Below are 72089 nucleotides of genomic sequence, written 5' to 3' on the forward strand. Positions count from 1 at the left end.
GTGATGTGAGAGAGTGACCAGGGTTCACACAGAATAATTCTCCTCAGCCAGTTTGCACCAGCCTGCTGATTTAACATGAGTCCAATGTGCGTGTGTGTGTGTGTGTGTGTGTGTGTGTGTGTGTGTGTGTGTGTGTTACTAGGGACTTCCCTGATGGCTCAGATGATAAAGAATCTGCCTGCAATGCGGGAGACCTGGATTCAATCCCTGGGTTGGGAAGATCCCCTGGAGAAGGGAACGGTTATCCACTCCAGTATTCTTGCTTGGAGAATTCAATGGACAGAAGAGCTTGGTGAGTTACAATCCTTGAGGTTGCAAAGAGTCAGACCTGACTGAGTAACTAACATACTGGTAACTAAGCGTGGCTGTCAGTTTCATCACCCTCTGCACATCACCTTTGGTTTTCATCTTCAACAGAAGTCATTTATGTCTTCTTTTCGATATGTTTCTTGTTTTTCCGATCACTGTTTCTCTTTTGTTCTACCTAATATACTCATATTTTTCACATATATATTACATATTTTTTAACCACTTTGAGGAATATGGTGGTTATTGCAACCAATTTTCTTAGGTTTTTCTTTCTTAGGTGGGTGGAAATCAAACCTCTGAAAAGAATGATTAAAACTTACAGCATGTTAAAATGTACTCTACAGAGCAAAGTCATATAATCAGCTGTCTGTAAGTCCGGAGAATTCTGGAATAGTAGCCAGACTTTTGAATTTTGTTGTTAAATTCCAGCTGTCTCTCTGATTACACCCAGCTAGATCAGCGGATACAGAGATCTCAGTCAGATGGTATGCTCATAAGCCATCTATTGGTTTACATTAAATAATTTGCTCTCACGTGGCATCTCTCTTTAAAGTGTTTTATAAACGCCAGTTAATTGCCATGCCCTCAGGAATTGTTCAACATTATGATTTTCATCATACACATTAAAAAGCCAACATGCAATGAGGTTAAGATGCTTTAATACCTCACAGTATTCGGTAGCAGATGAAATCTGGCAAATCAGGCAAAACAGAAATCACCCAAATTTTCATTTCTTAGCTCACATTTTAAAAACTAGGATTTATCTCAGTCATTGGAAAAGCATTATAAGTCTCTTTTATCACAGAATCCTCAGAAATTGGCAATGTGCAGGCTTATTGACTGATATCTTGGCATCCTGTTTGCCACTGAGATCTAACTAGACGACCTAATCAAACACTTCATTTGAAGGAAAATTCTCACACACAACAACTCACTTGGTCTAAGACCAATCATCATGTTATTATACCTAAGTCCCATCACCTCTGTCACTAGCCTTGCATTTTATTGATTTTTGAGACCAATTGTTATTCATATACACGACTTAGAGTCCTGTACCTGGATGTAGGTGTGACCTTTTCAGTAACCCGTGTATCTGAACATGGTCTTAGGTCATGGAACAAACTGCATCTGTCTGTTATAGCCATTTATCTAGTCTCCCTGGGGGGAAGAAAAAGAATCGTAGTTATTCTAAGCTAGAGCTGTGGAACATTTTTTAAAGAAAAGCAAACACAATAAAAGTATGTTTAGGGAATCGTCAAACAGTTTTCACCCAGAAATGGTAGACTGAATATCCCATTTCTTTACCCTTCTATCTCCATCAGGGTAGGTGAAAACTTGCTTTAGCACTTTTATTTAAGAACCTTGGTATGTTTATTTTAGCAAGGGATTTTTAAAGAAGCTAGCTATGTTTACTTTTGCTTTTGGCAATAGTTTAAAAGGCTTTGTTTTGTGAGGCCCACAAGCCATTCACACATTTCTATAATTCCACATCATCATAACATTATTCCTAATAAAATCAGAATAAATACTTATTAACACTCAAAGCGTAATTGCTATGAATCTCACACGCATAATGATTCTAATCCACCAATAGGAGGAGGTCAACTAATACAAAAAGGAGGAAAGAGATAGAAAATTATAATGTGAAAATACTGAGAACAATAGATTGAAGGACACAGCACCAAATTAGGGATGTTACAAATAGCCTCGCAATGAAAGAATACAGGATATTGTGCTGTAAGGATTCTGAGAGAGAATACTGCATGGATATATTAGAGACCCACAGGGCTTTTAGGACAATAAGACTTCTTCAGCAAATAGGTTAGAATTTGTGTATGAACTGAGCCTGCAGGGATGTATTTCCTAAAACAGTATAGCAACCTTTTCAACAACTGATCAGGTTTTACAGGAAAAGAAAGTGTGTACTGAAACGTATTCATACACTTTTGGGAATCTGATTTATTTCATCCTTCTGATGACAATCACATTATGAACATGTTTTCTTCCTTTATTCAATACGCATCAATGACCCTTCGGACTAGGTGTAGGGCTAACCCAGCAGTTCTTTGCCTGCACCCATCCATTTCTCCATTCTTGCATTAGTGCTAAGTTGCTTCAGTCATGTCAGACTCTGTGAAACCCCATGAACTGTAGCCTGCCAGGCTCCTCTGTTCATGGGATTCTCCAGGCAAGAATACTGGAGTGGGTTGTCATACCCTCTTGCAGGGGATCTTCTTGACCCAGCGATAGAACCTGCGACCTGCATCTCTTACATCTCCTGCATTAGCAGGTGGGTTCTTTAAGGACAGTGCCACCTAGGAAGCCCATTTCTCCATTCACCCAATTGCAAATATATTTATTGTGGACAAAATAACCAATCAGGTGCTAAATCCCAAGGAAATAATAAAATGTGTGACCCCTTTACTAGAACCCTTAGAGTTTAATAGTGAAAAGAAAGCTCACATAGATAGCCAGTACTGAATACATATTAAACCCCATGGTACATATGAGACACACAGATCTCAGAGAAGGAAAACAGCAGAAAAATCCTCTTGGAGGCTGTAGAACAGAGCTGGTTTTTCTACTAATGAAAATAAATGAGAGAGGAAGGGCATATTTTGAAACACAGAGAACACATCACCTACAGTATGAGAGAATGGGTAGATAAGAACAAAAATATAAAATCTTTTCGTTCTCAGTCCAGTGTCTTTGAACATGCTGTTTGCTCTAGTCTGCTACTTTTCCTGCCTGTGTAGGAAAAAATCTATTAATGAAAAAATCTACTAATATTTCTCACTCTATCTTGCCTGTTTATGAGCTAGTCTCTAGCAATAATATGAGTTCTTTATGTATCCCCCAAATCCAGCAGTACTAATAGCAATTACTTTTTTTGAATTGTGCATGCATACTGAGTCACTTCAGCAGTGGCCGACTCTTTGCAGCCCTATGGACTGTATGGTCCACCAGGCTCCTTTGTCCAAGGGATTCTCCAGGCAGAAATACTGGAGTGGGTTGCGTGCCTTCCTCCAGGGGATTTTCCTGACCTAGGGATCAAACCCACATCTCCTGTGGCTCCTGCATTGCGGGTGGATTCTTTACCACTGAGTCACTGGGGAAGCCCCCCTTTTTAATTCTGTATCACTTTTTTCTAGTTTATATTGAAATATATTTGATTTAAATGTGTTAGTTTCAGGTATACAGAAAAGTGATTCAGATATATACAATATTGTTTTTTAGATTCTTTTCCATTATAAGTTATTAGAAGCTAATGAGCATAGTTCTTTGTGCTGCACAGTAGGTCCTTTATTATCTAATTTACAGTGGGGGATACATTTTAATCCACAGCTCCTAATTTATCCCTCTCTCCACCAACTCCTGCTATTTCCCCTTTAGTAACTTTTCTGTTTCTCATGCTCATTGTCACCACGTTCGTTTAAGCTTGTGTCACTTCTCAACTCAATCATACAACAGATTAACTGTCATCCACTTATCAACTAAGACTCAGTAATCTTGTCTTCTACATGGCTACCAAAGTTATCTTCATAAAATGGAAAATCATCATGCTTGCTACTGAATAAACTCCGTCTCCACTTAGTTTGCAGGATAAATCTTAAACTGATATAATATTATAAGTCAAATATAGCTAAAAATTAAAAAAAAAAAAACAACTAAACTCTCCAGGATAACACATATGATCCCTTCTTATATGGACCCTGCTGGCTCCTCAACTCCAGTTACACCCCCACCGAGCTTTCAGATTCTGTGCTCCTTTCATCATCTCAGTGTCCCATACATTCTCCCACTTCTGGACATTCAGGCTTGCTCTGCCCTACCCCTTATATCAGTTGTTTATGTTAAACTCCTGTTTATTCTTTTGGGCTGAGCTGATGAAATTCTTCTAGGCATCATTTGAATGAGAAAACACTTGTTGCTGTTGAGTTACTAAGTCATGTCTGATTCTTTGAAACCCTCATGGACTAGGCCTGCTGGGCTCCTTTGTCCTCCACTAGCTCCTGGAGTTTCCTCAAACTCATGTCCGCTGAGTCAGTGATGGTATATAACCATCTCATCCTCTGTCAACCCCTTCCCCTCTTGTGCTCAATCTTTCCCAGCATCAGGGTCTTTACCTGTCAGTTGGCTCTTTGCATTAGGTGGTCACAGCACTGAAGCTTCAGCCACAGTCCTTCCAATGAATGGTTGATTTCAAGCTGACTGGTTTGATCTGCTTGTGTTTCAAGATCATTGGCATTAATTTCACGGCTGCAGTCACTGTCCACAGTGCTTTGGAGCCCACAAAAATAAAAAATTGTCACTGCTTCCAGTTTTTCCCCTTTTATTTGTCATGGAGTGATAGGACCGGATGCTGGGATCTTAGAGAAGAAATTAGAGATGGTCTATTTGTTTTACGTCATTTCAGTTTGCCAAATGGTTGCATGTGTCACTTAGCTTATATGAATTTTTGTGATTTTTTTTAATAAAGAAAAAAGGAGATAGAATTGGCTTCATAGGAAGGCCTTATAGATCTGGAATACGACAGGTGAGGAAATATTGATTCTAGTGTGATATGGGGCAGATTAAGGGATCAAAAGAAACACTCGTTTTTTGCTTTTGTTTTTTTTTTTTTTCCAGATACAAGCATTATTACTTATTATAATATCATTATTCCCATGGCTCAGCTATAATAGTTAATATCTTATTCTACTCTTTACAGAGACCAACTTGGGTCTTTCTTCGGCTCCATTATATGGCTCCATCTGTTTAAAGCTCTGCTTACCTCTGGCTTCTGGCGTTCCACAGTTTCACCGCCTCAGAGTCAGCAAGTCTGAATCTGTCTTGGGCCCCTTTCCTCTCTCTGGTTATACTACATTCATCCGATACATTACAAAATGAATCTCTACAAAAAGGGGATAAAATTGTTTGGAACAGGCAATTTTCCCTTGTGTATAGAGCTCTCATTCTAGACCTCTACATAACACATTTTTCAGTTGGATTCTCCTGGTTCAGGGCCTTACTTACACTAGTGTCTGATTTTGGCATGGTCCACTGGTCAGCTTCCCACAAAGATGGCTATGGAAATGACTTATATTTAAAAATCACAGTGATTATCTTTACAAATCTCAGGCCAACCACCTGATTTCATAAAGGAGAAAGTTGAGGGCTTAAAATAATTTTAAAATGTACAAAAAGATTGTTTATTTACCATGATCAATATTGTTATAATATACAAACTACTGCATTTGAGGAATCAATGTGGCATTGAAATAAGGTGTCTAACACATAAATCAAAAGTAAATTTTGACACAAAAAATTCATAAATATTGCTCACCACGGAGAAGTAAAAGTAATAGGCACTAATGTAGAAATGCAAATTTAATGATTCTCTTATTTTCTAATCAGTGCAGTTCAGTCACTCAATCGTGTCTGACTCTTAGCAACCCCATGGACTGCAGCACACCAGGCTCCCCTGTCCATCACCAACTCCTGGAGCTTGCTCAAACTCATGTCCATTGAGTCAGTGATGTCATCCAACCATCTAATCCTCTATCATGCACTTCTCCTGCTGTCTTCAATCTTTCCCAGCATCAGGGACTTTTCAAATGAGTCAGTTCTTTGCATCAGGGAGTCAAAGTATTGAAGCTTCGGGTTCAGCATCAGTCCTTCCAATGAATATTCACGACTGAATTCCTTTAGGATGGACTGGTTTAATCTCCTTGTAGTCCGAGGGACTCTCAAGAGTCTTCTCCAACATCACAGTTCAAAGCATCAGTTCTTCGGTGCTCAGCTTTCTTTATGGTCCAACTCCCACATACATACATGACTACTGGAAAAACCATAGCTTTGACTAGATGGACATTTGTTGGCAAAGTAATATTTCTGCTTTTTAGTAGACTGTCTAGGTTGGTCATAGCTTTTCTTCCAAGGAGAAAGTGTCTTCTATTTTTTTTTTTTATTTTTTTTTTAAATTTTAAAATCTTTAATTCTTACATGTGTTCCCAAACATGAACCCCCCTCCCCCCTCCCTCCCCATAACATCTCTCTGGGTCATCCCCATGCACCAGCCCCAAGCATGCTGCATCCTGCGTCAGACATAGACTGGCAATTCAATTCTTACATGATAGTATACATGTTAGAATGTCATTCTTCCAAATCATCCCACCCTCTCCCTCTCCCTCTGAGTCCAAAAGTCCGTAGAAAGTGTCTTCTAATTTCAAGACTGTAGTCACAATCTGCAGTGATTTTGAAGCCCCAAAATATAGTCTCTCACTGCTTCAATTGTCTCCCCATTTATTTGCCATGAAGTGAAGGGACTGGATGCCATCATCTTCACTTTTTGAATGTTGAGTTTTAAATCAGCTTCTTCACTCTCCTCTTTCACTTTCTTCAAGGCTCTTTAGTTTTTCAGTTTCTGCCATAAGGGTGGTGTCATCTGCATATCTCAGGTTACTGATATTTCTCCTGGCAATCTTGGTTCCCCTTGTGCTTCATCCAGAGCAGCATTTCTCATGATGTACTGTGCATATAAGCTAAATAAGCACGGTGATAATATACAGCCTTGAAGTACTCCTTTTGCAACTGGGAACAAGTCTGTTGTTCCATGTTCAGTTCTAACTGTTGCTTCTTCACCTGCATACAGATTTCTCAGGAGGCAGATCAGGTGGTCTGGTATTCCCATCACTTTAAGAATTTTCCACATTTTGTTGTGATCCACACAGTCAAAGGCTTTGGTATAGTCAATAAAGCAGAAGTAGATGCTTTTCTGGAACTCTCTTGTTTTTTCGATGATCCAATGGATGTTGGCAATTTGACCTCTGGTTCCTCTGCCTTTTCCAAATCCAGCTTGAACATCTAGAAGTTCATGGTTCACATATTGCTGAAGCCTGGCTTGGTGAATTTTGAGCATTATTTTGCTAGTGTGTGAGATGAGTGCAATTGTGTGGTAGTCTGAACATTCCTTGGCATTGCCTTTCTTTGGGGTTGGAATGAAAACACCTTTTCCAGTCCTATGGCCACTGCCGATTTTCCAAATTTGCTGGCATATTGAGTGCAGCACTTTCACAGCATCATCTTTTAGGATTTGAAATAGCTCAATTGCAATTTTATCACCTCCACTAGATTTGTTCCTGGTGATGCTTCCTAAGGCTCACTTGACTTTGCATTCTGGATGGCTGGCTCTAGGTGAGTGATCACATCATCATGGTTATCTGGGTCATGAAGATCTTTTTTGTATAGTTCGTCTGTATATTCTTGATACCTCTTCTTAATATCTTCTCCTTCTGTTAGGTCCATACCATTTCTGTCCTTTATTGTGCCCATCTATGCATGAAATATTCCCTTGGTATCTAATTTTCTTGAAGAGATCTCGAGTCTTTCCCATTCTATTGTTTTCCTCTATTTCTTTGTATTGATCACTGAGGAAGGTTTTCTTATTTCTCCTTACTATTCTTTGGAACTCTGCATTCAAATGGGTATATTTTTCCTTCACTCCTTTGCCTTTAGCTTCTCTTCTTTTCTCAGCTATTTGTAAGGCCTCCTCAGACAACCATTTTGCCTCTTTGCATTTCTTTTTCTTGAGTATGGTCTCGATCACATAATGTCATTTACCTCTGTCCATAGTTCCTCAGGCACTCTGTCTATCAGATCTAATCCCTTGCTTCTATTTGTCACTTCCACTGTATAATTGTTAGGGATTTGATTTAGGTCATACCTGAATGGTCTAGTGGTTTTCCCTACTTTCTTCAATTTAAGTCTGAATTTGGCAATAAGGAGTTCATGATCTGAGCCACAGTCAGCTCCCTGTCTTATTTTTGCTGACTGTATAGAGCGTCTCCATCTTTGGATGCAAGGAATATAATCAATCTGATTTTGGTATTGACCATCTGATAATGTCCATGTGTAGAGTCCTCTCTTGTGTTGTTGGAAGAGGGTTGTTATGACCAGTGCATTCTCTTGGCAAAACTCTGTTAGGCTTTGCCCTGCTTCATTATGTACTCCAAGGCCAAATTTGCCTGTTACTCCAGGTGTCACTTTGGCTTCCTACTTTTGCATTCCAGTCCTCCATAATGAAAAGGACATCTTTTGGCGGGTGTTAGTTCTAAAAGGTTTTGTAGGTCTTCATAGAACCATTCAACTTCAGCTTCTTCAGCATTACTGGTTGGGATTTAGACTTGGATTACTGTGATAGTGTATGGTTTGCCTTGGAAACGAAAAGAGATCATTCTGTCATTTTTGAGACTGCATCCAAGTACTGCATTTTGGACTCTTTTGTTTACCATGATGGGGTCTTATGTCTTCTTAATTAACTTATGAGCTCATGTTGTTGAATTTGTTCAGATCTCTAGTTTGAACCATGTTTACTTGTATAATTGTTAAATTATGTCTATATGCCATGTATTTTACATGCAATTGCATGCTATATTCCCACCCATTAAAACTGGTGTATGTATATAGGCCAACTTGAAAAGGAGAAAATATCATGGAAAAAATTTAGCCTAGCTGGTTTAAAACTCAGCATTCAAAAAACTAAGACCATGGCATCTGGTCCCCTCACTTCATGGCAAATAGTTGGGAAAACAATGGAAACAGTAAGAGACTTTATTTCCTTGGGGTCCAAAATCATTGCAGATTGTGACTGCATTCATGAAATTAAAAGATATATGCTCCTTGGAAGAAAAGCTATGACCAACCTAGATAGCACATTAAAAAGCAGAGACATTACTTTGCCAACAATGTCCATCTAGTCAATGCTATGGTTTTCCTTGTAGTCATGTGTGGATGTGAGAGTTGGACTATAAAGAAAGATGAGTGCTAAAGAATTGACGCTTTTGAACTGTGGTGTTGGAGTAGACACTTGAAAGTCCCTTGGACTGCAAGAAGATCAATCCAGTCAATCCTAAAGGAGATCAGTCCTGAATATTCATTGGAAGGACTGATGCTGAAGCTGAAGCTCCAGTCCTCTGGCCACCTGATGTGAAGAACTAACTCATTGGAAAAGACCCCAATGCTGGGAAAGATTGAAGGCAGAAGGAGAAGGGGACGACAGAGGATGAGATGGTTGGATGGCATCACTGGCTTGATGGAGATGAGTTTGAGAAACCTCCAGGAGTTGGTGATGGACAGGGAAGCCTGGTGTGCTGAAGTCCATGGGGTCGGACATGACTGAGTGACTGAACCAAACTGAACTGAACCATAGGAAATTTAATACCATCTTGGAAATCAAGCAAGTCTGGGGAGCATCTCAACTTTGCCATAAATTAGCTGTATGACATAAGTAAATTACTTGTATTTTCTGAGCCTCAATTTAACATTTGTAAAAACGGAAAGAGTAATACCTCTCCATTTGGGTTGTTGTCAAAAATATTTTAAACAAGATCTATAAATGTACTTTGTATCTGGGTACATGTTTGCTTTAAAATGACCAACTTTCTATAATTTTTATCCCACTTAGGTGCAATCTGTTTCTATATTTACATTTTGACATAACTGAGTAATTTTAGAACAAGTCACTTATTAGAGATCACAATAGAATTTTTATATAAGGTAATGAGATAACTTCAAATTAACTTTAAGCTGTAATTTTAGAAATACACTTCTAACTTAACATTCTTTTATAAAAGTAATATGATAATTGTACTTTTAACTGTCAAACTAGTATATCAAAAATTTAGCCTAGTTGCTTCAGCAAATTTAAAAAATTTCCAATGGGAAGTATTAACAGAAATGAAAAGTACCTTTCATCTTAAACCAGACTATGACTGTCAGATGGTTTGTGTTGGGAAGGACTGTGAAGTCACATCTTAGCTCATGAGGGACTAGAGCAGAGGTTACTTAATGGCACTATACAAAAAGGACTTACTAGCTCTGTTGTTTTGAAGGTGCCACCCTTGAACATAAACAAAAATAACTGTGAAACTTTATTTCATGTATCACCATCTCTATTTTTTCCCCCATGAAAAAGCAAGCATTTTACAATTTCTTAAAAGTGGCCACTGGGGTTGAATGTTCTCTACTCTCTGATATATATATGCTTTGTTTATTAACAAAAATGTCCCCCCCCTCCTCTGCACCATATTTCATTTCAAAGTCTAGGCCAGATTAATTTCACCCTAATAACAAAAAACAAATGTGAACAGAGACTATATATGACTTCAAGAAACAAGAAACCAGACTAATATGTTACTACATTATATCAGCCTACATGATCCCTATTTTTTTCTACATGAATATGATTGCATGTATACAGTGCAACTAAAATAGGAGTTTAATGAGTCATTAAAACACAGTAATAAATGCCTATCTTAATTAGTAAGACATGGTTTTGACAACAGAGGCAAATAAAATCCTATGTTCCAAGTGTTCTATTGCATAACAACAACTAACCTCTAAGAGGGTGTTTGTCATAAAACAATACATCCGCTGTTTTTCATAGCATGAACAATAAGTATCTATGCTATGGAACATAGAGGGAGCTGTTGGCAAAGTTATGGCAAACCAATCAGAAAATATACAGTGAAATTTTACATTGAAATATACTTTTGAAACTTTATTTCCAACGCATGAATTGATAGCTGGAATCTGAGACAAAATATAACTGAAGTCCATATGTTTGGAAGGAGTGTAACAGAAAATTATAATTGTTTATTTTAAAGATTTTCATTTAAAAAAATGGGCCTTTTACTATCTAAAACAAGAGTATTCTTAAGAGGATGAAGGGTGATGTAATTTGTACTTTGTTGCTTTCACTGTATGTTCTTCCCACAATAATGACTCAGGGATTTATTTAAAATGGCAAGCTTTGTCCTATTCCTGTTTTAGGTTGTATACTTATTGAGGGGAAAATGTAAATTGGCCTTAAGTTGTTTACTTTTATAGTAATTTCATTTTACCCTAAAGTTACAATTTAATAATTCAGGTGTTATGATACAGGCAAAACATATTTGGTAAGGTCAATATCACAGTGATTCATGACAACATAATTGCCACAAAAATTCATTACACATATAAAAATGGAGAAACATTTGGTTGATGACAGGTACTGAAGACAAACAACACACTAAAGTAATTGAACATATAATCTGAATTTGCACCACCTGGTTAGTTGTGAATTAAACCAACATGAATGATAGCATTACCCAAGAACATGCACTGTCAATTAGTATTTGAATGAGAATTGTAAAGTGGATTAACATTGTTAAAAAATGATTAAAGAAGACAATTGAGGTGCTACAAACAAACTTTATTTAACACTTCAGGAAGCAAACAGCCTCCATTCTGAAAACTGCAAAATCAGTCAGAAGGCAGAAAAGCTTCTATAGTGTATGAATAAAGAACAGGGAAGAGAACAATGGAAAATATCTGATTGGCTGGGGTCACGTAGTCAACGTTGTTTGGAGTGAGAAAGCCCAGAGATGACATGGCATTTAGGATTAGCTTGGCTATTTAAACTGCATTTCTGGAAAAGTGAAGCATACACAGGGACACAAAAATTGTCTGTATTTCAGTTTGCTGGTACAAATATAACCTAGAGAATGTTTAGCATCACTTATTTAACAATGCTTCCCATGCAATTTAGCATATCAAATAAGCTAAATTAATTTAGCAATTTTCTTTTTAAAAGGGGAGAAAACAAATTCTTTTGAGATGTTCCAGTGGCCCTCTCAAAAATCCCAGTTAGTTTGAGATCAAAAGACTTCATTTAGAATTTGATTTTTTAGGAAGTTTGTCAAAAATAGCCATTTAACCCAAAGTGACAAAGACTTCAGAGGCAAATGCAGAAAAATTAAACGGTTTTATGCAAACTTAGCTCTTTTAATATTGAGAAAACTAGGTTTTCATAACTACTCAAAGACTTGATAAAGACAATATGAAGCAGAGTAAATTATCTTGGTGAAATACAAAAGTTTTTTTTTTGAGGTAGATCATATAAAAAGTAAGAAAATAAATCTTATTAAGAGGAGACCAATAATCTAAAATGTCTTTGTCCTTTTAACAAAAAGAAAACCAAATTCTCATTTTGCACTAATGTATTTTTGATCCTAAAATTCATTAAAAAAAAAAGAAAAAAAAACTTAAAGGCTTTGTGATCTTAGTATGATCACACATAAAATTCCTGTCTCAAGATTCTTTCTCCACAAATCTTCTGTAACTTTTTATACTGATTCAATATTTTCTGTTAAAATACTGATCACTCTGCTGCACACCTAAAACTAATATATGATTATAAATCAATAATACTTCAATATAAAAAATAAAACATTTTATGAAGTGGATAGTCTCATTTGGAGAACTTCAAAATAGGACAAAAGGTAGGAAGCTTTTAGAGCATAAGGATAAAGGACAAGAACAGAAAAACAAATGATTGGCTGAGACCATAAAGTCAACTGTGTTTGGGGTGAGATGGTCCAGAATTGGCTTGATATTTGGGGGCTGGCTCACTAAATGCCGTGAGCTTGTGGTCAAGCAGGGCATTTATATAATATGCAACTTATCCACATTTTGATTTGCTGACATGGCACCCTGGACAGGACTGGCTCCATTTGGGTGTTGGGTCTAGTAAGTTACTTCAACTCCAGATAATCATTTATAATAGCTTCTGTTTTACCTCCTAAGTTTATTTTTGGAAAAAAGTCAAGCTCTTAAGTACAGTCTGATCTCCTCTCATTATTACATCTAAAGTTTTGCATTCTGCTCTGCTTTCTTAAAATAAATCCATTTACATCCTGTCATAGAGATATTCCTCAATCTTTCAGTTGCTTATTACTCCATTACATGCACTTATATTTTATTCAACTCATCTTAGAGTTGAGCACTGAGGTTATTTTCCAAACATATCATTACAAAATTACTGTAATAAAAAACTTGTACATATATAGTTGTATATTACTGACTATTTATCTTCAATATAAATGGCTAGAAATTGTATTCTAGGCTGAATGGATAAATGTGTATAGTGTTTTCTTATTTATTACAAAATCTCCCACCTCAATGTTATAGCATTTCCTACTCCATGAAAAATATATGAGAGTGATCTTTTGTTGACAGAAGTCTTGCCCTTTCTTTTAACCATTTCCTATGGTAGCAGAGTATCTGGAATTTCATAGTAATTAAAAAGGTTGTTCTAATTCTAAAAACTACCACCATTTACTTCTAAGATTTTTCCAACATGAGAAGCAAACTGTATGTCATGTTTCATTTAAAGTTTGCCTTTTTTTTTTTTTTTTGAGCTATATTGGAAAGAGGATAAATGAACTCAGGCAGATTTCAGAAAATTTCCTCATTTACTAGACAAAATTTTTGAAATCATCTACCAATGAATATTTTCTCCTACAACACAGGAACTCAATAAAAATCCTTGTTATTTTGGTATATAAATCGGTGTATTTTTGACCATACTTATAAATAGATGGTAATAATCATGAACTATTTGTAGAATCAGGATTTGAAGATAAACTTGAAAATGAGGGGAAAAAAAATATCTACTAGAATGATGTGGGCTTCCATGATGGCTCAGATGGTAAAGAAAATGCCTGTAGTGCAAGAGACCTGATTCAATCCCTGGGTTGGGAAGGTCACCTGGAGAAGGGAATTACCCACTCCAGTAATCTGGCCTGGAGAATTCCATGGACATAGGAGCCTGGCAGGCCACAGTCCTGTGGGTCTCAAAGAGTCAGACATGACTGAGCAACCAAAACTTTACACTCTCTTAGAAACATACAACCTTCCTAACACTCTTGTCAAAAATGACCAAGAAGATGTGTGTAGCTAAATACACTCTGCTAAAGAATTACTTCTACATCTGAATGATAAAGACTAAATGGTGAGGCCCACAATCAAGAAATCTGGGCATCCACATCTGGAAGCGAACAGAATGTGTTACAATGCAGCATTGAATTCCATAGTAGACTAACAACCTGTTAGGCGGCAGTGCTTTCACACTTCCTTAAGGTCTCAGAAAGCAGGGCTCAACACATTTCTGACATCCATCTCCTTGGACAGTTTCATCTACACTTCTTAGTTGTTCCTTTGGATTGTAACAGAAAAGACAAGATCATTAATAATGAAATCCTAGCTGCTGACAGTCTGCCATGATTTAACCACTGCTTACAATAATGAGCTTGCAGCAGTGGTTATAGACACACACTGAATCAACAGTTATCTCCATGCATTGGATCGGTCTTTTATTAGAACACCGGTTTAACAACTATTTCAAATTTTAGATTATTTATATTTCTAGTAGTAACTTGCCAAAATAGCTTTCTTCCCAAGATTGTACTGACCTTTACCCATTGTGCCACATCAGTAAACCGAAACGTAGATAACTCTGATGTCCATGTAAATAAATGTTCTGTATGGATGCATGCTTAGTTGATAACTCATTTCTGACTCTTTGCAAGCCCATGAACTGTAGCCTGCTAAGCTCTTCTGTTCGTGGGATTTTCCAGGCAAGAATACTGGAGTGGGTTGCTATTTCCTGCTTCAAGGGATCTTTCAGACACGGTAATAGAACCTGTGTTCCTTGCATCTTTCACATTGCAAGCAGATGATTGCTTCCAGCACCAGGGAAGCCCAAATGATTTCCTGACTTGGTCAAATATACATTATATTCAATCAGCCAAGTCTCACACTCCAAGCCAAGTCTTTGTCTTTTATCCCAAATAAGGTTGAATATGTGGCCCTAGTCAACCAGATAGTTTATTTATTTCTCTTCCTTGTTCTTGTTTCTTTATACTGTAAAAGCTTCTTTCCTTCTGCTCATTTTGAAGTTCTCTGAATGGAGACCATTTCAGGATGTGTTAAGTTTAGAATATCTCAATCTTCCTTAATCATTTTTAATACTGTGGTGTGGGGAGTTGGTAATGATGGAAGCAGAGGGGATTCAGAGTACGACTTCTCTGAGTAAACAAGTAAACATGTCCATATTACAAAATGTTGGCTTGTGAGCCAGGTTTTATATATTAAAAAATTAAGTTAAGAAATGAAAATGCAAACCCTGAATATGAGCATGAACATAATGAAGAAACACTGTTTTTTAATAAAATATAATCCTAGAGGAAGTATGTATAATTTTTTAGTACACTCTAATTACACAAATATAGTAGGATATATTCTAAGGAAAAAATTAATTTAAAATTTGAATTTTCCTTAATAGGTTTTCTGTCAGTAGTAATTATATATACGTGTATAATCCCCAGTTTGATTCCTGGGTCAGGAAGATCCCCTGGAGAAGGGATAGGCTGCCCACTCTAGTATTTTTGGGCTTCCCTGATGGCTCGATAGTAAAGAATCTGCCTGTAATATGGGAGACCAAGATTCAATCCCTGGTTTGGGAAAATCTCCTGGAGGGGGACATGGCAACCCACTCCAGTATTCTTGCCTGGAGAATCTCAAAGACAGAGGAGCCTATCGGGTTACAGTCCATAAGACTGCAACAAGTTGGACACAACTGAGCAACTAAGCACAGCACAGCATATTTGTATGAATTGTGGAATTGAACAAATGAGTAAACACACTGACAGTTCAGAGCCAGGATTTTCACTGTGAATATACATGAATGTGGAAGGAATGAGGAAGAGGAGGAGAAAATTCTGCAGAGAGGTATTTGGAGGTGAGATTGTCATATAATCTTATAATTTTATATAATTCCTAGTGCTATTCATTTAAATTGCCTAGACGCATAAGACCAGGAAAATAAATCAGTTTTCAGATCTTGGGTTCTGATGTTGATCCATTCTTTATAAAAAACAAAATTGAGCCCTGAGGACAAATGGCAAGTCTAGGACAGAGCCAGAGGAAGCAGAAGTTGAGCCTACAATGTCTTGAAATGATAGAAAGAAAGAGGAAAAAAATAAAAAGGAAAGAATAAATTGCTTGCACAAGTCAAACAAGAAAATTTCATTGGCCAAATTTAGTCAATAAGAGCAACCAAAAAATCCTTATAAAGGATTATAATACACAGAATATAAAGAATCCATAAGTCCATATCAATACTCAAAAAATATAAAGAAAATGCAAAAAAGAAGAAAGCAAGATGGAGAAAGTGAGATCTTCTTTACACAAAAATGTTAGCTAATGCGTTTAGAAGAAGTACTTGTAGAATTAAAGGAACAGTCTTTTGCAATCATGAATATCATTGATTGGGGAAAGGCCTATCAAAGGATATTGGACTTTCTGGATGAAGAACTATTGAGCAACAAAATATTCAGTATCAGTATGTAGCATGATTAACTATGTACTTGGTGTTTTGTGTTTTTTTTTTCCTAACTCTGAACCATGCTCCCACCACCCTCCCAATATCGTCTCTCTGGGTCATCCCTGTGCACCAGCCCCAAGCATCCTCTATCCTGTATCGAATCTAGACTAGCGATTCATTTCTTACATGATAGTATACATGTTTCAATGCAATTCTCCCAAATCATCCCACCCTCTCCCTTTCCCACAGAGTCCAAAAGTCTGTTCTTTACATCTGTGTCTCTTCTGCTGTCTCACATACAGGGTTATCATTACCATCTTTCTAAATTCCATATATATGTGTTAGTATACTGTATTGGTGTTTTTCTTTCTGGCTTACTTCACTCTGTATAATCAGCTCCAGTTTCATCCACCTCATTAGAACTGATTCAAATGTATTCTTTTTAATGGCTGAGTAATACTCCATTGTGTATATGTACCACAGCTTTCTTATCCATTCGTCTGCTGATGGACATCTAAGTTGCTTCCATGTCCTGGCTATTATAAACAGTGCTGTGATGAACATTGGGGTAGAGGTGTCTCTTTCAGTTCTGGTTTCTTTGGTGTGTATGCCCATCAGTGGGATTGCTGGGTCATAAGGCAGTTCTATTTGCAATTTTTAAGGAATCTCCACACTGTTCTCCATAGTGGCTGTACTAGTATGCATTTCCACCAACAGTGTAAGAGGGTTCCCTTTTCTCCACCCCCTCTCCAGCATTTATTGCTTGCAGACTTTTGGATCACAGTCATTCTGACTGATGTGAAATGGTACCTCATTGTGGTCTTGATTTGCATTTCTCTGATAATGAGTGATGTTGAGCATCTTTTCATGTGTTTGTTAGCCATCCGTATGTCTTCTTTGGAGAAATGTCTATTTAGTTCTTTGGCCCATTTTTTGATTGGGTAGTTTATTTTTCTGGAATTGAGCTGCCTAAGTTGCTTGTATATTTTTGAGATTAGTTGTTTGTCAGTTGCTTCATTTGCTATTATTTTCTCCCATTCCAAAGGCTGTCTTTTCCCCTTGCTTATAGTTTCCTTTGTTGTGTAGAAGCTTTGAAGTTTAATTAGATCCCATTTGCTTATTTTTGCTTTTATTTCCAGTATTCTGGGAGGTGGATCATAGAGGATCCTGTTGTGATTTATGTCAGATAGTGTTTTGCCTATGTTCTCCTCTAGGAGTTTTATAGTTTCTGGTCTTACATTTAGATATTTAATCCATTTTGAGTTTATTTTTGTGAATGGTGTTAGAAAGTGATCTAGTTTCATTCTTTTACAAGTGGTTGACCAGTTTTCCCAGCACCACTTGTTAAAGAGGTTGTCTTTAATCCATTGTATATTCTTGCCTCCTTTGTCGAAGATAAGGTGTCCATAGGTGTGTGGATTTATCTCTGAGCTTTCTATTTTGTTCCATTGATTTATATTTCTGTCTTTGTGCCAGAACCATACTGTCTTGATGACTGTGGCTTTGTAGTAGAGCCTGAAGTCAGGTAGGTTGATTCCTCCAGTTCCATTCTTATTTCTCAAGATTGCATTGGCTATTTGAGGTTTTCTGTATTTCCATACAAATTGGGAAATTATTTGTTTTAGCTCTGTGAAAAATACCGCTGGTAGCTCGATAGGGATTGCATTGAATCTGTAGATTGCTTTGAGTAGTATACTCATTTTCACTATATTGATTCTTCTGATCCATGAACATGGTACTTGTTGGTAACAAAGACAACAGAGAACTTTTTGCATAAGCATTCTTGCAGTCCTCACTTTGACACTTATTGGGGAAAACTGGTATGACTTCTGATGTGAAGTGACAGAAAACATACTTAGTGTCACTGATATATTAATTGCCCCAAAATGTTTAACCATAAGAAAACCATGAACAAATCTGGATTTTGAAACAGTAGAATGATGACTACACCTGTTCATTGGTGTATTCATTCTACAATTATTTATTGAGCATCTCCAGTTCCAGTTCAGTTGCTCAGTTGTGTCCAATTCTTTGTGACCCCATGAACCACACACAGCATGCCAGGCCTCCCTGTCCATCACCAACTCCCGGAATCCACCCAAACCCATTTCCATAGAGTCGGTAGTGCTATCCAACCATCTCATCCTCTGCCATCCCCTTCTCCTCCTGCCTTCAATCTTTCCCAGCATCAGGGTCTTTTCAAATGAGTCAGCTCTTCACATCAGGTGGCCAAAGTATTGGAATTTCAGCTTCAGCATCAGTCCTTCCAGTGAATATTCAGGACTGATTTCCTTTAGGATTTACTGGTTGAATCTCTTTGCAGTCCAAGGGACTCTCAAGAGTCTTCTCCAACACCACAGTTCAAAAGCATCAATTCTTTGGTGCTCAGCTTTCTTTATAGTCCAACTCTCACATCCATACATGACCACTGGAAAAACCATAGCCTTGAATAGATGGACCTCTGTTGACAAAGTAATGTCTCTGCTTCATCTAGTATGTGCCAATTATGATCTAGACATAGAGCTTTACAGGAAAGACACACATCTCAACATTTAACAGTTCACTTTGAAATATGTGACAGGGTAAAAGGTTGGTAAGAATAATCTTGAGACCACATGGATAGAGAAAAAACCTCTGGTGAAATAATATTTGACTGAGTAGGATCCAAAATAAAGTGAATGGAACCAAAAGAGCCATGTCAGGAACTAGCTTGGCATATTTGAGGAACAGGAAGAAAGTTGGTTAGCATAACTTTTGTTGACTCAGCACAGAAAAAGTAGAGGAAGGTTGCCGGGAACTATTTAACCTAAAACAGTTCCTTTAGAATATGGTAAAGTATTTGGATTTTATTTGAAATACAATGGAAAATGATTGAGAAAACCACCCTGACCCACAGAAATTTATATTTTGTAGATGACCATTTGCTTGCTGATTTTTATCTTACTAATTGAGAAGAGAAAAGAGGAAATGGTTTACATCTCTTAGAATGTATTTTATGCAGACTCATGCTAAATGCCTCAGGAGTCAACTCTTCAGCTTTTAAGCAACCAGAGATTATTAGAGAACAATGAAAGAGTCTAGATGAATTCTTAAATAAGACCCTTGTCTTAAAACACAATTATATAGAAACTAGGGGAGGCTCTGTTTCAGTAAAGGGGACTGGAATGCAAAAGTAGGAAGTCAAAAACATACCTGGAGTAACAGTCAAATTTAGCCTTAGAGTACAAAATGAAGCAGGGCAAGGGCTAACAAAGTTTTGCAAAGAGAACACACTGGTCATAGCAGACACCCTCTTCCAACAACACAAGAGAGGACTCTACACATGGACATCACCAGATGGTCAATACCAAAATCAGATTGATTATATTCTTTGCAGCCAAAGATGGAGAAGCACTGTACAGTCAGTAAAAAAGACCAGGAGCTGACTATGGCATAGATCATGAACTCCTTATTTACAAATTCAGACTTAAATTGAAGAGTGTGGGGAAAACCACTAGACCATTCAGGTATGACCTAAATCAAATCCCTTACAATTATACAGTGGAAGTGACAAATAGATACAAGGGACTAGATCTGATAGACAGAGTGCCTGAAGAACTACAGACAGAGGTTCATGACATTGTACAAGAGGCAGTGATCAAGAACATCCCCAAGAAAAAGAAATGCAAAGAGGCAAAATGGTTGTTTGAGGAAGCCTTACAAATAGCTAAGAAAAGAAAAGAAGCTAAAGGAAAAGGAGTGAAAGAATGATATATCCATTTGAATGCAGAGTTCCAAAGAATAGCAAGGAGAGATAAGAAAGCCTTCCTCAGCTGTCAATGCAAAGAAATAGAGGAAAACAATAGAATGGGAAAGACTTGAGATCTCTTCAAGAAAATTAGAGATACCAAGGGAACATTTCATGCATAGATGGGCACAATAAAGGACAGAAATGGTATGGACCTAACAGAAGCAGAAGATATTAAGAAGAGGTGGCAAGAATACACAGAAGAACTGTACAAAAAAGATCTTCACAACCCAGATAACCATGATGATGTGATCACTCACCTAGAGCCAGCCATCCTGGAATGCAAAGTCAAGTGGGCCTTAGGAAGAATCACTATGAACAAAGCCAGTGGAGGTGATGGAATTCCAGTTGAGCTATTTCAAATCCTAAAAGAAGATGCTGTGAAAGTGCTGCACTCAATATGCCAGCAAATTTGGAAAATCAGCAGTGGCCACAGGACTGGAAAAGGTTAGTTTTCATTCCAATCCCAAAGAAACGCAATTCAAAAGAATGATCAAACTACTGCACAATTACACTCATCCCAGTAATGCTCAAAAATTCTTCAAGCCAGGCTTCAACAGTACATGAACTGTGAACTTAAAGATGTTCAAACTGGATTCAGAATAAGCAGAGGAACCAGAGGTCCAATTGCCAACATCCATTGGATCATTGAAAAAACAAGAGTTCCAGAAAAACATCTGCTTCTGCTTTACCATCTTCGCCAAAGCCTTTGATTGTGTGGATCACAACAAACTGTGGAAAATTCTTCAAGAGATGAAAATACCTGACCTCCCTCCTAAGAAATCTGTATGCAGGTCAAGTTGGAAGAGTTGGAACAGTTGGAACAGTTGGAACTGGACATAGAACAACAGACTTGTTCCAAATCAGGAAAGGAGTACGTCAAGGCTGTATATTGTCATCATGCTTATTTTACTTATATGCAGAGTACATCATGTGAAATGCTGGGCTGGATAAAACACAAGTTGGAATCAAGATTGCTGGGGGAAATAACAATAACCTCAGATGATATCACCCTTATGGCAGGAAGTGAAGCTAAAGAGCCTCTTGATGAAAGTAAAAGAGGAGAGTTGAAAAAGTTGGCTTAAAACTCAACATTCAAAAATGAAGATGATGGCATCAGGTCCCATCACTTTATGGTAAATAGATGGGGGAATGATGGAAATAGTGAGATACTTTATTTTCTTGGGCTCCAAAATCACTGCAGATGGGGACTGCAGCCATGAAATTAAATGATGTTTGATCCTTGGAAGAAAATCTATGAGCAACCTAGACAGCATATTACAAAGCAGAGATATTACTTTGCCAACAAAGGTCTGTCTAGTCAAAGCTATGGTTTTTCCAGTAGTCATGTATGGATATGAGAGTTGAACTATAAAGAAAGCTAAGGGCCAAAGAATTGATGCTTTTGAACTGTGATGTTGAAGAAGACTCTTGAGAGTCCCTTGGACTGCAAGGAGATCCAACCAGTCCATCCTAAAGGAAATAAGTCCTAAATCAGTCCATTGGAAGGACTGATGCTGAAGGTGAAACTCTAATACTTTGGCCACCTGATGCAAAGAACTGACTCATTGGAAAAGACCCTGATGCTGGGAAAGATTGAAGGTGGAAGAAAAAGGGAAAGACAGAGGATGAGATGGTTTGATGGTATCACTGACATGATGGGTGTGAGTCTGAGCAAGCTCCAGGTGTTGGTGATTGACAGGTAAGCCTGGCATGTTGCAGTCCATGGGGTCACAAATATTGGGACACAGCTGAGCAACTGAACTGAACTGAGGGGAGGCTCAATGGTAAGGAATCCACCTGCCAATACAGAAGATGCAGGAAACAGGGTTGGATCCCTTGGAGCTAAAGATCCCCTGGAGGAGGAAATGGCAACCCACTCCTGTATTCTTACCTGGAGAATCCCGTGGACAGATGAATCCATGGGGTCACAGAGTCAGACACAACATAGCAACTAAGCAATCATGAGGGCGCATTAATATGTGATTGTAAATATTGTCTGTAACCAGTGACAAACCCCTCAGAAGTCCCTTGTTGATTCATCTTATCACTTACATTTTATCTGAAATTTTTAGGAATTTCCGATGAATCACTATTGTATTAGTCCAATTTTAAGGTATTAAAAAAAAATAGCCACTGAACAACAACAACCAAAGTCCAAATTATATCACAAGAGAGAAAGTGTGTAAGACAGCCTTGAATGAAATGTGATAAACATCACCAACTACTATTTGAGGAGCTCCCTTGGTGGCTCAGATGGTAAAGAATCTGCCTGCCAGTGCAGGAGACCTGGCTTTGATCCCTGGGTTAGGAAGATCCCTCGAAGGAGGGCATGGCAATCCACTCCAGTGTTCTTGCCTGGAGAATTCCCATTGACAGAGAAGCCTGGTGGGCTACAGTCCAGGGGGTCACAAAGAGTCAGACATGGCTGAGCTACTAAAGACACATTTGAGGGAGTAGTGGGAGAAGGTCCTTTCATGCTTGCATTATACCAAGTGCTTCATTGCTAGCATGGGGAATCTGGGAAATGCTGCCAGGGGAGGCACTAAAAAATCTCTGAAAATGCTTAATTTCATTTTCAATTTAAGTAGCCAGAACCTACTCAAAGAGATAGTCCCTAGAGTGAAATTTTGCAGCTGAGAAATTCTTTCAAGTCTTTCCCATTCTGCTGCTTAAGTTTCCTAAGCAAGAAATAAGCAGTTTGGTTCAGTTCTTGTTTTAGTCACATCTAAGGGAAGAGAATCCCTCTCAGGCTCCCTCCCGTCTGTCTTCACTAATGTCTCTATCACAGCTTCTGATGATGCTTTTAACCCAGATGGGCAGGCTAGTCCACGTAGAGTTTTCCTTAGAGTGAACATTGCCCTCAATCCTCTCATGGAATTTCACTGAAGTCAGTGAGAACTACTTGACTGGATCAAGGTGGGATATGTGGCCCCATGAGGTTATTATAGATTTAAACTCTTTGAAAGAAAAGAGAAATGAGGGAAAATGTGATGAAATGACTGCAGCTGAAAACTGGAAATTAATTAGAGATAACACATAGAGACTTGTTGTGGTATCAGGTTCTATTTATTGAAGCTAGAGCTAAGGAAATGAATGCAGTCACATGTTAAAGAAGACTGGCACAGAATCCCAAACACCATGATGGACTAAAGCAGAAGGTCCTTCAGGACATAACGTGTGAACAATGGTATGATTTAGAGTAAATTCAACATCAGACTTGTGGTACAGCCAGGTATTATTTTGAAAGCTCTCATCACTGTCATATCTTAGATCAAGAGAACAATAGACTACATTTGAATTTTTGTTCCTGATCTGTTTCATCATTCTAACTCCCAACTGATCAGAACATTCTAAGCTTTTCTTGTGCCTGTACAAGTTCATCAAACTTTCTCAGCCACTGATTTATCTTTCTAAAAATACAGTTAACACTTTGCTTCCTGGCTAGTATATTTTGCACTCATTTTGATTGTTGTGATTGTTTGGGGAGTTTTCTTGCAATTCTTGGGTGAACAGTACATGTAAAGTACTCTTATTTCTCTGGTTTGAATCTTTGCTGAATGAAGGTCATCTTTGCATTTGTAAAGTGTGAGTTCTGCATAATGCCTCCTCTAATAACATCATAATCACTTCAACAGTATAAAATTTTTAGAAAGAAAAATATGCTATAGAAAATTTCAACAATTATTGAATGTAAACTGTGGGAGGAGGCTATTGTCAATTTTACTCCAGAGAACAGAAAATTGATTACCAAAAGACACACAGGCAAACAACAAAAAACAATTACAACTTGCTGCCTCCATCCCATGCTATCACAAAATTGATTGAGAATAGATGTAATTCTCACTGTTGTTTAATATTTCAGTCGTGTTCAACTCTTTTGTTACCCCACGGACTGTAGCCTGCCAGGCTGCTCTGGCCATGGTTTTCCCAGGCAAGAATACTGGGGTGAGTTGCCAGTTCCTTCTTCAGAGGTGCTACCCTACCGATTGGACCCCATCTCCTGCATTGGCAGGAGGATTCTTTACCACTGAGCCACCACGTAGGTACTAGGATGTCACAGGTGTCCCATCACTCAGTCATCCAGTCTAGAAGTTTGTGGCCTCTGAAATTTTACCTAACTCATTACAACCCTGATCTGATTTTCCTTCCTGAGTGTATGCAGACTCTGCAACATCCCTGAGCTCTGATGGACATTAAAGCGAATCACCAACGTAACCTCATTACCAGGTGGCCTTAAAATTTTGCCCAAAATACTGTGGCTTCATAGGCATATACAGAGTTTTCTATTTAAAAGCATTTTCTCTACCATTTGATTTGGTGCCTGAAATGCCACATTAGAATTCATTCCTTGTAGGCTGAATTATTTTATTTTCACTCTCCAAATAATTCTCTATTAAAATGCAGATATGATAGGAGATTTAACACCTAAGGTTAATTTCTGAAAATCAACAAATATTTTGAGTGATGGGAAGTAAAAACTAATGAGAATAAAATAAAGAATATGGCCTAAACTAATAAATGAGGTGCTAAGCACAGGAGAATGGGAGAGGGAAATTGGAAGAAGAAATGGAAGAACCCTAAACACAGACTTATTACTTCAAAACCCAAGATACTGAAGTGGAAAGAAGGTTGAACTAAAAGGAAGAAACCCATTAATAGTTTCAAATAACTATCTTAGCACAATGTTTGCAAAAAAGCATTACTCAGAAAATTTATTCATGGGATCATCTAGGAAAAAAGAAATTTCTTGTACAAGTAATTTGAGAAGCCCTTACCTTACTCCTCTTTCCTTTAGTTTCATGATGGATATTATTATTAGTAAGGGGCTCTGTTTGTGTTTAACTCAGCTTCCTTACATTTAGGTGCCACAAACCTTTTCTTTACCAAATGCACATTAGAAAACTGACACCACACAAATATCAACATCATTATGATAAATATCCAAAGTATATAGAAAAAAACCTTGCTTTAGACTCAAAAAAACAAAACAAAACAAAACAAAACAAAAAAACCAAAACCTAGATTTATTGGGTTGCCCACTATATACATCTGACTTTCCAAAACTTTAGTTTCTGTATCAGTTAATGGGAAGATAAATTTTTCCTTGGACATCCATCCCGTGATTATTGTGAAGGCTCAGGATAGCACATAATAAGCTGGAAAATGTACAGGTGTAAGTTATTACCTAAATCTGACTTAACCTGTTCATGCTGTTTGTGCTGTGTGCTAAGTTGCTTCAGTCATGTCTGACTCTTTGCAATCCCATGAACTGTAGCCCACCAGGCTTCTCTGTCCATGGGATCTCCCAGGCAAGAATACTGGCATGGGATGCCATTTCCTCCTCCAGGGAATCTTCCCGACTGAAGGATCAAACTCATGTCTCTTGCACTACAGGTGGAGTTTTTACCACTGAGCCACCTGGGAAGCAAATTTGAACATAGACTTATACAAAAGGATGGCTTTGCAAAGACACAGAGAGAAGACAGCTGTCTATAAGCCAGGGAGAAAAGGCTCAGCAAGATCCCACTTTTCTGATGTTGTGATCTTTTTCTAGCTTCCAGAACTGAGACAACAAAAATTTCTGTTGCTTAAGCCATTCAGAAAACGAAGATCATGGCATCTGGTCCCATCACTTTATGGGAAATAGATGGGGAAACAGTGTCAGACTTTACTTTTTGGGGCTCCAAAATCACTACAGATGGTGACTGCAGCCATGAAATTAACAGACGCTTACTCCTTGGAAGAAAATTATGACCCAACCTAGATAGCATATTCAAAAGCAGAGACATTACTTTCCTGACTAAGGTCCTTCTAGTCAAGGCTATGGTTTTTCCTGTGGTCATGTATGGATGTGAGAGTTGGACTGTGAAGAAAGCTAAGAGCCAAAGAATTGATGCTTCTGAACTGTGGTGTTGGAGAAGACTCTTGAGAGTCCTTTGGACTGCAAGGAGATCCAACCAGTCCATTCTGAAGGAGATCAGCCCTGGGATTTCTTTGGAGGGAATGATGCTGAAGCTGAAACTCCAGTACTTTGGCCACCTCATGTGAAGAGTTGACTCATTGGAAAAGACTCTGATGCTGGGAGGATTGGGGACAGAAGGAGAAGAGGACGACAGAGGATGAGATGGCTGGATGGCATCACTGACTCGATGGACATGAGTCTGAGTGAACTCCGGGAGTTGGTGATGGACAGGGAGGCCTGGCGTGCTGCGATCCGTGGGGTCGCAGAGTCGGACACGACTGAGCAACTGAACTGAACTGAAGCCATTCAGCCTGCAATACTTTGGTTACGGTGGTCCTGCTGCTGCTGCTAAATCACTTCAGTCGTGTCCGACTCTGTGTGGCCCCATAGACGGCAGCCCACCAGGCTCCCCCATCCCTGAAATTCTCCAGGCAAGAACACTGGAGTGTCCTTCTCCAATGCATAAAAGTGAGAAGTGAAAGAGAAGTCACTCAGTTGTGTCTCACTCTTTGCGACCCCATGGACTGCAGCCCACCAGGCTCCTCCATCCATGGGATTTTCCAGTCAAGAGTAGTGGAGTGGGGTGCCATCGCCTTCTCTGACAGTGGTCCCATCAACTATTTTATATCCATTTTACAGAAACATAAACTGAATTAAGATATTACTTATGAAAGGCCACTCATTTATTACAGCATATTCTTTTAAAGAAGCGCAAATGAGAGCAAGTATTAATTTGAAAAATTGTATACATCTTCCAGATAAAATTAGAGAGCCAAAAGGACGTGGTTAATTTACTGTCCAAAGATATGAACTGCCTCAATTAAAGATTTATCTCCCCTTTATCTACCATATTCTAAGGTAAAATTCTGAAGTGAGTTCACAATAGTCCAAGGAATTTGCTAGTACAGCACTGTGTTCACAGCAGGATAAAACTAGGAGCAAATACTAGCTTATGAGAAAATAAGCTCAGATTTAAAGACAGGCTATGATGATAAACAACCTTCACAGCTATAAATGTTGGAGGGAACGATGACTGACTTTATATAGATATTTTGTCTTTCAGTATAATATATTTTATGATAGACTGAGGATCTCTCTTCAAATTGTCAAGTGGCAAGTTGACATTGAAAACTAAATATATATATATATATACATATATATATATAACTAAATATATTATTTGTCTGAGTAGTTGCTGAAGGCAAGATGTTTAAGCAAGTGCCAGATTTAGTTATATCCTCTAAAAAGTAATTTTTGTATTTTATTAGGATTTATGGGTGATTGTGACCTGAATGGCACCCCACTCCAGTACTCTTGCCTGGAAAATCCCATGGATGGAGGAGCCTGGTGGGCTGCAGTCCATGGGGTCGCTAAGAGTCAGACACGACTGAGCAACTTCACTTTCACTTTCCACTTTTAGGCTTTGGAGAAGGAAATGGCAACCCAGTCCAGTGTTCTTGCCTGGAGAATTTCAGGGACGGGGGAGCCTGGTGGGCTGCCATCTCTGGGGTCACACAGAGTCAGACACGACTGAAGGGACTTAGCAGCAGCAGTAGTAGCAGTGACCTGAAAGTATAGAAAGTCTGTAGTAGTTAATTCTCAAATGTTATCCTGCAAAAGTTAACCTTATAACCTGCTCAAAATATTTCCTCTAATTCTCTATGATAAAAATATGGATCTTAAAGTTGAGTTAATAAGAAAAAGTGACTTAAAACTAAAAATTATTTGACTTTTAAATTTAGAAACTGTATTAAAATATATTAGAAAATATATAGGAAATATATACATAGTATAGAATACATCAAATATATCATATAACATTAATTAGTGATTAACACATGCCAAATAATAATATATATTAAGTCTGCTAATTGAAAAACTGTGTGCTGGGGGAAATTACTTGTCACATTCCTGCCATTAAAATATTTATATTTCAGTTAGGAAGACAAAGAGATTAGCATGTATTCACTGCATTATTAATAATTCTAATGCCTAATATAACTTATTTCTCATAATACTCTGAGACAGAGAGTTTTATTAACCTCTATTATGAATGGGAGAAATTGAGACTCATAAATATTAAGTAAATACTCAAATGTCACAGGCCTACTAAGTGAATGCACTGAAACTCAAACTCAATTATTTGAATGCAATATGCATGCTTTTTATTAATAAAAATCCAATCACATCACTTTCCAATTAAAAATGTACAGTCTACTGAGACTGTGAGAATGAGTATTACTTGCATCTTTGATAGTTGTTATGACAATGCAGCACTGTGTAAAGGACCTCATTCCTATGACTTTGGGTTTGTCCTTCTACTCTGCATCTCAGTTTTTTCCCTGTGTGATGTGAACATTTGCACACAGCTCGCATGATTTTAAGGAAGACATCATAGCTCAGCGTGTGCCATAAGGCATGGACTCAACTGCAAATGAGCTTCCGTCCTCATGCCATAAATTCTAAATTCATCAGTAGAAGTTTGGAAGTAGAGAACTGTCTTCAGGATGAGTTTTAGGTAAATCTAAATTCTTTTTTAAAAGAGGCATTTGGTTAGGTTGTGGATGAGATCCTGTGTAGACTGAAGGCCTGTACGATGAACATAGCAGATATTCACTAAAACAAATGATTTTAAATGTGAAAATTGTGACAAGACAGATGTTAATAATTGTACATTGTACCCTGAATGTAGTAAGTAAACCTGTTATCACTTCATGTCATTATTATATAAGTCAAATCAAAACACTTAAAACATAGGGTATTAAATATGGAAATTTATAAAAAGTTATGTAAGTCAAATAAGTTGTCACATAGAAAACTAACAGTTGAGATAGAGATTGAGATGGATTAACCAGGGCTTGATTTGGAAAGAACCTCAGTTCTTCCAAATCATTTCTTCCATTGCAGTTATTTTTCTAATGCCCAGGTTGCATTTCCATTTACAGAGTACTGTTTTATCAATTTGGTTTGAGAATTGCTAGCACATGCTAACACAAAAATATCCATTTCCACAAACTTAGTGTTTCTTTAGCTTAAAAGTCACAGGAACTAGCAAAAGTGTAGAATAATAAAATGAATTGTGCTTATAAAGTAATAAAATGCTCTTAATTGTAAAACAGGTATAATTAAGGCATAGAAATAGCCAGGAGAGTTAAAAGTTCAACCTATAGTTTCAACTACTTGGATCTTAATAATTTACATTATTTCTAAAGGTTCTGTTAAATAACAATGGTTTTTATTTTGTTTTCTTTTGTCTCTCCTTCCAAGACACCTTCTGGAGGAGGTTCTAATGAATCATGACATGATTTACAAAGGAAAACTAGTAGAAATTAGATTCCTGGCTAATTCTTTCACTGGGTAATTTATATAGCCTCTTCCTTTCTAGATCAGTGGCGGGTAAATCCTGATTGCCATGAGGTCCTTAGGACACCAAAGGTGTCCAGAGGAATGGACAGATTTGTAAACGTATTTCCCAGACTTAAAATTCCTTCATTTCACAGAGACTTGTAAAGAAAAACAGAAAGAAATTTCAGTGCTAAAGTGTTGAGTATTGGTCACATGAGAAATCAAACACAGGTAATTGTACACTATTAAGATGCTTTTCCTCTTCCACAAGACAATATAATCCTTAAAAACAAAGACATAACTACCTAGTGTGTTCCTTTCTTCACCTGTAGGATCTATCACAGGCGTTAAGACCCAATAAAAGTTGAGAAAATTTTGAGTAAATATATCACTAATCTACAAAACATGCAAATATGGTAAAATGGACTAAAAACTCTGAATCGATACAGCACACATACCTACTTCCCTGGCTTTGTCCATGTCCTTAACTGTAAATTTATTCTGCATGTCCTAGAACACATTCTCTAATGTCAAGAGTGCAAAGTTCTTTGAGGTTTCATTTGTTTACTTGACAAACCAAAAGAGTTAAAACCAAGCCAGGCCAAGTAACTGCCTAAGCATAACATCTACGGTGATATTCAAAACACACTGATGTTTCACTGTACTGAAAGAATCAACAAAATCTGAGATGAAATCACTAAGAAATATTAGTCTATATTATCCTCTATTCAAAATATGCCTATGTATCATCCATTGAAAGAGTTTAATTTTTTTGACACTTTTACTCTCAGAATGCTAAAAGGTCAAGAGTTTTAGTGCTTTGTCATATAGTTCCTTATTATAGAATCATCAAAAAAGAAGAATCTTAATGGCAAAGAAAGAGCTCTTCTCTTTGCTAAGGGTTTGATGTTGACTACCCTTCCCTATTTTTATATAGTTGCTTATCAACTAGAAACTAGTTTAAGCTAACCCCAAAATTTTGGCCAAATAAATGAACTTGATCAGGAGCTAATGAAGAAGGTCCTAAAGAATCTTGAGAAATGTCTTACAGAGTTATGTGATATCTGCCTTTGATAGCAATTACTGGACATGCACATACTGTGTCCAGATTGCCATAAAATCTTGTTAAAGTTAAGGTTAAGTAAGATTTACCATGCAAAACTGTCTGCTTTGATAGATTCCTACTGCCCTGCAATATCTGGAAAATTGTCACCTAATACAGTGAACCTGTCAAAGAACTCATTTTCAACTAAATTTAGAGTTAGAAAGTATTACTTGTTAGAAAGATAATTTTAAAGCTATCAAAATATTCTAAGTTTGCTTAAGTGTATAATGTTTATTCACACAGTCCTTAAACTCTAAAAGTGAATGTAGTGTCATATTGATAAGTAATTCAGACTAAAAACTGTGAGCCTGTAGTACCACTAATTCTTCCCAGATCAATGTCTAAATGAATTAATAAATTAATATCAAGCAGGTAATATTTTTACTAGGAATAAGCTTATGGGTTGGGAGAGTGGTATATTCTTTATCAAGTACTCATATTTATAAACTAATGAGTTCTCCAGTAAAAAATGCACAGCCACAAATTCTATAACATTTATGACAGTGATGTTATTTTCCATAGCTGTAAAAGTTTGTGTACCTGTATACATCTCTGCAGTCATAATTTACTTAAGCTATGAAAAAAACTAATGCACTATAGTTAATGAATTGTTAAATAAGTTTGGTTGCATATGAGGAATTTGGAAAGAATTTAAAATCACTCTCTTAAAAAACTGTCCAGAGTAGGTTAATCTAGTGTCTTCTTTTTCTTTCTGACAATTTCCCTTGCGGCATTTCAAAGTCCTTCCATTAAGACGGAGCAGCACTTTGAAAAATAGCCTAGTGTTCTTCACTTTTGCTTTTAGATGACAAGATTGTACCTCAATAAACTGCTGAGTGATTGAATAAAGCCTCCAGGAGCTAAAATGGAAGACCAAATGTAGCACTATGGATCCACTGTGAAGGTGGAATTAAAAGTTGCAAAAGATAGAACTGCTTCTACTTGACAGGTGCAGTGAGAACTTAAGAGAAGACAGTTAAGAATGTTGTATAATCTATGTGTTCTCTCAGCTCTACGTTTTCACTCTATGGTAACTATATTCCATTCTGGCCTATGAGGGGATAATAAACTATAGATGCAGTATCTTAAATCAAGAGGTAACCTAGAAGTTAATTTGTTTAACCTTTGAGAACAGTAACACTACCTGTAGCAATAATTCTTGCATGTTTATCTTAATAGAAGAACATTTCCTTCAGAAAAATCCTCCTTCTAAAAACTGTAGGATGAATAGAGAAACGTTGGATTCTTTGTCTGGAATTGTGGGGAACAACTAAAATATTCCTTTCCCACAACCTCCTCCACACATGTGTAAGCCCTCCAGCTCCTGCAGAACACAGCTGAAAAACTACTGTTCTCTGATGACACCAACTGTGCCAGTGAAATCACTACTTAATGAGGCCACCCACTCTGATCAGGGGCCAGTTAGTCTTTTTATTACTTGTCTCGTGTCAAACTACCCTTTCCTTTAATTTCCCACTAGTTTTGCCCTCCATTGCTACTTACACTAATTCTATTGACTCTTTTTAATATAAGCTCTCCAAAAATCCAAAGCTGAACTGTATCTAATCTAAGTTTTTTTCTTAACAACTCTCAGGAAATATTGAAGTCACCAAATATGTAACAGCTATTTATATTCTTGGCACATGCCAGGTGTTTGCATTATGTTGTGTGTTTTAACCCACAACAACCCAGTGAGCAGATTAACTGTTATATTTGCAGGTTTCAGAGAGGATAGGGAAGTTCCTTAAGGCTCTATGGCTACAAGGCAGGAAAACTAAAATTTAAATCATATGTTTTTCTTTTTAAATCAGCTTTACTGATCTTTTTTTTTCTTTATTACCCTGTGGTCAGTTTTGGTGAATGTTTTACGTGCACCTGAAAACATATGAATTGTGTCACTGCTTTTGCACATGATTCCACCTATGTTAATTATCAAGTTGACATTATTTTCCAAGGATCTGTGTTCTGCTGTGTTGGTCTGCTTCTTCTATTAGTTCTTGTCAGATGAGTCATAGTCTATCGTTATTACTATAAGGTTAGTCATAATTTTTTTGCTTTCTGTCAAATTATCATTAATAAGAGTTTAAAGGAAGGTTTTTAGGAACATGGAAGGGATCGGAGGTTGTATTTCTTAAAATTTTATACTTGAAGTAATGCTTAAAATGTTATGGAATATTATGCTGAATTTTCAAGTCTATCTTTTGAATCTATATAAATAAATAATGCATTATTTAAAATAATACATTATTAATTTTAAAAATAGCAGAGACTTCAACTTGTATTTCTTAATAATTCGTAGAAGAAACAGATCAGTAATGTAGAAAACAGAATCTTTGAAAATAATGAATCAACATGGCATATCAGTCAATCAGTTTATCATGTTAAATCATATGTAAACTTTTGCAGTTTGACATATTCAAAATTGATAGCTACTTCATTTAGTTTTGAATCCACTTTTCCCATATCTAATCATCATTACCTGAGTCTGAAAGTAGTGTTTTCATTGTATAAGCATAAATTCTTCTATAATCTTAAAGAGAAAAACAATGATGCCATTCAGTAGACTTATTATAATTGTATCAAATGCCAAAAGCCTCTTAGTTAAGAAGAGAAGATATGAACTTAGGTTAAAAGCAACACAGAAGTAACAATTAGGAAAATAGTCTGCTGTTGTTCTTGGTCAATACCGAAATCACATTAATTATATCCTTGCAGCCAAAGATTGAAAAGCTCTATACAGTCAGCAAAACCAAGACTGGGAGCTGACGGTGGCTCAGATCAAGAACTCCTTATTGCCAAATCCAGACATAAATTGAAGAAAGTAGGGAAAACCTCTAGACCATTCAGGTATGACCTAAATCAAATCCCTTAGAATTATACAGTGGAGGTGACAAAAAGATTGAAGGGATTATATCTGATAGACAGAGTGCCTGAAGAACTATGGATAAAGGTTCATGACATTGTACAGAAGGCAGTGATCAAGATCATCCCTAAGAAAAAGAAATGCAAAAAAGCAAAATAGTTGTCTGAGGAGGCCTTAAAAATAGTGAAGAGAAGAAGAGATACTGAAAGCAAAGGTAAAAAGGAAAGGTATATCCATTTGAATGCAGAGTTCCGAAAGAATGGTAACGAAAGATAAGAAAGCCTTCCTCACTGACCAATGCAAACAAATAGAGGAAAACAGTAGAATAGGAAAGACTAGAGATCTTTTCAAGAAAAGTAGAGATACCAAGGGAACGTTTCATGCAAAGATGAGCACAATAAAGGACAGAAATGGTACGGATCTAAGAGAAGAAGAAGATATGATGAAGAGTTGGCAAGAATACACAAAAGAACTATATGAAATAGATCTTCATGACCCAGATAATCATAAAGGTGTAATCACTCACCTAGAACCAGCCATCCTGGAATGCAAAGTCAAGTGGACCTTAGGAAGCATCACTATGAACAAAACTAGTGAAGGTGATGGAATTCCAGTTGAGCTATTTCAAATCCTAAAAGATGATGCTGTGAAAGTGCTGCACACAACGTGCCAGCAAATTTGGAAAACTCAACAGTGGCCACAGGACTTGAAAGGTCAGTTATCATTCCAATCCCAAAGAAAGGCAATACCAAAGAATATTCAAACTACTGAACAGTTACACTCATCTCACATACTAGCAAAATAATGCTCAAAATTCTCCAAATCAGGCTTTCACAGTATGTGAACTGTGAACTTCCAGATGTCCAAGCTGAACTTAGAAAAGGCAGAGGAACCAGAGGTCAAATTGACACATCTGTTGGATCATTGAAAAAGCAAGAGACTTCCAGAAAAACATCTACTTCTGCTTTATTGACTACGTCAAAGCCTTTGACTATGTGGACCACAACAAACTGTGGAAAATTCTTCAAGAGATGGGAGTACCAGACCACCTGACCTGCCTCTTGAGAAATCTGTATGCAGGTCAAGAAGCAATAGTTAGAACTGAACATAGAACAACAGACTGGTTCCAAATCGGGAAAGGAATACATCAGGCTGTACATTATCACCCTGCTTATTTAACTTACATGCAGAGTATATCATGTGAAATGCTCGGCTGGATGAAGCACAAGCTGGAATCAAGATTGCTGGGAGAAATATTAATAACCTTAGATAGGCAGGTGACACCACCCTTATGGCAAAAAACAAAGAAGAACTAAAGACCCTCTTGATGAAAGTGAAAGAGGAGAGTGAAAAAGTTGGCTTAAAATTCAAAATTCAGAAAACTAAGATCATGGCATTTGTTCTCATCAGTTCATGACAAATAGATGGGGAAACAATGGAACCGTGAGAGACTTTATTTTTAGTGGCTCCAAAATCATTGCAGATGGTGACTGCAGCCATGAAATTAAAAGACTCTTGCTCCTGGGAAGAAAAGCTATGACCAACCTAGACAGCATACTAAAAAAACAGAGATATTACTTTGATAACAAAGGTCTGTCTAGTCAAAGTTATGGTTTTTCCAGTAGTCATGTATGGATGTGAGAGTTGGACTATAGAGAAAGCTGAGCACCGAAGAACTGATGCTTTTGAACTGTGGTGTTGGAGAATACCCTTGAGAATCCCTTGGACTGCAAAGAGATCCAAACAGTCAATCCTAAAGGAAATTAGTCCTAAATATTCATTGGAAGGACTGATGCTGAAGCTGAACTCAAATACTTTGGCCACTTGATGCCAAGAACCAACACATTGGAAAAGACCCTGATGCTGGTAAAGATTGAAAGTGGGAGGAGCTGGTTGGATAGCATCACCAACACAATGGACATGAGTCTGATTAGGCTCCGGGAGTTGGTGATGGACAGGGAAGCCTGTTGTACTGTAGTACATGGTGTTGCAAAGAGTCGTACACGACTAAGTGACTGAACTGAACATGCTGTTGTTCTTCAGTCACTAAGTTGTGTACAACTCTTTGTGAACCCATGAACTGCTGCAAGCCAGGCTTTCCTGTCCTTTACTATCTCCTGGAGTTTGGTCAGATTCATGTCAATTGAGTCAATGATGCTACCTAACCATCTCATGCTCTGCCATCACCTTCTCCTCCTGCCCTCAACATTCCCAGTATCAGGGTCTTTTCCAGTGAGTCAGCTCTTTGCATCAGGTGGCCAAATTATTGGAGCTTCAGCATCAGTCCTTTCAATGAAAATTCAGGGTTGATTTACTCCAGAATTTACTAGTTTGATCTCCTTGCTGTCCAAGGGACTCTCAAGAGTCTTCTCCAGCACCACAGCTCAAAAGCACCAGTTCTTTGGCATTCAGTCTTATCTATGGTTCACCTCTCACATCCATACATGACCAGTGGAAAAACCATAGCTTTGACTATACAGACCTTTGTCAGCAAACTGATATCTCTGATCTTTAATACACAGCCTAGGTTTGTCATAGCTTTCCTTCCAAGGAGCAACGTTCTTTTCATTTTGTGGCTGCAGTCACTGTCTGCAGTGATTTTAGAGCCCAAGAAAATAAAATCTCTCATTGCTTCCACTATTTCCCCTTCTATTTGGCATGAAGTAATGGGGCCAGATGCTATGATCTTAGTTTTTCAAATACTGAGTTTCAAGCCAGCTTTTTCATTTTCCTCTTTCACCCTTACCAAGAGGTTCTTTAGTTTCTCTCCACTTTAGGTTATTAGAATGGTACCATCTACATATCTGAGGTTGTAGATATTTCTTCTGACAACCTTGATCCCAGCTTGGAATCCAGCCTGACATTTGGCATAATATACTCTGCAAATGAAATTAAACAAGTAGGGTGACAATATGTAGTCTTGTTGTACTCCTTTCCCAATTTGAACTAGCTAGTTATTCCATGTCTGTTTCTAACTGTTGCTTCTTTACCAGCATACAGGTTTCCTCAGGAGGCAGGTAAGGTGGTCTGGTATTCCCATCTCTTTAAGAATTTCCCAGTTTGTTGTAATCCACACAAAGGCTTTAGCATAGTCAATGAAGCAGAACCAGATGACTTTCTGGAATTCTCTTGCTCGTTCCATCATTCAATGGATGTTGGCAGTTTGATTGGTTACTCTGCTTCTTAGAAACCTAGCTTGTATATCTGGAAGTTCTAGGTTCACTTACTGCTAAAGTCTAACTTGAAGGATTTAGAGCATAACCTTGCTAGCATATGAAATAAGCATAATTATATGAAGAACATTTATGGACACTCTAATGTTATCACTAGGTAAATATGGCTGAAATAATCTTGATGTTACCCTTATAATCTGAAGAGATTTAAGAGATTTTTTTTAGAGAAAAAGAGGATAAAAGGACTAATTAATAGGAGTGGCATATTTCCAAGACTTGTTAATTCTTTCTTTACTAAGAAGAAAACAAGATTCTTGCCTAGGATATTTTGAGATCACAAGCCCTCAGTGTATAATTTTCTAAGGTTTTGTGGCAATAGGGATGTTATTAAGTTGGTGCTAGTGACTGAGAATGTAGCTGCATTTCTGCTAAAAACCCATCTCTTATGAGGAAAGTGTTCCAATCCATTAGGTAAATAACATATTTTGTCTTGCTTGGAGCTGAACAACAGATCCCAGAATATGTAAAGATAAACTTTCTTTCTTATTTTTATCTATAGTGTTATTACATCACTCTGGGGTTCTTTAAAGTATCCATAAAGGGAATTTACCATTTATTTCTGCTTTCCATTCAAAAAAACTTTTGAATTTCCTTAATGGTATTTAAACAAAGATCACTGGCCTTACTGTTAAGTCCTTTTATCACACTTTCTGAAGGCCTGAAAATAATAAATTATAAGAAGAATGTGAGATTTTATAGGGGCAAACTTATGAAGAACAAGAAAACCTACTTAATTTCTATTTTCAGTGAGGAGTTTGGTGGATGCATTATACTAAGCAGGGTTTTTGGTTATAAGATCAAGGAAATCTTTGCATAAACAACAATAAAAAGTGATTGGCTCATGTAACTAAAAGTCCAAATTGCAGGAGTAGAGGTGGCCTTACAGATGAGTGGAACGAGGGATTCATCCTGTCAACAGTTCCATCTTTCTAGTCTCCTTTCTTCTCAGAATATAGGTGGGATTTGCTTAGACATCCTGTCTTCATAAGAGTGAAACCTCATAAACATGTTCAAGCTAATGCTAAAACTGTCCTCTGCTTATAAAAGAAAGGAAATGCTTCAACATCCAGTTAGGAAAAAAAAGCAGGATATATGTTTATATGTCTGGTTTGGGTGCCATTCCAATCAATGGATTAATAACCATGTCCTAGATAATGCAGCATTTTTATTGGCAGCCTCCATAAGAACTACCTAATTAAGTGGGAAGTTCACAGAATCCAATAGAAGAGAGGGGGGCTTCTCACACCAAGAAGGGTTAGCGTTGCCAGGGAGACAGACATGCTGACTCTTACATGTCTCTTCTTAACATGCCTGCTCTTGTCTATATAATCCATTTTCTTAAAACATAATTTTAAAAAAAAAATCCCAATTTTGTAAAAGCTAAAATTCAAATTCTCATCACAAATTTTAGACTTCATAAGCCAACCAAAGCTTAATTTTCCTCTATTATTTCCTCTTTGATATACTCTTTGTGCTAATCTCATGGATTAGTCAGCCCACCAATATTAACTGAGCACCTATTTTTTGACTGGTCCCATTCTAGGTGCTGAAGATATGTTGCCCCCAAGAAGCTAATAATCTAGTGGAGGAGAAAGACACAATGTAGACAAACAGAAAATAATACCATGGGCTTGTAATTGTTACAAAGAAGTTAAAATGGAATTATATGGGAATGGGTTGTCTAAAAGATGAGGTATACTGCTTTTTTTCAGCATAACTGCTCTGAGGAGGTAACACTAAATCAAGACATAAATGATGAGAAAGAGCTATGTAGACTTGGAACTGGGAGAAAACCATCACAAGCAAAAGCATTAGCAAGTATAGGAATAAGACATGATGTTTTCAGAGATATAAAGGCAGCTGGTGCACCCAGAGCTTTTAAAACGAAGACAGTTGAGGGACATGAGCTCAAATAAAGACACTGTGGTTGAGTGCTATAGGACTTGCAGTGCTGGGTGTTCAGTCTCTAAGTTGTGTCCAACTCTTTGTAACCCTATGGGCTGTAGCTCATCAGGTTCCTCAGCCCATTGAATATTCTATGCAAAAATACTGGAGTAGGTTGCCAATTCCTACTCCAGGGGAGCTTCCCGACCCACCCAGGGATTGAACCCATCTCTCTTGTGTCTTTTTCATTGGCAGCTGGATTCTTTACCCTCTGAGCCACCAGGGAAGCCCACAAGTACCTGGAGGGTCATGGTAGAAATTGCTTTCTCAATAAATTGAGAAATCCCTGCAATTTGTAAAATCAGGGTAGTAATATGATACAGTTTAGACTTTAAAATAATTCTCTGTGAAAAGTAGGAGAAGAAACAGAGAGACATGAGAGGAAGCTGCTGGTGCACTTCAAATGAGAGATGATGGTGATGGAGAACAAGGTTATAAAAGTAAAGATGGGATCTTTAACTCAATATGGCAGACTAGAAGGATATGTGCTCATGTCCTATTGTGAGAACACCAAAATCACAACTAACTGTGAACAATTGTTGACAAGAGGATGCTGGAACTTACCCCCCACCCACCACCAAAAAAAAAAAAGGAAACCTCGTGTCCAAAGACAAGAAGCCACAGTGAGATGGTTGGAAGGGCACAATCACCATAAAATTAAATCCCATACCCACTGGGTAGGTGGCCCACAACTGGAGAATAATAATACTAAAGAAGTTCTCCCACTGTTGTGAACGTTTGGAACCCCACATCAGGCTTCCCAGCCTGGAGACCCAACAAAGAACTAGAAATCCCTAAGGAATCTGACCTTGAAGGCCAGTAGGATTTGATTACATGACTTCCACAGGACTGGGGGTCTAGTGGAACAGAGGCTCTAGTCTTGGAGGACACAAACAAAACCTTCTGTGCACCAAGACTCACAGGAAAGGAGCAGTGATTCAAGAGGAAACCAAACCAAAACTACCTGCCAGTGTCAGAGAGTCTCCTGTGGAGGCATGGGTACACAGGGACAGGTCATCGTTGGTGTCAACTCTCTTGGAGAATGCCATTAACCTGACCATAGAGCCCATATACTTGAGGGTTGGGTCATCTCAGGTCAAAAAACTACCAAGGAGGGAGTGCAAGCCCACCCATCAGCAGATAACTGGATTAAAGCTTTAGTGAGCAAGGCCCTGCCCACCAGAGAAAGAACCAGTTTCTCCCATCACCAGTTCCTCCCACCAGGAAGCTTATACAAGCCTCATAGCCACCTCCATCAGAGGGCAGGCAGAGGAAGCAAGAAGAACAACAATCCCACAGCAACTAAAACAAAACCACATTTCAGAATGTTAATTAGCATGAAAAAGCAGAAAGTTACATCCCAGATGGAGTGACAAGATAAAACCCGAGAAAAACAACTAAATGAAGTAGAGATAGACAATCTTCCAGAAAAAGAATTCAGAATGATCATAGTGAATATGATACAGAATCTTGGAAAGAGAATGGAGGCATGGATTGAGAAGATTCAAGAAATGTTTACCAAAGATCTGCAAGAACTAAAGAACAAACAGAAATGAATAATACATTAGAAGGAATCCTTAGCAGAATAACCGAGGCAGAAGCACAGATAAAAGACCTAGAGGGAAGAATGGTGGAAACCACTGCCACAGGACAGAATAGAAAAAAAAAAAAAAAGAAATGAAAACAGCCTAAGAGACCTCTGGGACAACATTAAACACACAAACATTCTCATTATAGGGGTCCCAGAAGGAGAAGACAGAGAAAAAGGAACTGAGAAAGTACTTGAAGAGATAATAGCTGAAAACTTTCCTAACTTTCCTATCGGAAAGGAAATAATCAACCAAGTCCGGGAAGCACAGAGAAACCTCCTTTGCAGGATAAACCCAAGGAGGAACACACCGAGACACATAGTAATCAAACTGACAAAAATTAAAGACTAAGATAAAGTATTAAAAGCAACAAGCGAAAAATGACAAATAACATACAAGGGAACTCTCATCAGGCTATCAGCTGATTTCTCAACAGAAACTCTACAAGCCAGAAGGGAATGACATGACATATTTAAAGTGATGAAAGGGAAGAACCCACAACCAAGAATACTCTACCCAGCAAGACTCTCCTTCAAATTTGATAGAGAAACCAAAGCCTTACCAGACAAGCAAAAATTAAGAGAATTCAGCACCAGCAAACCACCTTTATAACAAATGCTAAAAGAACTTGTTTAGATAGAAAACAAGAGAAGGAAAAGCCCTACCTAAAGAAAATGAACCCAAAACAGTTAAGAAAACTGCATGAATGTACTTCGACTTACTATGTCACTCTGCTTCACCCTCCCACAGATTGTATGCAATTATTTTATACTGTTTGGTTAATCATATTCCCATTATGATTTTCAGTTGTAATTATCTTTTATTTTTTTTTATCATCTGGCTATTGATTATGAAAACTGATAAACATCTTTCACTATTGAAAAGATAAATAAATAAATAAAATAGAAGTAAAGATGGCAAAACACAGCTGTAGGTGAAGCCAGTCTTCACTATTGAACTTGATACGATGATTGTATCAAAGTAGAATAAAAGGTGATACTTCCTTTTGGAGGGATTTTTTTAATGTTTTTGTTTTTAATTTTCCTGAACAACTAGGTTTATGATGATATCAATTAATTACCTTAAAAGCAGGAAAATCAGGTGAGGAAAACAAAGAGCTCTGTTCCATTCATATTACTTTAAGGATCCAACTATGCATTCAAAGGACAGTGCTAAATTGAGATATGTACACAGAAAAAAGTCTGGACTAGATAAACTTTATCCATTCGTTCAATCAATACATTATGAGACTTTTATATTCAGGCAAGGAGTTTTATAGTCATTTGATTACATAAAACAGGGAAACATACAAAAATACAAAAAAGTCTGTGGCTCATACTAAGGGGAGACAAAACATTTAAAACATATATTTGAAAAAAATAAATACAATCATGTTATACAGTGTAATAGGGACAGATAAATGTTATGGAAGGAAAAGATCAGGGCACATGGGTATAGGAGTTCCAAAAGCAATGTGATTTTAATAAGGTGAGTCTAGTAGTGAAAGTGTTAGTTGCTCAGTCGTGTCTGACTCTATGCAATGCCATGGACTATAGTCTGCCAGGCTTCTCTGTTTATGGGATTCTCCAGGAAAGAATACTGAAGTGGGTTGCCATTCCCTTCTCCAGTAGATCTTCCCAACCCAGGGACTGAACCCAGGTCTCCTGCGTTGCAGGTAGATTCTTTGCTGTCTGAGCCACCAGGGAAGCCCTTTAACAAGGTGACATTTGAGCAAAATTTGAAGATCATCAGAATTATGTGGACACTTGTGGGAATAGTATTCCATGCACAAAAGGAGGATCTGGCAGGTGCAAATGCCCTAAGGCAGGAGCTTGCCCAGCCAATGTGTTCATAGCAGAAGGGGAAGAAATCACACACAAGATCAGAGAGGTGGTGGGGACTAGAGTCAGTCCACATGAAGACTTCACTTTTACTCTTAATGAAACGCTTCTGAGGCAAAGACTCAACATGATCTGACTCACACACTTAAGAGCCATACTCTACATGCCTTGTTGAAATAATTCAGTTTATCCACAATATTTAAAAGCCATGGTTCTGGATGTGATCTGTTAGTAAAACAATTTAGATGGAAAAGAGAATCAAGAACAGAGACCTGGACATTAGGACATTGAGTCCTTCGGCCTATTATATCCTCAATGCCCTTCTAGAAGACAGTAAAGTCAGTGAAAATGGTCCATAGTGCCCAAGGTATAACATTTTGTATAATGTGAAGAGTAACATGCAAAAACAGAACAGAATCTTAAAAAGAATCCTTATTTTATTGAGTAACAAAAAGAGTCCTACAGAAGCAGTATTCACCATTCAAAACTACAACCCTGGGTCCAAAATGCTGGGTTAAAATCCCAGGTTTGACACTTATTAGGCATGCAACCATGGGTCATTTATTTAGACTTCCTCTGCCTCTGAGGCCTAGAGCCATAAACAGCCACCACCTGAGAGCATCATGGTACAGATTAAATTGAATAATACATTTAAAATTCTTAAAATAGTCTCTGGAAAATATTTACTTATAAACTTCTATTATCATAAATATTATTAATATCCAGGTTGAACAGAATATTGCAAAAATAGATACACTTGTGGCAGGATATGTAGACGATGCCATGAAAGAGTCATATTCAGTACAGATGATCCATTTTAGATGTTGCTAGCAGTCATTTATTTTGTCCAAGAGCCCTGAATATAAAGCAAAGAGGAAGATTTAGAAGCAGATGGTTCAGTAGGATATGTTACAAAAGTAGAAAAGGGAATGGAGACAAAGAGATGAATGGCTGAATTGCTAGAATGAGAGAATCTCTATTCATGGTGGGAAAAGAGGCACTAGATGAACAGGCTTGCAAAGCGCCTCTTGCATCACTAATCTTGTCAACTGATTGTTGAGTGATAATGACTCCAATTAGCATTGAATTCTGGCTGTGTTATTGATGAGGTAATTTATAATTTTTACTTACTTTCCTATCAGCTGGATGGGAATTCCCAATTATTTATGATCAACTTGCTGTGTCTCTGCTCCTAAGCAGACTCACTGTGTCTCTGTTCCTAAGCAGATAAAAAAATAATACTAATAATGACACTGAACAAGAGAAACTCTGTATTATTGGAATGGTGCAATGGAATATGTAAAGACAGAGCAGATGCACAGATATAGATACATCCCATTTATTTTCTTCTGTCAGTTGCTCCCTGTCTCTACCACTCCCCACCCCAACAAGTCTAGCCAACATAGAGGCTGGACTATTCCAAGTACAGAATTTGCTTGATGGGTACTACTATCTGCATACTTTGAATATGCTCTAGAAATGAATGCTATAGCTAAATGGACCAAGATACTGATGGAATCAGAAAAGCAAGCAGAGCTTTAGCAAAAGGATAAAGATATTCAGCATTTACAGGCTTTTTTCTGACATTTGTTTTAGGGTCGAGCCACTATTATTAAATTTTATTCTCAATTTCCTATGCTCCCCACCTTAAAATTGCAGTGATTATTATGAAACATTATGACTATAAATTGTAATAGTTTTAAAATTTAATTATATAGCTATAAAATTAATCAGTTCTTCAAGGATAACACCTATATTGAAAAAATAGTAATGGAAGTGGGGAACTTGACTATCAGACCAAGAATATTCTTTGTAAAGGAAACAAAATAACTATTTCTTAAAACAAGTCCTTTAAAACACAGGTTTTATCAAGAAGAGAAAAAGGCCTGCAAGAGTGTAATACACAATTAATTAAGGTAATGTTTACAGTTTAAAGTGTTCAGCAGATTTTAGACAATAATTTACTCCTGTAATTTATACATTAGATTTAATATGCAACCTAGTCATTTAAGAATATAAGAATTTGCATAATTGCAAAGCTATGTTCAAATTATATTTATGATTTTTCATAAGTTCTCAGAATTGTAAATTTTTCCTACCTGGCCACTTAATGCATTTTCTCTCATCTTTATGATTTTAAATGTCAAATTTAAGAAAGAATTATTTGCTTTTATGCTAGTAGGCTATTTTTTCCCTCACATATCTAATCAAAATCTCTTTTTAAAGCAAGAATAAATAAAACAAAATGTCACTACTTTTCTCTGTGGTGATAGAGGAGAATTATTTCTACTTAGAAGGAAATTATAGTTAGTGTTATTATAACTGGTTATTGTGGGTAGCTTTCTTATTTAGTGAAGAATAGTTTTCATGTGACATTCCAGTGATAATATATTAGTAACAACAAATAAAGTTTTGTTTATAATTACCCCTGAATATAAGTGTTTTCCTATTTTTGTGAAGTATATATAACATAAACTTACTATATTAATCATTTTTAAGCACAAAGTTCATTTGCATTGAGTACATGCACATTCTTGTACAACCATTATCATCATCCATTTCAAGAAATGTTTCATCTTTCAAACGGACACTCATAACATTAAGTAATAACTATCCATTCTATTCCTCTTTCAGTTCCTGGAAATTGCCAATATATTTTCTGCCTCTTTTAATTCAACTATTCTAGGTATCTGATATGAAATTTGTCCTCTTGTACCTGCTTTTTTTTTTAAATTTAGAATAATGTCATCATTATGCATCCATACTGTAGCATGTATCAGAATTTCACTCCTTTTTAAGTCTAAATATTATGGCATTGTATTTAGAGGTCACATTATATACATGTTTATTTGTCAGCGGACATTTGGGTTGTTTCTACCTTGTGGCTATTGTGAGTCATCCTGCTACGCACTTTGGAAAGCAAATATCAGAGTCCCTGCTTTCATTTTATTTGGGCATATATACCCAGAAGTAAAATTGCTGGATGATACTAACCCCACTCCTGGGCATATCTCTGTACAAGATAATTCAAAAAGATATACACACCAGTGTGTTCATAGCAGTGCTACTTGCAATAGCCAAGACATGGAAACTACCTGTGTCCATCAACAGATGAATGAATATGGAAGATGCAGTCCATGTTGATATGTGCAATGGAATACTGCTCAGGTCTAAAAAAGAAGGAAGTAATGCCATTTGCAGCAACATGGATGGACCTAGAGAGGATCATATCAAGTGAAGTAAGTCAGAAAGGGAAAGACAAATACTATGTGGTATCACTTAAATGTGGAATCCAAACTCTGACACAAACGAACCTATCTATGAAGCAGAAACTGACTCACACATATCATCAGAAACCATGCAAGTCAGGAGACAATGGAATAATGTTTCTAAAAAGCACTGAGAGAAAAATATCCAGAAGTCTCTATGTGCAGATTGACAGTCTACAGAAGAATCAAGAAAATGCAATAAAGAATTTTGGAACTGCGCTCCTTCCCAATATTCTACCCAGTCTATTCTAGTCCCTTCGGTATTTTTGACATCTATCTCGTCTATACAGCAAAACTGCCAGACTCTGAGTTTCCCTTGCACTGCAGTTCCAGAAACTGCCCAGGTAGAAAGCCTTATCCTGGGGCTTGCTTTATTTGTTTGCCTTTTATAAAGGATAGCAATCTTATGGGCTTCTCTGGCAGCTCAGCAGTAAAGAATCTGCTGGCAATGAGGAGACACAGGAGACGTGGGTTCAGTCCCTGGGATGGGAAGACCCCCTGGAGGAGGAAATGGCAACCCACTCCACGATTCTTGCCTGGAGAATCCCATGGACAGAGGACTCTGGCGGGCTATAGTCCATAGCGTCGCAAAGAGTTGGACATTACTTAGCGACTAACTCACTACCACCACCAATCTTGTACAGCCAGCTATTCAATGTCTGAAAATAATTGTTTGCTATATTTTCTTTTTAGCTTCCTACTTATTTACAGCAGTGGATAAAATATTTTTATACTGTTAGATTTAATTACCTCTTGATTTACTAATCCATGGCAGAAGTAGCTACCCTCTGATCTTTTTCCATTTTAACTGTACTAGAATTAAGTCAGAGAAGGAGAAATATCATATGACATCCCTTATATGTGGAATCTAAAAAGAAATGATACACATGAATATACATACGAAACAGAAAGACTTATAGACTTAGAAAATGAAATTATGGTTGCCAGGGGGAAGGGATAGTTAGGGACTTTGGGAATGTCAGTACACACTGCTATATTTAAAACGAATAACCAACAAAGACCTATTGTACAGCACATGGAACTCTGCTCAATATCATGTACCAGATTGGATGTGAGGAGGGTTGGGGGGAGAACGGATACATGTATATGTATAACTGAATCCTTTCACTGTTCGCCTGAAACTTTTACAACATTATTAATTGGCTATATCCCAATATAACATATTTTGGGGGTTAAAAAATAAATAAAAATAAAATTTTAAAAAATCCACTAAAACATACCAAGAAAACACACTAAAAATTATTGTCAGAAAAATTCATTCTTGTTAATACATATTTTAAAAAATCACTGTTTGTACTTATATCTCATTTTGTTCCTAACAAAACTTGTGTGTTTTAGAGTCAAACACATGAGGCTTAATTGCAAATATGTGTAAGAACTCCTAGATTACCATTTGCTTTTCTCTCCTTTCATAGGAGGCAGCCAGGGCTTCTCTACAAAGGCTAGGAATGGTGATTTCTTAACCTAAAGTATTTGAATGAGAAAGAATATGATAGAAATACTAATTTCTCATTAATCTGTGAGTGCTTTAATTTTTCCTACTTTTCTATCTTCACTATATTATCTCATGAGTAAGACTCATCCTAAATCAGTTATCATCACAGAAATATTGATGACAGTTAAATGTGATTTGGGAATTTATGGAACACAGAACATTACACTGGCCAGCTGGGTGACATCTGGTAGTCGTCCTTTGGGTTGCTTCTTATCAATTTATATTTCATAATATTTAAAAACAGAGGTTTCCCCCAGTATATGGAAGTGGTGTGTTACTACAAAACCTTTCATACACTGAAATGAGGTAAAGCAGAGTATAAATCCTTTTCTGAAAGTTAACATTACACCACTTTGCTTTTTAAACAGGACCGACATTAGGATGATAACAGCTTTTTTTCACAAAAGCCAAAATTCTCTCCAAACTTCTTTCAGTTAATTCAAACTTGTGGAAAGGAGTGGGGTACTTATATTCACAGTGCAGTTTCGTTGTAGATAATATAATAACCTGCAATGGGAAAAGATGATATTGGAGTCAGACAGTCCTTCATCCAATACCAGGTTGCACTCACTCACTAATTTCCTCCTCATCACGTTTTCTTTATTTGGTTACTAGGCTATGCATGTTGCCTTAAACCCTCCGACAATAGGCATCCTCATGTGAAATACTGCAAGAACAGTTCTGTCACTTGTTGTTGTTTAGTCGCCAAGTTGTGTCTGACTCTTGCAACCCCACGGAGTGCTCCTGCCAGGATCCTCTGCCCATGAGATTCCCCAGGCAAGAATACTGCAATGGTTGCCATTTTCTTCTCCAGGGGCTCTTCCTCACCCAGGGATTGAACCCATGTCTCCTGCATTACTGGCAGATTCTTTACTGCTGAGCCACTACTCCAGTGTACTTATCTATCTGTTTATTAGGAAAACACCTAACATAATAACTGGCCAGTAATAGGTCAGTCGATTAACTCAAGCTCTTTCATACCCTACACAGAAGATTCTTATCACCTCCATATAACTTATATTTGGGGATTATACATATCCTACAAACCTAAAGAAGTTTTGGTGATCAAGCTCATATATTTAAAAAACAATCGGAAACCAAGCACTACTAGGTTATCTACAATATCTAGTTGTAAGACAGGATCATATCTACAACGTGTGCATTGTGTGTGCTATCCAATTTGGATTTAAATAACTCAGGTAGAGAAGCTCCCCATGGAGATTCATGTAACAGATCTCACTACTACATAATTGTTCTTAAGATTCTGCTTAGATTTCCCCGTGCTTGATTTTGTCTCATCACTCTCATTAAAACAAGGCACAAGCAATACTAAGAATCAGAAAGCTGCTTGATAGTTTCTCATTTTAATTTTAGACATTACCACATTGTCACAGCTTTCATTTTTATTTCCAACAACCACTTGAAATGCAACTTAAAATATTTCACTCGATGACAGTATAAAGGTTTCCAGCGGTTTGGCTGACCCCAATTTCATTCCCCTCTCCTTACTTATTTCATAAAAGGAAGAGACGGTCTAAAGTACAAAATGTTTGGATGTCTGCAAATATTTTAAATGCTTAAGATGCAGAAGCATTGATTTTTCTTAGATCCGATAATCTACTAAAAAGTGCTTCTTTGTGACTTGGCAGAAAATATAGTTTAATTTTATAACTGTCCTGTGTGACCCACATCAGTCACACTACTTAGACTTATTTTTTTGTGTCAAGCATTTAGAAGGTGAAGGTCAGTGCTGTCTCTGTCGGACACAAAGCCCTTGATTCATGGCTTAGAAACATCAAGGTTTTATTGGTTGCAATCTATTGTTTGCTGTCTTTAAACTATTCACAAAGATATCTTGAGTTTACATTGCGGTTAGCATCTTGAATGATGGTTCTTATCAACAGACCAGGCTACTGGGAGAATGGCACATGGATTCATTGTCAGTTTCCTAATTGCTTCAAGAATATTTGCATGCTCACAACTTGATTTGGGTCTCTCCTTACTGAGGGAATAGGTATTACAGAAAAGGGGGAAAAAAAATACAAAAAGAAAAGGAAAAGGGTTGCAACCTTCCATTATCTGCCTTTCATTTAGGATTCAATCTTTTCTTTATATAATGGCTCCCACTGGAACAATAAAATGATTTACACCTTTAAGGCTTCTTGTAACACTTCTCCTCTACACTTAATCGGCTTGTACTTTAAGAACAAACTTTCTCTGTTACATAGAAGGCTGTATGATGCAAATTAGTTAATTAATTCATGGTAATAAGCTTTATAATGACATGACAGTAACTTCTTTGTGCTGGTTTCCGGTTTAAAGGAATGGGTGGGAACTCTGCTGTTTTTTGTTTTTTGTTTCAACAAATATGTTACTTCAGTCTCAGATGCTTTTACCAAAATTTTCTTTAAGGAAAAGACAATCTGCTTCCTTCTCCTTGGCCCACTTTTGGTACTCCCTCCTGAAGAAAATCTATCCTCAAGGCTCCAGTTTTCTTCCATTAATACTACATCATTTCTTCTGCTCAGGGTGTATTTTGCTCCTATTACTGCCAACATTTTTGTGAGCTGGGACTTTAATTTTGTGTTTCATTCATCTTGATATTCAGGCCTAACACAGTTATCAACTGCATGACAAATTCTCAATAAAACATAAACTCTATCTTTATAGCAAGAGTAAAACACATGTATTAAAAAGTCCCCATGGAATTCAAATAATTCAGTTTCAATGAGACATGATTATCATAAATAATCCCCTAACGAAATAAAACTTTTACTAGACTTGCCTTTGTGTAACGCCTTTTGAAGACTAAAATGAGGAATTTCTCTGAATTCATCCCACAGTTAAGGTTGCTTAATTTTCCTGGTGATTCTTGGATCTACTGTGGGTGCTAGGTCGCTTTAGTCATGTCCAACTCTTTGCAATGCTATGGACTATAGTCCACCAGGCTCTTTTGTCCATGGGATTCTCCAGGTAAGAATACTGGAGTGGGTTGCCACACCCTTCTCCAGGAGTTCTTCCTGACCCAGAGATCAAACCTGTATCTCTTATGTCTCCTGCATTGGCAGGTGGTTCTTTACCACTAGTGCCACCTGAGATGTACTTCTATCGCATGTTCAGTTCAGTTCAGTTCAGTCGTTCAGTCGTGTCTGACTCTTTGCAACCCTATGGATCGCAGCACGCCAGGCCTCCCTGTCCATCATTAACTCCCGGAGTTCACTCAAACTCATGTCCATCGAGTCAGTGATGCCATCCAGCCATCTCATCCTCTGTCATCCCCTTCTCCTCCTGCCATCAATCCCTCCCAGCATCAGGGTCTTTTCCAATGAGTCAACTCTTCGCATGTGGTGGCCAAATTATTGGAGTTCCAGCTTTAGCATCAGCCCTTCCAATGAACACCCAGGACTGGTCTCCTTTAGGATGGACAGCTTGGATCTTCTTGTAGTCCAACGGACTCTCAAGAGTCTTCTCCAGCACCACAGTTCAAAAGCATCAATTCTTCAGCGCTCAGCTTTCCTCACAGTTCAACTCTCACATCCATACATGACCGCTGGAAAAACCAGATCCTTGACTAGACAGACTTTATTGAATGGCTTATTAATTTAAATGAATTTTAGCTTATTGACTTTTAAAGTAAATATTAATTCAGTATGGCTTTTAACTGTATTTTAAAAACATTAAAATTCTAATACCAGTGAGAGCAATGAAGTATAATCATTGGTATGGTTGAATAGCATGACAAAAATTATAAAATAGAATTAAGTTATAGCAAATGTACTTAACTGAAATTGGATCCAGGAGTGGGTTCCATAAAAATCCATACATCCCTAGAATTACATTTAAAATGGTATATCATATTTTTCAACATATTATCCAAAAGTTCTAAGAACTACTATCACCAAACCAAATACTCCTTCATATAATTTACCTTATAACTCACTCCCACAGCTACTGGAGAACAATTTATTTTCAGTTTCCATATAATTTCATGATTTGATCTGTTAAACAGACATGATCAAAGAAAACATTGTTCTACATTTGATATGTTGAATTTATTAGAATCAAGTTACCATAGACTTATTCTCTCAGAAATGTGCTGGAATAAGGAAAGAGCAATCACATAGAACTTGTGTGTGTGTGTCTGTGTGTTTACATATGCATATGCATACAATGGAATACTAATCCATGAAAAATGAAATCTTGCTATTTGCTACAACATGGATGAATCCAGTGGATATTATGCTAAATGAAATAAGCGAGACAAATACTATATGAGTTCTCTTATATGTGAAATCTAAAAAACTAAACAAATGAACAAACCAAACAATAGACTTGTAGATACAGAGAACAAATTGGCAGTTGCTAGATGGGAGGAGGGTTGGGGAAAGGAGAAATAACTGAAGGGAATAAAAGTACAACTGCTGCTGCTGCTGCTAAGTCACTTTAGTCGTGTCCGACTCTGTGCAACTCCATAGATGGCAGCTCACCAGGCTCCCCCGTCCCTGGGATTCTCCAGGCAAGAACACTGGAGTGGGTTGGCATTTCCTTCTCCAATGCATGAAAGTGAAAAGTGAAAGTGAAGTCACTCAGTCGGTCTAACTCCTAGCGACCCCATGGACTGCAGCCTACCAGGCTCCTCCATCCATGGGATTTTCCAGGCAAGAGTACTGGAGTGGGGTGCCATTGCCTTCTCCGAGAAGTACAAACTTTCAGTTAAAAAATGGTTCAGTCACAGAGATGTAATGTACAGTACAGACAATATATTAAGTATGTTAGAATAAATTTGTCTGGTGACATGGTAACTTATCCTGGTCATCATTTCATAATGCACAAAAATATTAAATCACTATATTGAACATTTGAAACCAGTACAACATTGTAGGCCAATTGTAACTCAATAAAAAAGAAATAAACATTGAACTCTGCCAAATGATTTTTTCGTACTATTGAGATAATTGTATGATTTTTCTTTCATATTTTGTTAATGTGAAGAATTACATTGATTGGTTTTTAAAAGTCAAACCATAGTATTCATTCCTACCATAACTTCCACTTAGTCATCATGTGTCATTCTTTTCTTTATATGACTGACTTTAATTTCCTCATATTTATTCAAGGAAATGTATGCCTTTGTTACTGAAAGATACTGGGCTATGGTTTTCTTTTATATCTAGTTTGTATGATAAGGGCATTACTGTTCTCATAAAAGAAATGTTCTACCTTCCTCTATTTTCTGGAAGAGTTTAAATAGGGTTGGTATATTTTTTCTTAAATATTTGATAGAATAGTTTTACTGACAAAATATATGCTTATATGTATATGTTTATATGTATAGTAAAATGTGTAACATTTTACAGTGTATGTGGAGGTATTTTATTCATCAATAAAATGCATATAAGGTTAGTAGTTTTATCATTATTAAGAGAGCTAAAAATAGGATAACTTACACAAAGCAATTTAGGCATTATCTAATAAGCCAGCAATAAAAGTAATAATAATAAATACTATGAATTTTTATTATATTTGTTATTTGTACTAGCTCATTTCTCAAGCCACCCTTTTCCTCTACTTGTTAAAAAGTCAAAACCGTTTATAACATTGGTTTGATGAAACATATAAGAAATCAAATCTACAAATAGCATTAATTCACAGAGACTTTTCAAAGAAGCTGAAACCAGGATAGTAAAAAAAGTAGAATCCAATATATTTTGAACACTGAACAAATATAAACTAATGTAAGGTAAATTTTGTGGCTAAGAACAAATAATAAAAGCAAATCAAGATATATTAGGTAAATGCAATAACAGGACAGAATATTTTGCTTTTGCTGACCCTAAATAAATACATACATAAATAAACACATAACAACTTTACAGTAATATATATCCAGTGCTTTGGAAATGTTATAAATAAGAGAGAAGGGACTATTATAGAAGCCTGAATATTCTTGCCTGGAATATTCAGGCAATTAGAGTGCTATGAGGCACTTAGGAGAATAGACAGTATCAAAACATGACTCTCAGACTTTGAATGATGTTTTACAATAACTATGATCTCTAAAGCTGTGCTCAGTGATTTCAGGTCTCTGGTAGAAACACCTGCACTAGTGCATTAAGAATGAGAAGTCCAGACAGTTCTTTGGGCAGAACATTTTGCGGGGGGTGGGGGACTGTTTCTAGGTCAGGAAAAGTCCCAAGGCAATGATGCTGACGCTGATGTCTTCCATTTGGTTAACTACTTCTGCCATGGGGTTAGAATTAATACTGGGAAGGAGGTACAGGGAAGGAGAAAACACCAAGAGAGACAAACCAAGCTGGGTAAGTTTCTTTGCTGTGGCGTGTGGAGATGAAGTGCTAACAAGAGGTGAGAATACAGGGGATTAATAAAGCATCTCAGCACGTACCTATTTCCCTTCCCTTTGTGGTCAACCTGCACACAATAGTTAGAAGGCTTCGTGACTGTTGTTTGTTGTAAGTTGTTAACTCATGCCCGACTCCTTTGTGACCTCATGGACTGTAGCCTGCCAGGCTCCTCTGTCCATGGAATTTTCCAGGCAAGAATACTGGAGTGAGTTGTCATTTCCCACTCCAGGGGATCGTCTCGACCCAAGTTCTGAACTCAAGTCTCCTGCTTGACAGGCAGATTCCTTACCACTGAGCCACCAGGGAAGCTGACCTCCTTACCACAAATATCTCTTGTACACTGATAATCCATCATGAGCTAAGGATGATAAATATATAGTGTAAATGCATCTACCCTATATAGTCATACTCAGGGCACACCACTGCAGAGGGCTTCTGCATTAGTCTCTGAGCAACCAATTGTGGTCAGATGGTGGTCAGATCTGTAGTCAGTCCACAGCACATCTTACTGAAAACTAATTTCCATTAAGGTGCCACTCCCTGTCTTTTCTCTTTGTCTTCTTTTAACATGATTATAAACCTTAATTGGACATTTCCATCTCCTGGAGAGTTTCTGAAAATAACAGGGCCCAGAACTGACCTAGAACTTCTGATTTAATTGATTTGGGAGGGGGAGTCTTGTTCAGTCGCTAAGCTGTGTCTGACTCTTTGCAACCCCATCGACTGCAGCACACCAAGCTCCCCTGTCCTCCACTGTCTCTCAGAGTTTGCTCAAATTCCTGTCTATTGAGATGCTGTCTAACAATCTCATTCTCTGCTGCCTCCTTTTCCTGTTGCTTTCAATCTTTCCCAGCGTCAGGATCTTTTCCAAAGAGTCAGCTCTTCGTATCAAGTGGCCAAAGTATTGGAGCTTCAGCTTGAGTATCAGTCCTTCCAATGAGTATTCAGGGTTGATTTCCTTTAGGATTGACTGGTTTGATATCCTTGCAGGGGAGGAATATAGATGCCAGCTTTTTTTCAAAGCTCCCCCAGGTAATCCTAGGGTGTAGCCAGATGCAACTTTCCCAGGAGGGAATGTATATGCAGACCCTAGGAAGACACAGTGAGAGAATGAGTTTATCAGGTTCTTTTGTCAGTTTCATGAGAAGTGTTGAGGCAAAGGCATGTTGAAAGAACAGCAAGGGGTAGTAGAAAAAGAGGATGTAGCAAATTTGAGGGTATTGATTCATAGTTGCTCAGGACCTGCTGTTCCAGATCACAAGGAACATTCGAAGTTAGCTTTCTTGTTTTAAAGTCAAACTGGTTTTTTTTTTTTTTTCACAAGCTATGTCTTTTGCCTTTGGATCTGGGTCAGATAATACAGAAATTATTTTTAGACATCATACCTCCTCTCTGATGGTTGGAATGCTTTCTAGCATCACGTCTATAGAAACTTGAATAGGTGAAGCTGAAGGCATTGAATTGGTCCTTGTTCTGTTGGTATGTCTCACCTCTTACCTTACTTATGTTTGCTAGATAAAGTAAAATAAACAAACAAAAAAAAACAGCTGCTGAATTTCAAGTAAATATTAGAACTTCCTGTGATGCTTTGTAAGGCATCCATGATGTATTTTACAGTGATTCTCCCTACTCCACAATTAAATAAGACAGTACTTCATACTGTGAGATGTAAAAGTTAAAAATAATTTAAGAATCTTTAAAATGTAGTAGCTTAAGGATTCTCACTTTAAGCTTACTTGAGATGTTATTTATATTTCCTTTGGAATGCACATTTTCATATCCACAAAAAGCATTTTATTATGAGTAATTTTATTACAGGCAAAGGGAAAGACAATTTTGTCCCAACTTATGTTACTCAAAACTTGGTCCACATCAGGTGTATTAGAATTACCTGGGGGTTTATAATGCCAAATCTCAAAGCCCCCAGGTGGTTTATAAGCAATTAAAATGTGAGAATTGCTGAGATCCAAACCATGTTTCCTTATCTGCTATACTTTGCTGTTAGTGGAAAAAAATGTTCTTTAAGAAGATTTATGGAGCAAACTTTACAGCCTCAGGAACCACAAGTTCACACTGCATTCTGGGTTCAGTCATTCACCTTGGTTCTTTTGTTTGGGTTTTTGTTGTTGTTTGCTATGCACCTGACTTCTTTTGATATCATTCTTCATTAGTAAGTGAAAGAGTTGAATTATACCCGATAGGTCACCATTCTGTGCTGTGCTGTGCTTAGTCCCTCAGTCATATCCGACTCTTTGCAGCCCCGTGGACTGCAGCCTGCCAGGCTCCTCTGCCCTTGGGGATTCTCCAGGCAAGAATATTGGAGTGGGTAGCCTATTCCTTCTCCAGGGGTCTCCCCGACCCAGGAATCGAACCAGGGTCTCCTGCATTGCAGGTGGATTCTTTACCAGCTGTGCTACCAGGGAAGCTCCCACCATTCTATTGCTCTCCAATAAATCAGTTTGAAGAATGAGCAAATGCCAGCATGTAGGTTGTAGAAAAACAGTGGAGGGGGTAGAAGTGCTGGTGATTCTGAATTTATGGGATTTTGTTTCTCCAAGTACCAAATCAGTCTACCCAGCAACTAACAAGTAGAAATTTTGTGACAATAAGAGATGCATAGAGTTGCATACTCATCAACTCCTACAACTCATGCACAGACAGACTTTCATAGAAATACTTTTTCGCAATGACAAAAGCTAATGAAGGCCAAGTAGCAACTCATTTGTTCCTCTTGTACTACCAGAGAACTAGCATTTTTAAGAAGCATTATAGATGCAACATATGTGCATGCATTTATTCATGCACATTAAGTGGTTGGCAGCTCATCACTGCTCTAACAAATTGATTTAATTTTCTTTAAATTCAAGAAGAGTTATTGTAAAAATAATCCAGTGGTCCTTATGTTCAGGGTCTTGTGTTTTTTTTTCCCCTTTGGGAACCCTTGGGAACACAAAAACCAGAAAAATATTGACAATTTATTTAAAAAAAAAAAAAACAACTGTCTAGGGCTTATTCTGAGGTTCTTTCACTTTGCAGTCCTCACACCTTATGCCAGGTGGGCATGCTTGTCCAGGAAGATGGAGTGAGGCTACCTTAGCATGTAGGGAGCACCCAAACCAATTTCTTTAGATTGTGGGAGTTTTCAGAGATGGGAGAAGTGCAATTGACAGCCATCCAGCTCCCATCAGCAAATAGTATTATCCATAATCTTTACAAAGGTTACTCTTTGAGAAACTCACAAGGCTAAACAGTTGGTGAGACTATAGTCTGAATACTGTGTACAAAGATGCACATTCCAAGAACTGCTTAAAAAAGCAAAAAAATCATATATATTCAGCTTGTTCAAAATAGAAGAATTTAAAACAACTTTGTTTCAATAAAAGATGAAGTAATAGGAACTTAATAAAATTGGTACATTAAAGACCATTTAATGATATTAAAATACAATACAATATCTACTGAAAAACAAAAGAACAACTACACAAAACACATCACTTCAGAAACCTAAACCCTTCTTTTCAGTTTTCTATCTCCATCACAGATAACCACTGTGGCACTTCTTAAAAACACATTTTAGCACGTGCCACCAGCAAATTAAAAGTAATATACAGGAAATGCAATATTAACCAGCTCGTCACTATATCTTAACCCTTCCAGTGAAACTGAAAGTGTTAGCTGCCCAGTTGTGTCCAACTCTTTGTGATGTCATGGACTGTAGCCTGCCAGACTTCTCTGTCCATGGGATTTTCCAGGCAAGAAAACTGGAGTGGGTTGCCGTTTTCTTCTCCAGGGTCTCTTCCCAACCCAGGGATTGAACCTGAGTCTCCTGAACTGCGGTTTCTTTACCATCTGAGACACATTTCCAGAGTCTATCATAACTGTCGAGTTCCTCAGACTACAAAAGCACTAGGCAAGTATCAGTTTATAATCTAAAATTAATAATAGACTTAAGATCTGTAAACCATTTTAAATGTATAAAACTGAAAGAGTTTTGTTTCTATATTTTTAGTATAAATAGTAAAATGATGTGGTTTTATGGAAATGCATATAAAGAAAAACAGCAAGCATCCATGAACTTTCCACTGGACATTTTCTCAGTGAAGGGTTAATAGAGCTATAAAGGTTTCATGACTTTGTATCCTAACAGTCTCTTTTTAAAAATCTCTCTACATTAGCATAATTAATAAATTATAGGAGAGAACTGAGCTATGACATTTAATATCCAGCAACCTGTGCCACAAAGTTTCCCCAGAAGAAATGCTTAGCATGGAATCAGGTGTCCTTGTTTGGTGATGAGCCCTGATTCCAAAAGAATTTCTTTCCTCTTTTATTAGAGTACATTTCTTTTTGATATCTGTTTATTAAAAAAGATCAGACTTAAATTATTATAGAAAGGTTTCAAGGTTTTAATAAACTCGCTGTTTTTTCTTTCTCTTTTATTTTGGACATGTGGAAGGTAAAATAGTACTGGTCCCTGTATTCGGGGGGCTAGTCATCTGGTATGCTGTGGAATACTGCAGTCTGCCTTATATTCCTGATGGTATGAATTATGAAATTTATATATAGCTCTTACTGGGGAGTTAACACAATAAAGACACATTAGACCTAATTAAGCAATTATCCCACAACCAATTCATTAGTTCTGAGCCAAGAAGAAAAGCACAGAAGCCAAATTTTCTCCTTTCCTTCCTCTGCTATTTGAGGCCACCCCACTGTCTGTGGTCTGAGCTGTGATTTGATTAGTGAACTCTTCTAAGAGAGTGGAGTTGCTTAAAGATTAACACCTATCTGATCCTTAGACTCCAGTGAGCAAGCATTTCTTAATTTTGGTGTAAATTTTTGAAGTGGGATTCTTAGCAAGGTGAAAACATGCTATGGCTTCAAATGTGACCTCACAGAGTCTAAATGTGACAAAATGGCCGAGCTGTGGAGTGCTGTATGGTTTCATAAGGATTGTTTTTACATGAAATTTTTGGAAAGATTCTTTTTTTTTATTCCCTCCACCTTCCTCCGAAATGAGTGTGTGAATTTGTCAAAGTGAAATCTTAACCATTTCCTTTAATATATATATAATATGCTATAAACTATATAATACATATACTATTTACATATATAGTATATACATATAATACACATACTATTTTTGTATATATATAGTGAGTTTGCATACATACATACTCAGTCATGTCTGACTCTTTGCAACCGCATGCACTGTACCCTACCAGGCTCCTCTGTCCATGGGATTCTCCAGGCAAGAATACTGAAGTAGGATGCCATTTCCTTCTCCAGGGAATCTTCCCAACCCAGAGATCAAACCAGGGATCCTGCAACTCCTGCATTGGCAGTGAATGCTTTTACTACTGAGCCACCTAGGAATCCCCAAATACATATAACATATTTTTCTTCTTCCTATTGTAAAGCATTTAGCCATGATCTTAAGGACTTCTTCCCTGATTACTTTTTTACCCCTCTAGGTGTAAACATGCTGCTGCTGCTAAGTCACGTCAGTCGTGTCTAACTCTGTGCAGTCCCATAGATGGCAGCTCATCAGGCTCCCCCGTCCCTGGGATTCTCCAGGCAAGAACACTGGAGTGGGTTGCCATTTCCTTCTTCAATGCATGAAAGTGAAAAGTGAAAATGAAGTCACTGAGTCATGTCCAACTCTCAGTGACCCCATGGACTGCAGCCCACCAGGCTCCTCCATCCATGGGATTTTCCAGGCAAGAGTACTGGAGTGGGGTGCCATTGCCTTCTCCGGTGTAAACATACTCTTACCTAATTGAAGATGCTGTTTTTAAATAAAGTGTTCAAAGAACTCTTTCTGGATTTTCATCACTTCTCCAAGTATTGCTAACCCCCATCTTTCTTCCCAAAGGTCCTGTCTCAGTGAAAGATGCTCCGTAAGTGGTAAGAAGAAAGTGCTAAAAGTACAAATATGATTTATTTTTATATCATTCTCTTTAGATATATTCTGATTCTTCTTCTATTATATACTATGCAGTTACATGTATTTATACACACATATATATATATATATGGAAGACATATTCACAAAGTTTACTGATGAGAAAAACAGAAGAACTTAGAAACTGCTGTAAATTATTCCTAAGTTTGCGCTCTGAGCAAATATTGTGTGAATATGCAATCATCACCATATTCCCAGGAACTTTTGTGATCATTTTCTCATTTAAATATGCACATTTGCAGACATATAACTTGGACTGCAAGGAGATCCAACCAGTCCATTCTAAAGGAAATCAATCCTGGGTGTTCATTGGAAGGACTGATGCTAAAGCTGAAACTCCAGTACTTTGGCCACCTCATGCGAAGAGTTGACTCATTGGAAAAGACTCTGAAGCTGGGAGGGATTGGGGGCAGGAGGAGAAGGGGACGACAGAGGATGAGATGGCTGGATGGCATCACTGACTCGATGGACATGAGTTTGAGTGAACTCCGGGAGTTGGTGATGGACAGGGAGGCCTGGCGTGCTGCGATTCATGGGGTCACAAAGAGTCAGACAAGACTGAGCAACTGAACTGAACTGAACTGAACTGTTACAGGTGTGAATTGAGTGTGTGATGGTCATTATCTCATATACTACCTCAAGGACTTTTTTGGTGGTTATTATCACAACATTTATACCTCTGATTTGCAAATTTTCTGTGTCTCAATATTTTACAAATGTGTCAAATCCTAGGACTTCCACTGATAATAAGATCTATGCAAGACAAAGAAAGGAGGTAAACAGCAGTTCAATCACTGTAAAAATTATTTGTGGGCATACACATTCTCTAATTCTTACTGAACTTTTTCTTTTATACCACCTCTAAAATCTCATAGGTGTCCCTGGTCCTATTTGTGATAATTTATTTAAATATTTCTTCAAATTACACAAATTAAATAAAGTTACATGTGCGCTTAGTCGTTCAGTTGTGTCTGACTCTTTATGACCCCATGGACTGTAGCCCTGCCAGGCTCCTGTGTCCATGGAATTCTCCAGACAAGAATACTGGAGTGGATAGCCATTCCGTTCTTCAGGGGATGTTCCTGACCCAGGGATTAAACCCAGATCTCCTGCATCGCAGGCAGATTCTTTACCAACTGAGCCACCAGGGAAGTCCAATATAAAATAAAGTTAAAGATCAATAAAAGAGCAAGGCATCTGTATTTCTGATACAATGATATCTTTTTGGTAGATCATATGCTACTGACTCAAATTTATTTGATTTTATGAGATATTAAGTGAAGATCGTCAAAATACCTGTTCCTGCATGAGAATATACTTTTGAAGAACTCATAAGTATCTTTCACATCAATCTTACTGAATGTGTATTTTCACATACTGAAATAAACTCCAGAGAAGTCAAGTTACGGCTAAGACTTAATTTTTTTTGTAGAAGAAGAACCAAAAGAGAACGAGGTGTGATGGTTCATGATGATTAATATTACATGTCAATTTGACTGGACCATGGAGAGTCCCCATATTTAGTCAAACATTATTCAGAGTGCTTTGGATGAACTTAACCTATAAATTGGTAGAGTCCATAAAACAGACTCCCTCTGTAATGTGGGCTGGCCTCATTAAATTAGTTCACAGTCTAAATAGAACAAAAAGGCTGAATTCCTCTGAGCAAGGGGGAATTCTTCCTGCCCAATGTTTTTTGTTTTTTTTTTTTAGTGTTCATTTTTTATTTATTTGGCTGTGCCAGGTCTGGTTCTTAGTTGTAGCATGCAGGATGGTTAGTTGGAGCACATGGAATCTTTTAGCTTGGAATGACAACTATTAGTTGCAGGATGTGGGATCTAGTTCCCTGACCAGGGGTCATACCTGGGCCCCTGACATTGGGAGTGTGGAGTCTCAGCCGCCGGACCAGCAGATAAGTCCCCCTGCTCAATGACTTTTAAGTTGGAGCAGCAGCTCTTTGTGGATCTTAAACTTGATGGCTTTCAGACTAGAACTAAACTATTGGCTTCCCTGGGTCTCTAGCTTGCTAACTCACCCTGAAAATCTTGGGTCTTGTCAGTCTCCATAATCACATGAGCCAAATCCTTATAATAAATCTATCTCTCTATATATAAAGATATAGAGACATATGACTCTATATCTTGGATTTGTTTCTCTGCAGAATCCTAAGATCCTGGACATTATGTAACATCACGGAAAGGACTTTTCCCATTCTTCAACTCTATACTGTCTGTTGAAATTTAATATTAGGTGAGAAAGAGGTACCATGCTACACACTCAGGAGTCAATAGGCCCTTCACTGCCCTGGAAGGCCATGAGTCCTATGGGGCCTTCAGCAAGAGTGGGAGGAGATGGGGCAGCATAATGCAGGGGATATGATTTATTGCCCCTCTCTGATTGGCCAGAAAGAAGACACAGAGTCTTTCTTTGGTGAAGGAAGCCCTTGAATGTATTCTGAATTTCAGGCTGCCTATCAGTATGATAGTCATTTTGTGTTAGTCTTTATTCTCTGATTAATTTGAGGAATATAGGAATACCTTGGCATTTTTCACAACAAAATGTATTAATATGTTGGTTTATCCTTATAAATATTATTTACAATTACTATTGATTTCCAAACTTAAATCCCAGATTTTTGAGTACATAATACATTTATATCATATAAATAGATTTATATACATCATAAATATTTGGTCAGTCAATATTTTATCAGTTTTCTCTATATATTTAAATGCAGGGGAATAGTATTATTTTCAAGAGTGCTATGAGCACATATTAATAATATTTCCTGTAATGTAATTCAACTATAGCAATAGGCTATATGAGAATATCAATATCATACATAGTATAACCCATCATAACGGTAGTACTTAGCCCTTGTTACTTTTTAAAAAATTAACTTCAGGTTTATTTTATGCAATTTATGTTCTGAAGGACATACGGACACTCAGATTCAAATCTGTATATTAATGAGCTAGCTCTGCTGTGTTTAGATTTCCACTGTCTTTCTGTGATAGTAATTTAAAAATAAAGTCTATTATAATACTGACAAGCCTATGCATCTCAACGAAACAAATCAAAGTTCATTTCTTAAAGACCATGATCCTGGGATAAAATATTGTTAAATACTTCATAATCTATTTCATATGCAGCGAAAAAAAAAGAATAATAGACAGAGGTCATCAGATTTCTCTATTGCCATTTTATGATGTTGGTCAAAGGGTACTTTTCTTTTCCCCACATTAGAGATTTGATGGTCTCAGCTTCATTTTAATAACACAGAAATTTAAATGAAATCAAGTCTATTTTGACCCTCATTTGTATTCAGATGGCCATTATGGAGATTGAATTAGAGAAGAGTGGTCAAATATTTTGAATGAGAATTCTGTGGGAAAACTGGAGAGCTGATACATGAAGTCAAGAATAATACATGAAGTCAAGGTAATAGGTTTATGAAAAATAAGTCTTCCTATTTGTTCTACCAAGGAGGTAAATTGGAAAACTTACCCTTTTCTTCACATTTAACTAGTATTTCCTTATTAATACACTTTGTATTGCATTTCATAGCTGACTCAGAGGATTGAGTAAGAGTATTTGTGAATAAATTTCAAATAGAAGCCTGGAGATGGGAGATGAAAAGAAGGGGAGTGGGATTAAGTGCTGAGCTCTGGTGAGGCAGCAATTACTCTTCAGGAGGCCAGGGTGTTGCTCAGGTTTAAGAGCCAGTTCAAACTGTCATTTAAAAAACCAAAAAATGGTATAGTTGTCATAGCAACCAAAGTACCACATGACATTGATATTTTCCCTCCTGAGAAGAAGAAAACCCATTTTAAAGCAACTGTCATACACCAAAAAAAAAAAAAAAAAAGTTTTCTGATAGACCTACTGAACTTTTAACCTGCTTCCTCCAGGAAAAAAAAAGAAGTAAAAAATTTCAGAGAGTTTGCCTTATTATTTACAAAATAATCTGAACTCCACCATTCTGTTGCCTCTCCTAAAAAGCAATCATATCTTAGGTGATACTTAAGCTTATGTCAGGGAAGAGTAAGTGGATAGACTGCTTCTTACTAAAGCAAGGAAACTGTGTCCTATGTTTTTCAATAGATGATTGATTTCCTTGAAAGTCTTCCCATTCTGACATTGATCAACCTTGAACACTTTATTTATTTATTTATGCATTCGCTCATTCACTTTCTCCGTTTCTAAATGCCTTCATATTTCTGGCATTGGACATCCATTGTAACACAAGGGTGATTTATCAAAAACTTACTCAAGAAAATATGGTCAGCATACAACGATTTCACTTGATATTAATAAAAGATAAAGAAAGATAGTGCTACGCTGTGTCTGACTCTTGCGATCCCATGAACTGTAACCTTCCAGGTTCCTCTATCCATGGGATTCTCCAGGCAAGAATGCTGGAGTAGATTGCCATTTCCTTCTCTAGGGGAATTTTCCAACCCAGGAATTGAACCCAGGTCTCCCACACTGCAGGTGGATTCTTTACCAGCTGAGCTACAAGGGAAGCCCTGATATTAATGAAACGGTGGCATTAGTTCAAAATTGTGGCTAGCCATCATCTCCCAGTTCATTTATGTAACAGGTTCATTGTCATTACAGAATATTTTCAGTACATTATGGAATCATGGAAAACACCATGATATTTGGAAAGGATCGAAAGTGAAGAGAAGAGGACAAAGAACAGGGGGTCAAAGATAAGCATAAAAAACCAGCAAAAGAGAGGAAGATGGAACAGTCAGTGAGATGATGTCTTTATGTCAGGTGCTGATGCTGCTTTCCCTCCTCAGCCCCATACCCACTCTAATGGCATTTTAGACAGTGAGACCAAACTTTTAGTTCCTCTGACCTAATATGATATTTGCTCCACGCAGGCTGCATTGATCATCAGACCTAGGGAGGTGCCCTAAAGCTGTGTCATGTACTGTCATTCTTATTTGTCTTATACCTTAGTCCTGTCTGCTTGCTGGGTCACTGAATGAGAGCAACCTTGCAGCCTCTAATGTCTTTGGACCTTGACCACCTCTTTGTATTCTTAGATATATTAGGAATAGTGTTATGTTGCAAGTTTGATCTGGAACGAAATATTGTCAAGAACATAAAGAAACCATACTGTGAAGTCAAAGAAAGAATAACATAAGAGAAGCTCAAAGTTGGGTCCAATATTAGTGAATTTCATGGTAAATTTGTATATCAATTTTTCTATGCATTATTAAAAGTATTTGAGGATCTCTACAAACTCTGTTCTACTGTCTCCTAGCTATAAAAATTATTGTGAGGAGGCCTGAGGTCTGTGTGATACTGGTTCTCTTGTAGATGGCTTGTCCTCTTGTAAATGCCTGAAAACAATTTTCCTGGTATTAGTCATGATATTTTCAGCAGCAAATTGAGATCTTTATTTCAGGAAACCTCCCTTCTTATATGCTATTTTTTAAAGACTTAGTTATCATCTATTCATTTTTGGCTGTGCTGGGTCTTCATTGCTGTGCTCAGGCTCTCTCTAGTTGCAGTGAGTAGGGGCTCCTGTTCCCTGCAGCGCACAGGCCTTTATAGTGGTGGGTTCTCTTGTTTCAAAGCACAGACTCTAGAGCTCAGTAGTTGTGGTGCAAAGGCTTAGCTGCTCCAAGGCATGTGGAATCTTCCTAGACCAGGGATCAAACCTGTGGCCCCTGCATTGGTCAGTATTCTTAACCACTGCACCACTGGAAAAGCTCCTCTTATATTCTGTTTTGAAAAACATTGATCTTCATTTATTGGGTGCTTACTTCAAAGGTACCAATGACTTTTGCTTAATTTATTTCCAATGTCATGCAGGTTTTTTTAAACTTGTTTTAACATGTTTGTCTTTTTTGTCTACATTTGCTCAAGACTTTTCCTGTAACGAAAAAAAATAACCATGGATTCTGATGATTCTAATGTCATGCTATTCTTCAGAGAAATTATTTTGGCCCTGTATCTATATAGTTAGATCTGTAATTTCTCCTTTTATAACATTTTATCTTTTATTGATTTCCTTTTTGAAATATTTTTATTGAAACCAGTTTTAATAAGATGTCATAATAGGGAATAAAGAAAAAAAAATTTCACTATGCTCATTGGGTTATATTTTCTTCTAGGCAGTCTTTCTTTCATCATGCTCTCACTACCTCCTTCTTTTCTTCCTTCCTATACTTTATCTACATAGGAGCAATGTCATTTCTCTTCATCTTCCAATGATTAGGGAATTTCTTTGAAAAGCTTCTGCTTGCTCTGATACAAGAGTGTGAAATTATAATGTTTACTCCTTATATCTGAGACTTGTTTTTCCGTCTAAATTATGGCGTAAAGGTGATTACTTTTATTCTTTGCACTCAGCTCTTCTCAATTAGGAGAAGGTCAGTGGGTATAAGAGCTGAAGTGGTATGGTTTTTTGTTGTTGTCAGACTATGTGGCTTCTGTTCTCACTTGTGAGACAGTTAAATCTATCCTGTAACCAAGATTCACTTTACATACTTGGATGGCAGATATCATAGCTGGAGGGATAGCTTCAAGTTTCAGATATATCTAGCACATGTTGTTGTTGTTCAGTCTCTAAGTTGTGGCCAACTCTTTGTAAACGCTATAGACTGCAGTGCAGCAGGCTTCCCTGGCATTCAGTATCTCCTGGAGTCTGCTCACTTATGTCCATTGAGTTGCTGATGCTATCTAACCATCTCATCCTCCGCTGCCCCCTTCTTCTTTTACCTTCAATCTTCTCCAGCATCAGGGTCTTTTCCAATGAGTTGGCTCTTTGTATCAGGTGGCCAGAGTACTAGAGTCTCAGATTCAGCATTAGTCCTTCCAATGAATATTTAGGGTTGATTTCCTTCAGAATTGACTGGTTTGATCTCCTCACTGTCCAAGGGACTCTCAAGAGTCTTCTCCAGCACCACAGTTTTGAAAGCATCAGTTCTTCAGTGCTCAGCCTTTTTTATAGTCCAACTCCCATATCTGTACATGACTACTGGCAAAACCACACAGGCCTTTGTCAGCAAAAGTAACGTCTCTGCTTTTCAATATGCTGTCATAGCTTTCCTTCTAAGGAGCAAGCATCTAAAATCTGAGTCACCCTAAAATTATTATTTGCATAACAGAACATTTACTTTATTTTTCTTTTCTTATTTATCCTCACCTCATTTCCAATATTAATTTCCTTACTCCCCAGTTGAAAGAAAGGTAACAGAGGGTACCCAGTCTTCTTCTCATGCTTGGGGATTTGTTAACTCATAAGTACTACTCTCAGGAAATATGAAAATGGTTAAGAATCTTTTTCCCCCAAGAATACTCCATTTATTTCCGTGTTTTTTTTTTTCCCATTTGTTAAAAGATTTGATTGGTTGATTTGACTTGGCTTCTATTTTCTTCATTATATTTTTGGAATTTTGACTGTATTTCTTCGCTGTTGTAAGAGAGAGATTCTATGGTATGGCTTCAATCACCTGTCTTAACCTGGAGGTTTCCATTTATCTGCCTTTGAAATGAAGTTTCAAAAAGAAACCTTTTTGTTAAATAAACCCAAGGAAGGATTTCAACTTTTTAAGGCACCTTGATCTTTTCTATAAAATGTGTAAAGTAGGATCATAGTTGAGGATAATATTTTTCATAAGAATAAACAACAGAAATATTTTCCATTATCTTTCTCTTGTGGTAATATTGATGCCTTATTTCATTGCATTATTGTTTCCCTAGCAGTGGAGATTTTATTTGCATTCTATTTAAAGAAAAATTATTATGTAATTCAGTAATCTCTACATGAGAGCATTTTTCAGTATTTTTACAGACTAATTTTTCTCTTTGGTATTATTTTCATTCAAATACAAAAACTGGAATTAAAACTCATGCAGAGATTGTGAGAACTTCCAGATTTCTTCTGTACAAACCAATCAGAAAATGCGAAACAAATTTCCCTTAATTTTCAGGAGGACTTTAAAAAGTGACATCAGTGTACATTTTTCTCCCCTTGTTTTGCTGCTTGAATTTATTCAAACTGTTCTGATGAAAGACCTTGAAACTTTACTTTAGGAAACATTCTTACATTAATTCTGAGCAAATGGACATGAGGTTTTTATAGGTTTTTCCCTCCCTCACCCCAATCTCAGCTCAGTAGGACACCCGGTTACTTTTCTTTCTATAGTTGCAAATGCTAAAGAGATTGGTGGTAATTTTAGAAAGGCTAACAGCACCTGGAGGTGTCAGTTCTTCATGGCAACTTGAATTAAAAGGGAATATATACTGATTTGAACCTACTCAAACTTCAGGGGATGCAAGGTTAGAATTAAGCACAGTTCTTTTCAGCGGGAAGATCCAGATAATGAGGGAACAGCAATTTACTTTTCCAATTCAATAAGTCTTCAAAAAACTTTCAAAGCAAGGTCAGGCAAGCTTTTTAACCTCAATGAGTTAATCCAAAGTAACTCTTGAATGCTTCAGTTTAGCTAGATGGGAGAAACTGGGCCAAACTGTTAAAAATAGAAATAACAGACCACAAAAGATGAAGAAAAAAAAAGTGTATTGGACACAAGGAATAGACAACTGATTGCAAAGTAAGAAGAAGTTTCACTTAAATGAGATCTGAAAGGAGTAACTGTATAAGAAATATTTGGAGCTTTGCAGAATTAACAGCTTTCAAAAAATGTTTGAAGTAATCTGAATACATATAAAATTTATTTCTGAATCCAAGGAAAGGCTTTGAAAAAAAAATTTAAACTTCACAAACTAAAAATGATCTTCCAGAGGAGGTGGTCTTCCAGGCTCTGAGTATTAGTGATTAATTAATTGATCACAGGATTCTGAATGCCTGGACTGACCTGAAGCAGAGCGGTAATGGTTTGCTGTCCTACTGCATTATGGACTGAATGTCTGTGTTCCTCCCAAATTCATATGTTAAAACCTAACCCTCACTGTGATGGGAGAAGGCAATGGCACCCCACTCCAGTACTCTTGCCTGGAAAATCCCATGGACGGAGGAGCCTGGTGGGCTGCAGTCCATGGGGTCGCTAGGAGTCGGACACGACTGAGTGACTTCACTTTCACGTTTCACTTTCATGCATCGGAGAAGGAAATGGCAACCCACTCCAGTGTTCTTGCCTGGAGAATCCCAGGGATGGTGGAGCCTGGTGGGCTGCCGTCTATGGGGCTGCACAGAGTCGGACACGACTGAAGCGACTTAGCAGCAACAGCAGCCACTGTGATGGTATTCCAGGGTGAGCTCTTCGTAGGGTAATTAATGAGGTCATAAGCATGGAGTCCCCATAATGGAATTAGTGCCCTTATGATAAGAAACTAGAGAGCTTACAGTCTCTCTCTCCACCTTATGAAGACACTACAAGAAGGCAGCCATCTGCAAACCATGCTCAGTCGCTCAGTTGTGTCCAACTTTTTGTGACCCCATGGACTGTAGCCCTCCAGGAGGTTTTCCAGGCAAGAATACTGGAGTGGGTTGCCATTTTCTACTCCAAGGGATCTTCCTGACCCAGGGATCAAACCCGTGTTTTTTGCATTGGCATGTGGATTCTTCACCACTGCACCACCTGGCCATCCCAAGACAGTTCTCACTAAGAACCAAATCAGCTAGCATCTTAAACTTGGACTTCCTGACTTCCAAACTTCACAACATAGATATTCACAGTTTAAGCCACCCAGCTTATGCTATTCTGTATAGCAGCCTGAACTGACTTATACATAGCATAACTGCTTTTCTAGGTTAAATGTCAAGCAACCAGGCATTTTTGATGGATTAACTCATTCCTGGGGTAAAATAAGCAATGCCTAAAAACATAAAGCAGTTATTTCATTATTCATAATGGGCAAATGATGAATGTTCTGAAGGGAAAGTTTCGATGCAGTAGCAGTATTGATTTTGAATAACAGTTCTAAACAGTGCAGATGACATGATGATGTGCAAAGGATATTTCACAGGGCAGATGAGGAGAGAAAGGATAACAGTGGAAATGAGAACAGGGTGTGCTGATCCAAAAATTGCGCTTGAAGTCTGTGTGATGTAAACGGCAGGGCTGCTGCCTTGCAGGTCCTGCAATAGAGAGTTGTGGTATCTAATTCACTGTACAGCGTGTCTCCAGTTCACCCAGCAGCATTATCAGTAATTACAAGGAGAAAGCATCTCACACATTATGAGGATCCAGGTTCTGGCAAAAAGGCATCTGTCATGATCCAACCTGTTTTTTCCTGATGGAGGATCCACACCAGAGCAGGAAGGGATTTTGCATTTTGAATCAGTGCTTTCTCCTCTTGCCTGCTCTGTGATGGAAAGTGTTTTGCCTAATTGCACATTTACCAGTATAGCTATAGAATTAGCAAGAATCTCACATTTCTGTAGGATAACCTCATCTCATGTCCATGGCATGGGGTGGGGAGGATTTTAAAACACGGCTCATACAGACTCTTGTTGCAACTAATTTTTTTTGTATCTTATCTTCAGATATTAGGAGTCAGAAATATCCCACTCAAGCTGTTACTGAAATGTAGAAAACATGCCATTTTTAATAGGCCTGTTAAATGGAAACATTTTCCTGTTCTAAATGGAAAGTAATTAGAAGTGAGTGTATGTCAACAGATCTGCAGACCCCTCCTGGGCAGGTGGGTCTCTTACCCTTTGCTTTCCTAGTACCCTTTGCTTTTCCTGTGTGGCATAAACCTCAGGGATTGACTGGAGGTTATTTTTGTGTTTCAGGATTGTGCAGCTGCTATTCCTAGTAACATTTCCTAAACTCATTTCTGTTGTCTTCCGTCTTCCCTAGCTGGCTCTCCAACACTTAGAGATGATGAAACATGTAATCAAAGCTCACAGTTCCCGTCTGTCTACACAGTCACCCACAGTCAGTGTTCCAGATAGAGACATCCCCAGGACAAGGACAATATATTATTCACTTCTGTGTCACCAGCTCACACATTAATATCTGTGTTTTAATAAGTACGCCAAGAAATAAGTATGCTAATACCCTATTGAATGAATTGATGCAAGCATAGGGGAGGAGGAATTGGGAACAACTTCGGAATTCAGGAAAGACTTTCTTGAGAGAGTAAAGTTTGAACTGAGATCTGAAGGAAGGTGGGAATTCACTTGGTGAAGCAAGGAGGAAAGAGAAAATAAAGATTTCTTGTGCATCAAATTGTGACCAAAATATTCTACTGACAGTCTCATAAGATTTAAGACTGAGTCATTCTTCATAATAGGATGACCTGCATTCTGGTGCATTAGTGCTAACCTGTGGAGGCACCTGCTGATCTCCAAACCTCAACTAGCTCTTACTGGGTCTCTCTTCTAAATACGGTGTATTTGTGTACAAGTTCCAATCCTGGATATGCTTCTTTCTTTTCCCCTCCTTGATAAGCCCAGTTATAACACTAGACTTACTATTTGAATTATTAGTACTATTCCAAATTCTGGTTCCAGGAAAATGTTTCCAGGAATCTGAACTTGAACTCTTTCTTGCCTTTGCCGTTCCCTCTCTCTCTCTCTCTGAGGCAGATGGCTGTGGATGGATCTGCTATCTGCACATGGAACTGTAGATGTAATTAGGTATCTTCTTAACCATACTTGTTAGTCATACAACCAGATTCTCCATCATTTTCGTCTGCTTACTAGTTTTTTTATGAACTGCATCCTGTATTTCTGGTGACGATGTTTGCTTGAACAAAGACCACAGTTTACTTCTTTGGAGACTCTGCCTGGCCCATCTGATGGAGCTTAAAGTATTTGCTAAGCTATGGCTCATTAACATATAGTTGGTGGCTACAAGTGAGTCCAGAGTTTATAAGAGCACCTATCTCACTGGCTTTCTTGGCATGAATAAGTTGTCACTGTTTTTGAATAGTCATATAAGTGTTAACCAACACAATATTGTAAGCATCATGAGAAAGTGAAGTTTGGCCTCAGATTTAAAGGAAAGTGGAGATTGACTAGAGTGAGGCAAGAGGGACAAATGTTCAAGGCAGAGATAGGAACATGTAGAAAGGCCCTTTGGTAGCATGGGAAATTATGATGGAAGACTGTGATTCCTGGATAACAGAAATGCCAAATAAACTACAGTGCAAAACAGAGCTAGAGTTTACATAGAAATATGCATACAGGGCCAGGTCAGTCCTTTTTCAAAGCTTTGTCTTAATCCCAGGATCATTGAAGAAGCATTAGAAAGATTTTGAGCATCTGATTTTCTTTTGGTTTTACAATGATTCCGTTGGCTATTCTCTGTAGGTTGAGTTAAGATATCCATACATGCACATGATGAACTACACATTGTAAATATCCTCCGAAGAAAGCATGAGAGTAAAACATAGCAGAACTTACCGGCAGAAATAGAAACTTTAGGTTTTAAAAGATGACAAGAGAATTGAAAATCAGTGTGCCAAACTTACATTGAGGCTGTGGCTCCCTGGAGAGGGCTGTCGTCCTCTGTAACTTAGAGTTTGGATTTTAATAACCTGTTAAAATAAAGGAAAAGAAGATAAAGCCTCATGTTTTTGCTGGGGGTGGGAGGGGTGGATTTGAAAATGATACTTCATATAACAAAAGGACATTGGAATGACAACATCACATTGAACATTGAAATGATAGTCCGGGTGAGAAAAGAAATTAAAAATCAGCCTGTTATTAACAGAGAGGATTGGATAATTTTTCTACAATAGGCCCTGGGAGTATATAAATATTACAGCTGTCAGAATTCATAAGTGGAGGTCATACCTACTGTGAACTGAAGACTCTATCTCATACTGTTTGAATGAACCAGGGCACTTTAAACATGGAAGTAAACCAAC

The sequence above is a fragment of the Ovis aries genome, chromosome 13 (assembly GCF_016772045.2).
Source record: "Ovis aries strain OAR_USU_Benz2616 breed Rambouillet chromosome 13, ARS-UI_Ramb_v3.0, whole genome shotgun sequence".
Taxonomy (NCBI): Eukaryota; Metazoa; Chordata; class Mammalia; order Artiodactyla; family Bovidae; genus Ovis; species Ovis aries.